This window comes from Dama dama, chromosome 8 (genome assembly GCF_033118175.1).
Source record: "Dama dama isolate Ldn47 chromosome 8, ASM3311817v1, whole genome shotgun sequence".
In the NCBI taxonomy this organism is placed as follows: Eukaryota; Metazoa; Chordata; class Mammalia; order Artiodactyla; family Cervidae; genus Dama; species Dama dama.
The window spans coordinates 64,096,516-64,167,600 of record NC_083688.1 but is presented as its reverse complement, the minus strand read 5'-3'; positions in this window follow the sequence as shown (position 1 = coordinate 64,167,600).

Here is a 71,085-nt window from a genome sequence, read left to right as displayed (position 1 = left end):
AGGTCTTTCTCTGTGGTCTCCACCGGGGACTCAGACATCCCTTCGTCTTGGGAGATGCAAGACGAGCCTGCATTCAATTCACTGCAGGGATATCCGGGCTTACTTCGAGTCAGAGCATCTCGGTGTCCTTTCCACTTGAGGCCACAAACTCAGGGTCCCTCTCACATACCTGTAGCTGAGAGAAGCCTCCTCTTGAGGTGCTTGTGGAAAGTTGGTATTCCTCTTGAGGCGAAGCCAGGGACTAAGCTCTCATCTCTAGTTGATTTGGGGTGCACGGAGCAATTTCGTGTTGCTAAAGTGACCTCAGGATCCCTCTAGGCTTGAGACAGTGATCTTGGGTTTTCTCTAGAGTGCCATCAAGGAAATCAAGGCTCCTTTCACGTTTGATGTGGAACATGGAATTGCTCTGCACGCAGTGCAGGGGAATCGGGCCTCATCTCGCGGCGAGGGGGATGTCTCATGGTTTTTCTCGAGTTGCGACCGGAACCTGGGGTATATTCTCGAGTTACGACGTGGAGGGCCCTTGCAGACACGTGTTTGTTCAGCGACGTCAGGACTCCTGCCTAGGTGTGAGGGACACCTCGGGATTCTCCTTGAGTCTTGGCATGGCAATGGGACGCGTCTCCACGTGAGGTGGGAGACCCAGGGTCCCTTTCCACGTGCCACAGGCATCCTGGGACTCCTATCCACTATCAAGAGGAGTCAGGCATCGTCTCCTTTGGAAGCATTGATCTCCGCGGACCTCTCGAGTTTTCAAAGAATGTGAGAACTCCGGTCGCGATGAGGCGGAGGACTAGGTCTTTCTCTGTGGTCTCCACAGGGGATTCAGACATCCCTTCATCTTGGGAGATGCAAGACGAGCCTGCATTCAATTCACTGCAGGGATATCCGGCCTTACTTCGAGTCACAGCATCTCGGTGTCCAACACACTTGAGGACACAGATTCAGGGTCCCTCTCACATACCTGTAGCTGAGAGAAGCCTCCTGTTGAGGTGCTTATGGAAAGTTGGTATTCCTCTTGAGTCGAAGCCAGGGACTAAGGTCTCATCTCGAGTTTATTTGGGGTCCACGGAGCCCTTTCGTGTTGCTCCAGTGACCTCAGGATCCCTCTAGACTTGAGACAGTGATCTTGGGTTTTCTCTGGAGAGCCTTCAAGGAAATCAAGGCTCCTTTCAAGTTTGATGTGGAACACGGAATTGCGCTGCACGCAGTGCAGAGGAATCGGGCCTCATCTCGTAGCAAGGGGGATGTCTCATGGTTTTTCTCAAGTTGCGAGCGGAACCTGGGGTATATTCTCGAGTTACGACGGGGATGGCCCTTCCAGACACGTGTTTGTTCAGGGACGTCAGGACTCCTGCCTAGGTGCGAGGGATAACTCGGGATTCTCCTCGAGTCTTGGCATGGCAATTGGGACGCGTCTCCACCTGAGGCGGGAGACCCAGGGTCCCTTTCCACATGCCACAGGGATCCTGGGACTCCTATTCATTGTCAACAATAGTCAGGCATCGTTTCCTCTGGAAGCATTGATCTCCGGGGAACTCTCGAGTTTTCAAAGGATGTGAGGCCTCCGGTCGCGATGAGGCGGAGAACTAGGTCTTTCTCTGTTGTCTCCACAGGGGATTCAGACATCCCTTCGTCTTGGGAGATGCAAGACGAGCCTGCTTTCAATTCACTGCAGGGATATCCGGCCTTACTTCGAGTCAGAGCATCTCGGTGTCCATTCCACTTGAGGCCACAAAATCAGGGTCCCTCTCACATACCTGTAGCTGAGAGAAGCCTCCTCTTGAGGTGCTTGTGGAAAGTTGGTATTCTTCTTGAGTCGAAGCGAGGGACTAAGCTCTCATCTCGAGTTGATTTGGGGTCCATGGAGCCCTTTCGTGTTGCTCCAGTGACCTCAGGATCCCTCTAGACGTGAGACAGTGATCTTGGGTTTTCTCTGGAGTGCCATCAAGGAAATCAAGGCTCCTTTCACTTTTGATGTGGAACACGGAATTGCTCTGCACGCAGTGCAGGGGAATCGGGCCTCATCTCGCGGCGAGGGGGAAGTCTCATGGTTTTTCTCGAGTTGCGGCAAGAACCTGGGGTATATTCTCGAGTTACGTTAGGGAGGGCCCTTCCAGACACGTGTTTGTTCAGCGATGTCAGGACTCCTGCCTAGGTGCGAGGGACACCTCGGGATTCTCCTCGAGTCTTGGCATGGCAATTGGGACGCGTCTCCACGTGAGGCGGGAGACCCAGGGTCCCTTTCCACGTGCCACAGGGATCCTGGGACTCCTATCCATTTTCAAGAGGAGTCAGGCATCGTATCCTTTGGAAGCATTGATCTCCGCGGACCTCTCGAGTTTTCAAAGGATGTGAGGCCTCCGGTCGCGATGAGGCGGAGAACTCGGTCTTTCTCTGTGGTCTCCACAGGGGATTCAGACATCCCTTCGTCTTGGGAGATGCAAGACGAGCCTGCTTTCAATTCACTGCAGGGATATCCGGCCTTACTTCGAGTCAGAGCATCTCGGTGTCCATTCCACTTGAGGCCACAAACTCAGGGTCACTCTCACATACTTGTAGCTGAGAGAAGCCTTCTCTTGAGGTGCTTGTGGAAATTTGGTATTCCTCTTGAGTCGAAGCCAGGGACTAAGCTGTCATCTCGGGTTGATTTGGGGTCCACGGAGACCTTTCGTGTTGGTACAGTGACCTCAGGATCCCTCTAGACTTGAGACAGTGATCTTGGGTTTTCTCTGGAGTGCCATCAAGGAAATCAAGGCTCCGTTTACGTTTGATGTGGAACACGGAATTGCTCTGCACGCAGTGCAGGGGAATCGGGCCTCATCTCGCGGCAAGGAGGATGTCTCAAGGTTTTTCTCAAGTTGCAGCCGGAACCTGAGATATATTCTCGAGTTAAGACGGGGAGGGCCTTTTCAGACACGTGTTTGTTCAGCGACGTCAGGATTCCTGCCTAGGTGCGAGGGACACCTCGGGATTCTCCTCGAGTCTTGGCATGGCAATTGGGACACGTCTCCACGTGAGGCGGGAGACCCAGGCTCCCTTTCCACGTGCCACAGGGATCCTGGGACTCCTATCCATTTTCAAGAGAAGTCAGGCATCGTCTCCTTTGGAAGCATTGATCTCCGCAGACCTCTCGAGTTTTCAAAGAATGTGAGGCCTCCGGTCGCGATGAGGCGGAGGACTAGGACTTTCTCTGTAGTCTCCACATTGGATTCAGACATCCCTTCGTCTTGGGAGATGCAAGACGTGCCTGCATTCAATTCACTGCAGGGATATCTGGTCTTACTTCGAGTCAGAGCGTCTCGGTGTCCATTCCACTTGAGGCCACAAACTCAGGGTCCCTCTCACATACCTGTAGCTGAGAGAAGCCTCCTCTTGAGGGGCTTGTGGAAAGTTGGTATTCCTCTTGAGTCGAAGCCAGGGACTAATCTCTCATCACGAGTTGATTTGGGGTCCACGGAGCACTTTCGTGTTGCTCCAGTGACCTCAGGATGCCTCTAGACTTGAGACAGTGATCTTGGGTATTCTCTGGAGTGCCATCAAGGAAATCAAGGCTCCTTTCACGTTTAATGTGGAACACGGAATTGATCTGCACCCAGTGCAGGGGAATCGGGCCTCATCTCGCTGCGAGGGGGAAGTCTCATGGTTTTTCTCGAATTGCGGCCAGAACCTGGGGTATATTCTCGAGTTACGACGGGGAGGGCCTTTCCAGACACGTGTTTGTTCAGCGACGTCAGGACTCCTGCCTAGGTGCGAGGGACACCTTGGGATTCTCCTCGAGTCTTGGCATGGCAATTGGGACGCGTCTCCACGTGTGGCGGGAGACCCAGTGTCGTTTTTAACGTGCCACAGTGATCCTGGGACTCCTATCTATTTTCAAGAGGAGTAAGGCATTGTCTCCTTTGGAAGCATTGATCTCCGCGGAACTCTCGAGTTTTCAAAGGATGTGAGGCCTCCGGTCGCCTTGAGGCGGAGGACTAGGTCTTTCTCTGTGGCCTCCACAGGGGATTCAGACATCCCTTCGTCTTGGGAGATGCAAGACGAGCCTGCATTCCATTCACTGCAGGGATATCCGGCCTTACTTCGAGTCAGAGCATCTCGGTGTCCATTCCACTTGAGGCCACAAACTCAGGGTCCCTCTCACATACCTGTAGCTGAGAGAAGGCTCCTCTTGAGGTGCTTGTGGAAAGTTGGTATTCCTCTTGAGTCGAAGCCAGGGACTAAGCTCTCATCTCGAGTTGATTTGGGGTCCACGGAGCCCTTTCGTGTTGCTCCAGTGACCTCAAGATCCCTCTAGACTTGAGACAGTGATCTTGGGTTTTCTCTGGAGTGCCATCAAGGAAATCAAGGCTCCTTTCACGTTTGATGTGGAACACGGAATTGCTCTGCACGCAGTGCAGGGGAATCGGGCCTCATCTCGCGGCGAGGGGGAAGTCTCATGGTTTTTCTCGAGTGGCGGCCATAACCTGGGGTATATTCTCGAGTTACGACGGGGAGGGCCCTTCCAGACACGTGTTTGTTCAGCGACATCAGGACTCCTGCCTACGTGCGAGGGACACCTCGGGATTCTCCTCGAGTCTTGGCATGGCAATTGGGACGCGTCTCCACGTGAGGCGGGAGACCCAGGGTCCCTTTCCACGTGCCACAGGGATCCTGGGACTCCTATCCATTTTCAAGAGGAGTCAGGCATCGTCTCCTTTGGAAGCATTGATCTCCGCGGACCTCTCGATTTTTCAAAGGATGTGAGGCCTCCGGTGGCGATGAGGCAGAGAACTAGGACTTTCTCTGTGGTCTCCACAGGTGATTCAGACATCCCTTCGTCTTGGGAGATGCAAGACGAGCCTGCATTCAATTCACTGCAGGGATATCCGGCCTTACTTGGAGTCAGAGCATCTCGGTCGCCATTCCACTTGAGGCCACAAACTCAGGGTCCCTCTCACATACCTGTAGCTGAGAGAAGCCTCCTCTTGAGGTGCTTGTGGAAAGTTGGTATTCCTCTTGAGTCGAAGTCAGGAAGTAAGCTCTCATTTCGAGTTGATTTGGGGCCAACGGAGCCCTTTCGTGTTGCTCCAGTGACCTCAGGATCCCTCTAGACTTGAGACAGTGATCTTGGGTTTTCTCTGGAGTGCCATCAAGGAAATCAAGGCTCCTTTCAAGTTTGATGTGGAACACGTAATTGCTCTGCACGCAGACAGGGGAATCGGGCCTCATCTAGCGGCAAGGGGGATGTCTCATGGTTTTTCTGAAGTTGCGGGCGGAACCTGGGGTATATTCTCGAGTTACGACGGGGAGGGCCCTTCCACACGTGTTTGTTCACCGACGTCAGGACTCCTGCCTAGGTGCGAGGGATACCTCGGGATTCTCCTCGAGTCTTGGCATGGCAATTGGGACGCGTCTCCACATGAGGCGGGAGACCCAGTGTCCCTTTCCACATGCCCCAGGGATCCTGGAACTCCTATCCATTGTCAACAAGAGTCAGGCATCGTTTCCTTTGGAAGCATTGATCTCCGCGGACCTCTTGAATTTTCAAAGGATGTGAGGCCTCCGGTCTCGATGAGGCAGAGAACTAGGTCTTTCTCTGTTGTCTCCACAGGAGATTCAGCCATCTCTTCTTCTTGGGAGATGCAAGACGAGCCTGCTTTCAATTCACTGCAAGGATATCCGGCCTTACTTCGAGTCAGAGCATCTCGGTGTCCATTCCACTTGAGGCCACAAACTCAGGGTCCCGCTCACATAACTGTAGCTGAGAGAAGCCCCTCTTGAGGTGGTTGTGGAAAGTTGGTATTCCTCTTGAGTCGAAGCCAGGGACTAAGCTCTCATCTCGAGTTGATTTGGTTTCCACGGAGCCCTTTCGTGTTGCTACAGTGACCTCAGGATCTCTCCTGAGACAGTGAACTTGGGTATTCTCTGGAGTGCCATCAAGGAAATCAAGGCTCCTTTCACGTTTGATGTGGAACACGGAATTGCTCTGCACGCAGTGCAGGGGAATCGGGCCTCATCTCGCGGCGAGGGGGAAGTCTCATGGTGATTCTCGATTTGTGGCCGGAACCTGGGGAATATTCTCGAGTTACGACGGGGAGGCCCTTCCAGACACGTGTTTCTTCAGCGACGTCAGGACTCCTGCCTAGGTGCGAGGGACAACTCGGGATTCTCCTCGAGTCTTGGCATGGCAATTGGGACGCGTCTCCACGTGTGGCGGGCGACCCAGGGTCCCTTTCCACGTTCCACAGGGATCCTGGGACTCCTATCTATTTTCAAGAGGAGTCAGGCATCGTCTCCTTTGGAAACATTGATCTCCGCGGACCACTCCAATTTTGAAAGGATGTGAGGCCTCCGTTCGCGTTGAGGCGGAGGACTAGGTCTTTCTCTGTGGTCTCCACAGGGGATTCAGACATCCCTTCGTCTTGGGAGATGCAAGACGAGTTTGCATTCAATTCACTGCAGTGATATCCAGCCTTTCTTCGAGTCAGAGCATCTCGGTGTCCATTCCACTTGAGGACACAAACTCAGAGTCCCTCTCACATACCTGTAGCTGAGAGAAGCCTCCTCTTGAGGTGCTTGTGGAAAGTTCGTATTCCTCTTGAGTCGAAGCCAGGGACTAAGCTATCATCTCGAGTTGATTTGGCGTCCTCGGGGCCTTTTCTTGTTGCTCCAGTGACCTTAGGATCCCTCTGGACTTGAGACAGTGATCTTGGGTTTTCTCTGGAGTGCCATCAAGGAAATCAAGGCTCCTTTCAAGTTTGATGTGGAACACGGAATTGCTCTGCACGCAGTGCAGGGGAATCGGGCCTCATCTCGCGGCGAGGTGGAAGTCTCATTGTTTTTCTCAAATTGCAACCGGAACGTGGGGTATATTCTCGAGTTAAGCCGGGGAGGGCCCTTTCAGACACGTGTTTGTTCAGCGACGTCAGGACTCCTACCGAGGTGCGAGGGACACCTCGGGATTCTCCTCGAGTCTTGGCATGGCAATTGGGACGCGTCTCCACGTGAGGCGGGAGACCCAGTGTCCCTTTCAACGTGCCACAGGGATCCTGGGATTCCTATCTATTTTCAAGAGGAGTCAGGCATCGTCTCCTTTGGAAGCATTGATCTCCGCGGACCTCTCGAGTTTTCAAAGGATGTGAGGCCTCTGGTCGTTTTGAGGTGGAGTACTAGGTCTCTCTGTGGTCTCCACAGGGGATTCAGACATCCCGTCGTCTTGGGAGATGCAAGACAAGCCTGCATTCAATTCACTGCAGGGATATCCGGCCTTACTTCAAGTCAGAGCATCTCGGTGTCCATTCCACTTGAGGCCACAAACTCAGGGTCCCTCTCACATACCTGTAGCTGAGAGAAGCCTCCTCTTGAGGTGCTTGTGGAAAGTTGGTATTCCCCTTGAGTCGAAGCCAGGGACTAAGCTCTCATCTCGAGTTGATTTGGGGTGCACGGAGCCCTTTCGTGTTGCTAAAGTGACCTCAGGATCCCTCTAGACTTGAGACAGTGATCTTGGGTTTTCTCTAGAGTGCCATCAAGGAAATCAAGGCTCCTTTCACGTTTGATGTGGAACACGGAATTGCTCTGCACGCAGTGCAGGGGAATCGGGCCTAATCTCGCGGCGAGGGGGAGGTCTCATGGTGTTTCTCGAGTTGCGGCCGGAACCTGGGGTATATGCTCGAGTTACGACGGGGAGGGCCCTTCCAGACATGTGTTTGTTCAGCGACGTCAGGACTCCTACCTAGGTGCGAGGGACACCTCGGGATTCTCCTCGAGTCTTGGCATGGCAATTGGGACGCGTCTCCACGTGAGGCGGGAGACCCAGTGTCCCTTTCCACGTGTCAAAGGGATCCTGGGACTCCTATCCATTTTCAAAAGGAGTCAGGCATCGTCTCCTTTGGAAGCATTGATCTCCGGGGACCTCTCTAGTTTTCCAAGGATGTGAGGCCTCCGGTCGCGATGAGGCAGAGAACTAGTTCCTTCTCTGTTGTCTCCACAGGGGATTCAGACATCTCTTCGTCTTGGGAGATGCAAGACGAGCCTGCATTCAATTCACTGCAGGGATATCCGGCCTTACTTCGAGTCAGAGCATCTCGGTGTCCATTCCACTTGCGGCCACAAACTCAGGGTCCCTCTCACATACCTGAAGCTGAGAGAAGCCTCCTCTTGAGGTGCTTGTGGAAAGTTGGTATGACTCTTGAGTCGAAGCCAGGGACTAAGCTCTCAGCTCGAGTTGATTTGGAGTCCACGGAGCCCTTTCTTGTTGCTACAGTGACCTCAGGATCCCTCTAGACTTGAGACAGTGATCTTGGGTTTTCTCTGGAGTGCCATCAAGGAAATCAAGGCTCCTTTCACGTTTGACGTGGAACACGGAATTGCTCTGCACGCAGTGCAGGAGAATCGGGCCTCATCTTGCGGCGAGGGGGAAGTCTCATGGTTTTTCTCGAGTTGCAGCCGGAACCTGGGGTATATTCTCGAGTTACGACGGGGAGGGCCCTTCCAGACACGTGTTTGTTCAGCAACGTCAGAATTCCTGCCTAGGTGCGAGGGACACCTCGGGATTCTCCTCGAGTCTTGCCATGGCAATTGGGACGCGTCTCCACGTGAGGCGGGAGACCCAGGTTCCCTTTCCACGTGCCACAGGGATCCTGGGACTCCTATCCATTTTCAAGAGGCGTCAGGAATCGTCTCCTTTGGAAGCATTGATCTCCGCAAACTTCTCGAGTTTTCAAACGATGTGAGGCCTCCGGTCGCGATGAGGCGGAGAACTAGTTCTTTCTCTGTGGTCTCCACAGGGGATTCAGACATCCCTTCCTCTTGGGAGATGCAAGACGAGCCTGCATTCAATTCACTGCAGGGATATCCTGCCTTACTTCGAGTCAGAGCATCTCGGTGTCCATTCCACTTGAGGCCCAAACTCAGGGTCCATCTCACATACCTGTAGCTGAGAGAAGCCTCCTCTTGAGGTGCTTGTGGAAAGTTGGTATTCCTCTTGAGTCGAAGCCAGGGACTAAGCTCGCATCTCGAGTTGATTTGGGGTCCACGGAGACCTTTCCTTTTGCTACAGTGACCTCAGGATCCCTCTAGAATTGAGACACTGATCTTGGGCTTTCTCTGGAGTGCCATCAAGGAAATCAAGGCTCCTTTCACGTTTGATGTGGAACACGGAATTGCTCTGCACGCAGTCCAGGGGAATCTGGCCTCATCTCGCGGCGAGGGGGAAGTCTCATGGTTTTTCTCGAGTTGCGGCCGGAACCTGGGGTATATGCTCGAGTTACGACTGGGAGGGCCCTTCCAGACATGTGTTTGTTCAGCGACGTCAGGACTCCTACCTAGGTGCGAGGGACACCTCGGGATTCTCCTCGAGTCTTGGCATGGCAATTGGGACGCCTCTCCACGTGAGGCGGGAGACCCAGGGTCCCTTTCCAGGTGCCACTGGGATCCTGGAACTCCTATCCATTTTCAAGATGAGTCAGACATCGTCTCCTTTGGAAGCATTGATCTCCGCGGACCTCTCGAGTTTTCAAAGGATGTGAGGACTCCGGTCGCGATGAGGCGGAGAATTAGGTCTTTCTCTGTGGTCTCCACAGGGGATTCAGTCATCCCTTCCTCTTGGGAGATGCAAGACGAGCCTGCATTCAATTCACTGCAGGGATATCCTGCCTTACTTCGAGTCAGAGCATCTCGGTGTCCATTCCACTTGAGGCCACAAACTCAGGGTCCTTCTCACATACCTGTAGCTGAGAGAAGCCTCCTCTTGCGGTGCTTGTGGAAAGTTGGTATTCCTGTTGAGTCGAAGCCAGGGACTAAGCTCTCATCTCGAGTTGATTTGGGGTCCACGGAGCCCTTTCGTGTTGCTCCAGTGACCTCAGGATCCCTCTAGACTTGGGACAGTCATCTTGGGTTTTCTCTGGAGTGCCATCAAGGAAATCAAGGCTCCTTTCACGTTTGATGCGGAACACGGAATTGCTCTGCACGCAGTGCAGGGGAATCAGGCCTGATGTCGCGGCGAGGGGGAAGTCTCATGGTTTTTCTCGAGTTGCGGCCGGAACCTGGGGTATATTCTCGAGTTAAGACGGGGAGGGCCCTTCCTGACACGTGTTTGTTCAGCGAAGTCATTACGCCTGCCTAGGTGCGAGGGACACCTCGGGATTCTTCTCGAGTCTTGGCATGGCAATTGGGACGCGTCTCCACATGAGGCGGGAGTCCCAGGGTCCCTTTCCACGTGCCACAGGGATCCTGGGACTTCTATCCACTTTCAAGAGGAGTCAGGCATCGTCTCCTTTGGAAGAATTGATCTCCGTGAACCTCTCGAGTTTTCAAAGGATGTGAGGCCTCCGGTCGCGATGAGGCAGAGAATTAGGTCTTTCTGTGTGGTCTCCACAGGGGATTCAGACATCACTTCCTCTTGGTAGATGCAAGACGAGCCTGCATTCAATTCACTGCAGGGATATCCTGCCTTACTTCGAATCAGAGCATCTCGGTGTCCATTCCACTTGAGGCCACAAACTCACGGTCCATCTCACATACCTGTAGCTGAGAGAAGCCTCCTCTTGAGGTCCTTGTGGAAAGTTGGTATTCCTCTTGAGTCAAAGCCAGGGACTAAGCTCGCATCTCGAGTTGATTTGGGGTCCACGGAGACCTTTCGTTTTGCTACAGTGACCTCAGGATCCCTCTAGAATTGAGACAGTGATCTTGGGTTTTCTCTGGAGTGCCATCAAGGAAATCAAGGCTCCTTTCACGTTTGATGTGGAAAACGGAATTGCTCTGCATGCAGTGCAGGGAAATCTGGCCTCATCTCGCGGCGAGGGGGAAGTCTCATGGTTTTTCTCGAGTTGCGGCCGGAACCTGGGGTATATGCTCGAGATACGACGGGGAGGGCCCTTCCAGACATGTGTTTGTTCAGCGACGTCAGGACTCCTACCTAGGTGCGAGGGACACCTCGGGATTCTCCTCGAGTCTTGGCATGGCAATTGGGACGCGTCTCCACGTGATTCGGGAAACCCAGTGTCCCTTTCCACGTGCCAAAGGGATCCTGGGACTCCTATCCATTTTCAAAAGGAATCAGGCATCGTCTCCTTTGGAAGCATTGATCTCCGGGGACCTCTCTAGTTTTCAAAGGATGTGAGGCCTCCGGTCGCGATGAGGCGGAGAACTAGTTCCTTCTCTGTTGTCTCCACAGGGGATTCAGACATCCCTTCGTCTTGGGAGATGCAAGATGAGCCTGCATTCAATTCACTGCAGGGATATCCAGCCTTACTTCGAGTCAGAGCATCTCGGTGTCCATTCCACTTGAGGCCACAAACTCAGGGTCCCTCTCACATACCTGTAGCTGAGAGAAGCCTCCTCTTGAGGAGCTTGTGGAAAGTTGGTATTCCTCTTGAGTCGAAGCCAGGGACTAAGCTCTCATATCGAGTTGATTTGGGGTCCACGGAGACCTTTCGTGTTGCTCCAGTGACCTCAGGATCCCTCTAGACTTGAGACAGTGATCTTGGGTTTTCTCTGGAGTGCCATCAAGGAAATCAAGGCTCCTTTCACGTTTGATGTGGAAAACCGAATTGCTCTGCACGCAGTGCAGGGGAATCGGGCCTCATCTTTCGGCGAGGGGGAAGTCTCATGGTTTTTCTCGAGTTGCAGCCGGAACCAGGTGTATATTCTCGAGTTACGACGGGGAGGGCCCTTCCAGACACGAGTTTGTTCCGCAACGTCAGAACTCCTGCCTACGTTCGATGGACACCTCGGTATTCTCCTCGAGTCTTGGCATGGCAATTGGGACGCGTCTCCACGTGAGGCGGGAGACCCAGGGTCCCTTTCAACGTGCCACAGGGATCGTGGGACTCCTATCCACTTTCAAGAGGAGTCAGGCATCGTCTCCTTTGGAAGCATTGATCTCTGCGGACCTCTCTAGTTTTCAAAGGATGTGAGGCCTGCGGTCGCGATGAGGCGGAGAACTAGGTCTTTCTCTGTGGTCTCCACAGGGGATTCAGACAACCCTTCGTCTTGGGAGATGCAAGACGAGCCTGCATTCAATTCACTGCAGGGATATCCGGCCTTACTTCGAGTCAGAGCATCTCGGTGTCCATTCCACTTGAGGCCACAACTCAGGGTCCCTCTCACATACATGTAGCTGAGAGAAGCCTCCTCTTGAGGGGCTTGTGGAAAGTTGGCATTCCTCTTGATTCGAAGCCAGGGACTAAGCTCTGATCTCGAGTTGATTTGGGTCCATGGAGACCTTTCGTGTTGCTACAGTGACCTCAGGATCCGTCTAGACTTGAGACAGTGATCTTGGGTTTTCTCTGGAGTGCCATCAAGGAAATCAAGGCTCCTTTCACGTTTGTGTGGAACACGGAATTGCTCTGCACGCAGTCCAGGGGAATCGGGCCTGATGTCGCGGCGAGGGGGAAATCTCATGGTTTTTCTCGAGTTGCGGCCGGAACCTGGGGTATATTCTCGACTTTCGACGGTGAGGGCCATTCCAGACACGTGTTTGTTCAGCGACGTCAGGACTCCTGCCTAGGTGCTAGGGACACCTCGGGATTCTCCTCGAGTATTGGCATGGAATTTGGGACGCGTCTCCACATGAGGCGGAAGACCCAGTGTCCCTTTCCACGTGCCAAAGGGATCCTGGGACTCCTATCCATTTTCAAGAAGAGTCCGGCATCGTCTCCTTTGGAAGCATTGATCTCCGCGGACCTCTCGAGTTTTCAAAGGATATGAGGCCTACGATCGCGATCAAGCGGAGAGCTAAGACCTTCTCTGTGGTCTCAACAGGGGATTCAGACATCCCTTCATGTTGGGAGATGCAAGACGAGCCTGCATTCAATTCACTGCAGGGATATCCGGCCTTACTTCGAGTCAGAGCATTTCGGTGTCCATTCCACTTGAGGCCACAAACTCAGGGTCCTCTCACATACCTGTCGTTGAGAGAAGCCTCCTCTTGAGGTGCTTGTGGAAAGTTGGTATACCTCTTGAGTCGAAGCCAGGGACTAAGCTCTCATCTCGAGTTGATTTGGGGTCCACGGAGCCCTTTCGTGTTGCTCCAGTGACCTCAGGATCCCTCTAGACTTGAGACAGTGATCTTGGGTTTTCTCTGGAGTGCCATCAAGGAAATCAAGGCTCCTTTCACGTTTGATGTGGAACACGGAATTGCTCTGCACGCAGTGCAGGGGAATCGGGCCTCATCTCGCGGCGAGGGGGAATTCTCATGGTTTTTCTCGAGTTGCGGCCGGAACCTGGGGTATATTCTCGAGTTACGATGGGGAGGGCCCTTCCAGACACGTGTTTGTTCAGCTACGTCAGGACTCCTGCCTAGGTGAGAGGGAAACCTTGGGATTCTCCTCGAGTCTTGGCATGGCAATTGGGACGCGGCTCCACGTGAGGCGGGAGACCCAGGGTCCCTTTCCACATGCCACAGGGATACTGGGACACCTATCCATTTTCAAGAGGAGTCACGCATCGTCTACTTTAAAAGCATTGACCTCCAGAGACCTCTCGAGTTTTCAAAGGATGTGATGCCTCCGGTCTCAATGAAGCCGAGGACTAGGTCTTTCTCTGTGGTTTCCACAGCGGATTCAGACATCCCTTCATCTTGGGAGATGCAAGACGAGCCTGCATTCAATTCACTGCAGGGATATCCGGCCTTACTTCGAGTCAGAGCATCTCGGTGTCCATTCCAATTGAGGCCACAATCTCAGGGTCCCTCTCACATACCTGTAGCTGAGAGAAGCCTCCTCTTGAGGTGCTTGTGGAAAGTTGGTATTCCTCTTGAGTCGAAGCCAGGGACTAAGCTCTCATCTCGAGTTTATTTGGGGTCCAAGGAGCCGTTTCATGTTGCTCCAGTGACCTCAGGATCCCTCTAGATTTGAGACAGTGATCTTGGGGTTTCTCTGGAGTGCCATCAAGGAAATCAAGGCTCCTTTCACGTTTGATGTGGAACACGGAATTGCTCTGCACGCAGTGCAGGGGAATCGGGCCTCATCTCGCGGCGAGGGGGAAGTCTCATGGTTTTTCTCGAGTTGCGGCCGGAACCTGGGGTATATGCTCGAGTTACGACGGGGAGGTCCCTTCCAGACACGTGTTTGTTCAGCGACGTCAGGACTCCTGCCTAGGTGCGAGGGACACCTCGGGATTCTCCTCGAGTCTTGGCATGGCAAAGGGGATGCCTCTCCACGTGAGGCGGGAGACCCAGTGTCCCTTTCCACGTGCCACAGGGATCCTGGGACTCCTATCCATTTTCAAGAGGAGTCAGGCATCGTCTCCTTTGGAAGTATTGATCTCCGCAGACCTCTCGAGTTTTCAAAGGATGTGAGGGCTCCGGTCTCGGTGAGGTGGAGAACTAGGTCTTTCTCTGTGGTCTCCACAGGGGATTCAGACATCCCTTCTTCTTGGGAGATGCAAGACGAGCCTGCTTTCAATTCACTGCAGGGATATCCGGCCTTACTTCGAGTCAGAGCATCTCGGTGTCCATTCCACTTGAGGCCACAAACTCAGGGTCCCTCTCACATACCTGTAGCTGAGAGAAGCCTCCTCTTGAGGTGCTTGTGGAAAGTTGGTATTCCTCTTGAGTCGAAGCCAGGGACTAAGATTTCATCTCGAGTTGATTTGGGGTCCACGGAGCCCTTTCGTGTTGCTCCAGTGACCTCAGGATCCCTCTAGACTTGAGACAGTGATTTTGGGTTTTCTCTGGAGTGCCATCAAGGAAATCAAGTCTCCTTTCACGTTTTATGTGGAACACGGAATTGCTCTGCACACAGTGCAGGGGAATCGGGCCTCATCTCGCGGCGAGGGGGAAGTCTCATGCTTTTTCTCGACTTGCGGCTGGACCTGGGGTATATTCTCGAGTTACGACGGGGAGAGCCCTTCCAGACACGTGTTTGGTCAGCGACGTTTGGACCCCTGCCTAGGTGCAAGGGACACCTCGGGATTCTCCTCGAGTCTTTGCATTGCATTTGGGACACGTCTCCACGTGAGGCGGGAGACCCAGGGTCCCTTTCCACGTGCCACAGATATCCTGGGACTCCTGTCCATTTTCAAGAGGAGTCAGGCATCGTCTCCTTCGGAAGTATTGATCTCCGCGGACCTCTCGAGTTTTCAAAGGATATGAGGCCTCCGGTTGCGTTGAGGTGGAGGACTAGGTCTTTCTCTGTGGTCTACACAGGGGATCAGACAACCCTTCGTCTTGGGAGATGCAAGACGAGCCTGCATTCAATTCACTGCAGGCATATCCGGCCTTACTTCGAGTCAGAGCATCTCGGTGTCCATTCCACTTGAGGCAACAAACTCAGGGGCCCTCTCACATACCTGTAGCTGAGAGAAGCCTCCTCTTGCGGTGCTTGTGGAAAGTTGGTATTCCTCTTGAGTCGAAGCCAGGGACTAAGCTCTCATCTCGAGTTGATTTGGGGTCCACGGAGCCCTTTCGTGTTGCTCCAGTGACCTCAGGATCCCTCTAGACTTGAGACAGTGAACTTGGGTTTTCTCTGGAGTGCCATCAAGGAAATCAAGGCTCCTTTCACGTTTGATGTGGAACACGGAATTGCTCTGCACGCAGGGCAGTGGAATCGGGCCTCATCTCGCGGCGAGGGGGAAGTCTCATGGTTTTTCTCGAGTTGCGGCCAGAACCTGGGGTATATTCTCGAGTTACGACGGGGAGGGCCCTTCCAGACACGTGTTTGTTCAGCGACGTCAGGACTCCTGCCTAGGTGCGAGGGACACCTCGGGATTCTCCTCGAGTCTTGTCTTGGTATTTTGGACGTGTCTCCACGTGAGGCGGGAGACCCAGGGTCCCTTTCCACGTGCCACAGAGATCCTGGGACTCCTATCCATTTTCAAGAGGAGTCAGGCACCGTCTCCTTTGGAAGCATTGATCTCCGCGGACCTCTCGAGTTTTCAAAGGATGTGAGGCCTCCGGTCGCGTTGAGGCGGAGGACTAGGTCTCTCTGTGGTCTCCACAGGGGATTCAGACATCCCTTCGTCTTGGGAGATGCAAGACGTGCCTGCATTCAATTCACTGCAGGGATATCTGGTCTTACTTCGAGTCAGAGCATCTCGGTGTCCAACACACTTGAGGACACAGATTCAGGGTCCCTCTCACATACCTGTAGCTGAGAGAAGCCTCCTGTTGAGGTGCTTATGGAAAGTTGGTATTCCTCTTGAGTCGAAGCCAGGGACTAAGGTCTCATCTCGAGTTTATTTGGGGTCCACGGAGCCCTTTCGTGTTGCTCCAGTGACCTCAGGATCCCTCTAGACTTGAGACAGTGATCTTGGGTTTTCTCTGGAGAGCCTTCAAGGAAATCAAGGCTCCTTTCAAGTTTGATGTGGAACACGGAATTGCGCTGCACGCAGTGCAGAGGAATCGGGCCTCATCTCGTAGCAAGGGGGATGTCTCATGGTTTTTCTCAAGTTGCGAGCGGAACCTGGGGTATATTCTCGAGTTACGACGGGGATGGCCCTTCCAGACACGTGTTTGTTCAGGGACGTCAGGACTCCTGCCTAGGTGCGAGGGATAACTCGGGATTCTCCTCGAGTCTTGGCATGGCAATTGGGACGCGTCTCCACCTGAGGCGGGAGACCCAGGGTCCCTTTCCACATGCCACAGGGATCCTGGGACTCCTATTCATTGTCAACAATAGTCAGGCATCGTTTCCTCTGGAAGCATTGATCTCCGGGGAACTCTCGAGTTTTCAAAGGATGTGAGGCCTCCGGTCGCGATGAGGCGGAGAACTAGGTCTTTCTCTGTTGTCTCCACAGGGGATTCAGACATCCCTTCGTCTTGGGAGATGCAAGACGAGCCTGCTTTCAATTCACTGCAGGGATATCCGGCCTTACTTCGAGTCAGAGCATCTCGGTGTCCATTCCACTTGAGGCCACAAAATCAGGGTCCCTCTCACATACCTGTAGCTGAGAGAAGCCTCCTCTTGAGGTGCTTGTGGAAAGTTGGTATTCTTCTTGAGTCGAAGCGAGGGACTAAGCTCTCATCTCGAGTTGATTTGGGGTCCATGGAGCCCTTTCGTGTTGCTCCAGTGACCTCAGGATCCCTCTAGACGTGAGACAGTGATCTTGGGTTTTCTCTGGAGTGCCATCAAGGAAATCAAGGCTCCTTTCACTTTTGATGTGGAACACGGAATTGCTCTGCACGCAGTGCAGGGGAATCGGGCCTCATCTCGCGGCGAGGGGGAAGTCTCATGGTTTTTCTCGAGTTGCGGCAAGAACCTGGGGTATATTCTCGAGTTACGTTAGGGAGGGCCCTTCCAGACACGTGTTTGTTCAGCGATGTCAGGACTCCTGCCTAGGTGCGAGGGACACCTCGGGATTCTCCTCGAGTCTTGGCATGGCAATTGGGACGCGTCTCCACGTGAGGCGGGAGACCCAGGGTCCCTTTCCACGTGCCACAGGGATCCTGGGACTCCTATCCATTTTCAAGAGGAGTCAGGCATCGTATCCTTTGGAAGCATTGATCTCCGCGGACCTCTCGAGTTTTCAAAGGATGTGAGGCCTCCGGTCGCGATGAGGCGGAGAACTCGGTCTTTCTCTGTGGTCTCCACAGGGGATTCAGACATCCCTTCGTCTTGGGAGATGCAAGACGAGCCTGCTTTCAATTCACTGCAGGGATATCCGGCCTTACTTCGAGTCAGAGCATCTCGGTGTCCATTCCACTTGAGGCCACAAACTCAGGGTCACTCTCACATACTTGTAGCTGAGAGAAGCCTTCTCTTGAGGTGCTTGTGGAAATTTGGTATTCCTCTTGAGTCGAAGCCAGGGACTAAGCTGTCATCTCGGGTTGATTTGGGGTCCACGGAGACCTTTCGTGTTGGTACAGTGACCTCAGGATCCCTCTAGACTTGAGACAGTGATCTTGGGTTTTCTCTGGAGTGCCATCAAGGAAATCAAGGCTCCGTTTACGTTTGATGTGGAACACGGAATTGCTCTGCACGCAGTGCAGGGGAATCGGGCCTCATCTCGCGGCAAGGAGGATGTCTCAAGGTTTTTCTCAAGTTGCAGCCGGAACCTGAGATATATTCTCGAGTTAAGACGGGGAGGGCCTTTTCAGACACGTGTTTGTTCAGCGACGTCAGGATTCCTGCCTAGGTGCGAGGGACACCTCGGGATTCTCCTCGAGTCTTGGCATGGCAATTGGGACACGTCTCCACGTGAGGCGGGAGACCCAGGCTCCCTTTCCACGTGCCACAGGGATCCTGGGACTCCTATCCATTTTCAAGAGAAGTCAGGCATCGTCTCCTTTGGAAGCATTGATCTCCGCAGACCTCTCGAGTTTTCAAAGAATGTGAGGCCTCCGGTCGCGATGAGGCGGAGGACTAGGACTTTCTCTGTAGTCTCCACATTGGATTCAGACATCCCTTCGTCTTGGGAGATGCAAGACGTGCCTGCATTCAATTCACTGCAGGGATATCTGGTCTTACTTCGAGTCAGAGCGTCTCGGTGTCCATTCCACTTGAGGCCACAAACTCAGGGTCCCTCTCACATACCTGTAGCTGAGAGAAGCCTCCTCTTGAGGGGCTTGTGGAAAGTTGGTATTCCTCTTGAGTCGAAGCCAGGGACTAATCTCTCATCACGAGTTGATTTGGGGTCCACGGAGCACTTTCGTGTTGCTCCAGTGACCTCAGGATGCCTCTAGACTTGAGACAGTGATCTTGGGTATTCTCTGGAGTGCCATCAAGGAAATCAAGGCTCCTTTCACGTTTAATGTGGAACACGGAATTGATCTGCACCCAGTGCAGGGGAATCGGGCCTCATCTCGCTGCGAGGGGGAAGTCTCATGGTTTTTCTCGAATTGCGGCCAGAACCTGGGGTATATTCTCGAGTTACGACGGGGAGGGCCTTTCCAGACACGTGTTTGTTCAGCGACGTCAGGACTCCTGCCTAGGTGCGAGGGACACCTTGGGATTCTCCTCGAGTCTTGGCATGGCAATTGGGACGCGTCTCCACGTGTGGCGGGAGACCCAGTGTCGTTTTTAACGTGCCACAGTGATCCTGGGACTCCTATCTATTTTCAAGAGGAGTAAGGCATTGTCTCCTTTGGAAGCATTGATCTCCGCGGAACTCTCGAGTTTTCAAAGGATGTGAGGCCTCCGGTCGCCTTGAGGCGGAGGACTAGGTCTTTCTCTGTGGCCTCCACAGGGGATTCAGACATCCCTTCGTCTTGGGAGATGCAAGACGAGCCTGCATTCCATTCACTGCAGGGATATCCGGCCTTACTTCGAGTCAGAGCATCTCGGTGTCCATTCCACTTGAGGCCACAAACTCAGGGTCCCTCTCACATACCTGTAGCTGAGAGAAGGCTCCTCTTGAGGTGCTTGTGGAAAGTTGGTATTCCTCTTGAGTCGAAGCCAGGGACTAAGCTCTCATCTCGAGTTGATTTGGGGTCCACGGAGCCCTTTCGTGTTGCTCCAGTGACCTCAAGATCCCTCTAGACTTGAGACAGTGATCTTGGGTTTTCTCTGGAGTGCCATCAAGGAAATCAAGGCTCCTTTCACGTTTGATGTGGAACACGGAATTGCTCTGCACGCAGTGCAGGGGAATCGGGCCTCATCTCGCGGCGAGGGGGAAGTCTCATGGTTTTTCTCGAGTGGCGGCCATAACCTGGGGTATATTCTCGAGTTACGACGGGGAGGGCCCTTCCAGACACGTGTTTGTTCAGCGACATCAGGACTCCTGCCTACGTGCGAGGGACACCTCGGGATTCTCCTCGAGTCTTGGCATGGCAATTGGGACGCGTCTCCACGTGAGGCGGGAGACCCAGGGTCCCTTTCCACGTGCCACAGGGATCCTGGGACTCCTATCCATTTTCAAGAGGAGTCAGGCATCGTCTCCTTTGGAAGCATTGATCTCCGCGGACCTCTCGATTTTTCAAAGGATGTGAGGCCTCCGGTGGCGATGAGGCAGAGAACTAGGACTTTCTCTGTGGTCTCCACAGGTGATTCAGACATCCCTTCGTCTTGGGAGATGCAAGACGAGCCTGCATTCAATTCACTGCAGGGATATCCGGCCTTACTTGGAGTCAGAGCATCTCGGTCGCCATTCCACTTGAGGCCACAAACTCAGGGTCCCTCTCACATACCTGTAGCTGAGAGAAGCCTCCTCTTGAGGTGCTTGTGGAAAGTTGGTATTCCTCTTGAGTCGAAGTCAGGAAGTAAGCTCTCATTTCGAGTTGATTTGGGGCCAACGGAGCCCTTTCGTGTTGCTCCAGTGACCTCAGGATCCCTCTAGACTTGAGACAGTGATCTTGGGTTTTCTCTGGAGTGCCATCAAGGAAATCAAGGCTCCTTTCAAGTTTGATGTGGAACACGTAATTGCTCTGCACGCAGACAGGGGAATCGGGCCTCATCTAGCGGCAAGGGGGATGTCTCATGGTTTTTCTGAAGTTGCGGGCGGAACCTGGGGTATATTCTCGAGTTACGACGGGGAGGGCCCTTCCACACGTGTTTGTTCACCGACGTCAGGACTCCTGCCTAGGTGCGAGGGATACCTCGGGATTCTCCTCGAGTCTTGGCATGGCAATTGGGACGCGTCTCCACATGAGGCGGGAGACCCAGTGTCCCTTTCCACATGCCCCAGGGATCCTGGAACTCCTATCCATTGTCAACAAGAGTCAGGCATCGTTTCCTTTGGAAGCATTGATCTCCGCGGACCTCTTGAATTTTCAAAGGATGTGAGGCCTCCGGTCTCGATGAGGCAGAGAACTAGGTCTTTCTCTGTTGTCTCCACAGGAGATTCAGCCATCTCTTCTTCTTGGGAGATGCAAGACGAGCCTGCTTTCAATTCACTGCAAGGATATCCGGCCTTACTTCGAGTCAGAGCATCTCGGTGTCCATTCCACTTGAGGCCACAAACTCAGGGTCCCGCTCACATAACTGTAGCTGAGAGAAGCCCCTCTTGAGGTGGTTGTGGAAAGTTGGTATTCCTCTTGAGTCGAAGCCAGGGACTAAGCTCTCATCTCGAGTTGATTTGGTTTCCACGGAGCCCTTTCGTGTTGCTACAGTGACCTCAGGATCTCTCCTGAGACAGTGAACTTGGGTATTCTCTGGAGTGCCATCAAGGAAATCAAGGCTCCTTTCACGTTTGATGTGGAACACGGAATTGCTCTGCACGCAGTGCAGGGGAATCGGGCCTCATCTCGCGGCGAGGGGGAAGTCTCATGGTGATTCTCGATTTGTGGCCGGAACCTGGGGAATATTCTCGAGTTACGACGGGGAGGCCCTTCCAGACACGTGTTTCTTCAGCGACGTCAGGACTCCTGCCTAGGTGCGAGGGACAACTCGGGATTCTCCTCGAGTCTTGGCATGGCAATTGGGACGCGTCTCCACGTGTGGCGGGCGACCCAGGGTCCCTTTCCACGTTCCACAGGGATCCTGGGACTCCTATCTATTTTCAAGAGGAGTCAGGCATCGTCTCCTTTGGAAACATTGATCTCCGCGGACCACTCCAATTTTGAAAGGATGTGAGGCCTCCGTTCGCGTTGAGGCGGAGGACTAGGTCTTTCTCTGTGGTCTCCACAGGGGATTCAGACATCCCTTCGTCTTGGGAGATGCAAGACGAGTTTGCATTCAATTCACTGCAGTGATATCCAGCCTTTCTTCGAGTCAGAGCATCTCGGTGTCCATTCCACTTGAGGACACAAACTCAGAGTCCCTCTCACATACCTGTAGCTGAGAGAAGCCTCCTCTTGAGGTGCTTGTGGAAAGTTCGTATTCCTCTTGAGTCGAAGCCAGGGACTAAGCTATCATCTCGAGTTGATTTGGCGTCCTCGGGGCCTTTTCTTGTTGCTCCAGTGACCTTAGGATCCCTCTGGACTTGAGACAGTGATCTTGGGTTTTCTCTGGAGTGCCATCAAGGAAATCAAGGCTCCTTTCAAGTTTGATGTGGAACACGGAATTGCTCTGCACGCAGTGCAGGGGAATCGGGCCTCATCTCGCGGCGAGGTGGAAGTCTCATTGTTTTTCTCAAATTGCAACCGGAACGTGGGGTATATTCTCGAGTTAAGCCGGGGAGGGCCCTTTCAGACACGTGTTTGTTCAGCGACGTCAGGACTCCTACCGAGGTGCGAGGGACACCTCGGGATTCTCCTCGAGTCTTGGCATGGCAATTGGGACGCGTCTCCACGTGAGGCGGGAGACCCAGTGTCCCTTTCAACGTGCCACAGGGATCCTGGGATTCCTATCTATTTTCAAGAGGAGTCAGGCATCGTCTCCTTTGGAAGCATTGATCTCCGCGGACCTCTCGAGTTTTCAAAGGATGTGAGGCCTCTGGTCGTTTTGAGGTGGAGTACTAGGTCTCTCTGTGGTCTCCACAGGGGATTCAGACATCCCGTCGTCTTGGGAGATGCAAGACAAGCCTGCATTCAATTCACTGCAGGGATATCCGGCCTTACTTCAAGTCAGAGCATCTCGGTGTCCATTCCACTTGAGGCCACAAACTCAGGGTCCCTCTCACATACCTGTAGCTGAGAGAAGCCTCCTCTTGAGGTGCTTGTGGAAAGTTGGTATTCCCCTTGAGTCGAAGCCAGGGACTAAGCTCTCATCTCGAGTTGATTTGGGGTGCACGGAGCCCTTTCGTGTTGCTAAAGTGACCTCAGGATCCCTCTAGACTTGAGACAGTGATCTTGGGTTTTCTCTAGAGTGCCATCAAGGAAATCAAGGCTCCTTTCACGTTTGATGTGGAACACGGAATTGCTCTGCACGCAGTGCAGGGGAATCGGGCCTAATCTCGCGGCGAGGGGGAGGTCTCATGGTGTTTCTCGAGTTGCGGCCGGAACCTGGGGTATATGCTCGAGTTACGACGGGGAGGGCCCTTCCAGACATGTGTTTGTTCAGCGACGTCAGGACTCCTACCTAGGTGCGAGGGACACCTCGGGATTCTCCTCGAGTCTTGGCATGGCAATTGGGACGCGTCTCCACGTGAGGCGGGAGACCCAGTGTCCCTTTCCACGTGTCAAAGGGATCCTGGGACTCCTATCCATTTTCAAAAGGAGTCAGGCATCGTCTCCTTTGGAAGCATTGATCTCCGGGGACCTCTCTAGTTTTCCAAGGATGTGAGGCCTCCGGTCGCGATGAGGCAGAGAACTAGTTCCTTCTCTGTTGTCTCCACAGGGGATTCAGACATCTCTTCGTCTTGGGAGATGCAAGACGAGCCTGCATTCAATTCACTGCAGGGATATCCGGCCTTACTTCGAGTCAGAGCATCTCGGTGTCCATTCCACTTGCGGCCACAAACTCAGGGTCCCTCTCACATACCTGAAGCTGAGAGAAGCCTCCTCTTGAGGTGCTTGTGGAAAGTTGGTATGACTCTTGAGTCGAAGCCAGGGACTAAGCTCTCAGCTCGAGTTGATTTGGAGTCCACGGAGCCCTTTCTTGTTGCTACAGTGACCTCAGGATCCCTCTAGACTTGAGACAGTGATCTTGGGTTTTCTCTGGAGTGCCATCAAGGAAATCAAGGCTCCTTTCACGTTTGACGTGGAACACGGAATTGCTCTGCACGCAGTGCAGGAGAATCGGGCCTCATCTTGCGGCGAGGGGGAAGTCTCATGGTTTTTCTCGAGTTGCAGCCGGAACCTGGGGTATATTCTCGAGTTACGACGGGGAGGGCCCTTCCAGACACGTGTTTGTTCAGCAACGTCAGAATTCCTGCCTAGGTGCGAGGGACACCTCGGGATTCTCCTCGAGTCTTGCCATGGCAATTGGGACGCGTCTCCACGTGAGGCGGGAGACCCAGGTTCCCTTTCCACGTGCCACAGGGATCCTGGGACTCCTATCCATTTTCAAGAGGCGTCAGGAATCGTCTCCTTTGGAAGCATTGATCTCCGCAAACTTCTCGAGTTTTCAAACGATGTGAGGCCTCCGGTCGCGATGAGGCGGAGAACTAGTTCTTTCTCTGTGGTCTCCACAGGGGATTCAGACATCCCTTCCTCTTGGGAGATGCAAGACGAGCCTGCATTCAATTCACTGCAGGGATATCCTGCCTTACTTCGAGTCAGAGCATCTCGGTGTCCATTCCACTTGAGGCCCAAACTCAGGGTCCATCTCACATACCTGTAGCTGAGAGAAGCCTCCTCTTGAGGTGCTTGTGGAAAGTTGGTATTCCTCTTGAGTCGAAGCCAGGGACTAAGCTCGCATCTCGAGTTGATTTGGGGTCCACGGAGACCTTTCCTTTTGCTACAGTGACCTCAGGATCCCTCTAGAATTGAGACACTGATCTTGGGCTTTCTCTGGAGTGCCATCAAGGAAATCAAGGCTCCTTTCACGTTTGATGTGGAACACGGAATTGCTCTGCACGCAGTCCAGGGGAATCTGGCCTCATCTCGCGGCGAGGGGGAAGTCTCATGGTTTTTCTCGAGTTGCGGCCGGAACCTGGGGTATATGCTCGAGTTACGACTGGGAGGGCCCTTCCAGACATGTGTTTGTTCAGCGACGTCAGGACTCCTACCTAGGTGCGAGGGACACCTCGGGATTCTCCTCGAGTCTTGGCATGGCAATTGGGACGCCTCTCCACGTGAGGCGGGAGACCCAGGGTCCCTTTCCAGGTGCCACTGGGATCCTGGAACTCCTATCCATTTTCAAGATGAGTCAGACATCGTCTCCTTTGGAAGCATTGATCTCCGCGGACCTCTCGAGTTTTCAAAGGATGTGAGGACTCCGGTCGCGATGAGGCGGAGAATTAGGTCTTTCTCTGTGGTCTCCACAGGGGATTCAGTCATCCCTTCCTCTTGGGAGATGCAAGACGAGCCTGCATTCAATTCACTGCAGGGATATCCTGCCTTACTTCGAGTCAGAGCATCTCGGTGTCCATTCCACTTGAGGCCACAAACTCAGGGTCCTTCTCACATACCTGTAGCTGAGAGAAGCCTCCTCTTGCGGTGCTTGTGGAAAGTTGGTATTCCTGTTGAGTCGAAGCCAGGGACTAAGCTCTCATCTCGAGTTGATTTGGGGTCCACGGAGCCCTTTCGTGTTGCTCCAGTGACCTCAGGATCCCTCTAGACTTGGGACAGTCATCTTGGGTTTTCTCTGGAGTGCCATCAAGGAAATCAAGGCTCCTTTCACGTTTGATGCGGAACACGGAATTGCTCTGCACGCAGTGCAGGGGAATCGGGCCTGATGTCGCGGCGAGGGGGAAGTCTCATGGTTTTTCTCGAGTTGCGGCCGGAACCTGGGGTATATTCTCGAGTTAAGACGGGGAGGGCCCTTCCTGACACGTGTTTGTTCAGCGAAGTCATTACTCCTGCCTAGGTGCGAGGGACACCTCGGGATTCTTCTCGAGTCTTGGCATGGCAATTGGGACGCGTCTCCACGTGAGGCGGGAGTCCCAGGGTCCCTTTCCACGTGCCACAGGGATCCTGGGACTTCTATCCACTTTCAAGAGGAGTCAGGCATCGTCTCCTTTGGAAGAATTGATCTCCGTGAACCTCTCGAGTTTTCAAAGGATGTGAGGCCTCCGGTCGCGATGAGGCAGAGAATTAGGTCTTTCTGTGTGGTCTCCACAGGGGATTCAGACATCACTTCCTCTTGGTAGATGCAAGACGAGCCTGCATTCAATTCACTGCAGGGATATCCTGCCTTACTTCGAATCAGAGCATCTCGGTGTCCATTCCACTTGAGGCCACAAACTCACGGTCCATCTCACATACCTGTAGCTGAGAGAAGCCTCCTCTTGAGGTCCTTGTGGAAAGTTGGTATTCCTCTTGAGTCAAAGCCAGGGACTAAGCTCGCATCTCGAGTTGATTTGGGGTCCACGGAGACCTTTCGTTTTGCTACAGTGACCTCAGGATCCCTCTAGAATTGAGACAGTGATCTTGGGTTTTCTCTGGAGTGCCATCAAGGAAATCAAGGCTCCTTTCACGTTTGATGTGGAAAACGGAATTGCTCTGCATGCAGTGCAGGGAAATCTGGCCTCATCTCGCGGCGAGGGGGAAGTCTCATGGTTTTTCTCGAGTTGCGGCCGGAACCTGGGGTATATGCTCGAGATACGACGGGGAGGGCCCTTCCAGACATGTGTTTGTTCAGCGACGTCAGGACTCCTACCTAGGTGCGAGGGACACCTCGGGATTCTCCTCGAGTCTTGGCATGGCAATTGGGACGCGTCTCCACGTGATTCGGGAAACCCAGTGTCCCTTTCCACGTGCCAAAGGGATCCTGGGACTCCTATCCATTTTCAAAAGGAATCAGGCATCGTCTCCTTTGGAAGCATTGATCTCCGGGGACCTCTCTAGTTTTCAAAGGATGTGAGGCCTCCGGTCGCGATGAGGCGGAGAACTAGTTCCTTCTCTGTTGTCTCCACAGGGGATTCAGACATCCCTTCGTCTTGGGAGATGCAAGATGAGCCTGCATTCAATTCACTGCAGGGATATCCAGCCTTACTTCGAGTCAGAGCATCTCGGTGTCCATTCCACTTGAGGCCACAAACTCAGGGTCCCTCTCACATACCTGTAGCTGAGAGAAGCCTCCTCTTGAGGAGCTTGTGGAAAGTTGGTATTCCTCTTGAGTCGAAGCCAGGGACTAAGCTCTCATATCGAGTTGATTTGGGGTCCACGGAGACCTTTCGTGTTGCTCCAGTGACCTCAGGATCCCTCTAGACTTGAGACAGTGATCTTGGGTTTTCTCTGGAGTGCCATCAAGGAAATCAAGGCTCCTTTCACGTTTGATGTGGAAAACCGAATTGCTCTGCACGCAGTGCAGGGGAATCGGGCCTCATCTTTCGGCGAGGGGGAAGTCTCATGGTTTTTCTCGAGTTGCAGCCGGAACCAGGTGTATATTCTCGAGTTACGACGGGGAGGGCCCTTCCAGACACGAGTTTGTTCCGCAACGTCAGAACTCCTGCCTACGTTCGATGGACACCTCGGTATTCTCCTCGAGTCTTGGCATGGCAATTGGGACGCGTCTCCACGTGAGGCGGGAGACCCAGGGTCCCTTTCAACGTGCCACAGGGATCGTGGGACTCCTATCCACTTTCAAGAGGAGTCAGGCATCGTCTCCTTTGGAAGCATTGATCTCTGCGGACCTCTCTAGTTTTCAAAGGATGTGAGGCCTGCGGTCGCGATGAGGCGGAGAACTAGGTCTTTCTCTGTGGTCTCCACAGGGGATTCAGACAACCCTTCGTCTTGGGAGATGCAAGACGAGCCTGCATTCAATTCACTGCAGGGATATCCGGCCTTACTTCGAGTCAGAGCATCTCGGTGTCCATTCCACTTGAGGCCACAACTCAGGGTCCCTCTCACATACATGTAGCTGAGAGAAGCCTCCTCTTGAGGGGCTTGTGGAAAGTTGGCATTCCTCTTGATTCGAAGCCAGGGACTAAGCTCTGATCTCGAGTTGATTTGGGTCCATGGAGACCTTTCGTGTTGCTACAGTGACCTCAGGATCCGTCTAGACTTGAGACAGTGATCTTGGGTTTTCTCTGGAGTGCCATCAAGGAAATCAAGGCTCCTTTCACGTTTGTGTGGAACACGGAATTGCTCTGCACGCAGTCCAGGGGAATCGGGCCTGATGTCGCGGCGAGGGGGAAATCTCATGGTTTTTCTCGAGTTGCGGCCGGAACCTGGGGTATATTCTCGACTTTCGACGGTGAGGGCCATTCCAGACACGTGTTTGTTCAGCGACGTCAGGACTCCTGCCTAGGTGCTAGGGACACCTCGGGATTCTCCTCGAGTATTGGCATGGAATTTGGGACGCGTCTCCACATGAGGCGGAAGACCCAGTGTCCCTTTCCACGTGCCAAAGGGATCCTGGGACTCCTATCCATTTTCAAGAAGAGTCCGGCATCGTCTCCTTTGGAAGCATTGATCTCCGCGGACCTCTCGAGTTTTCAAAGGATATGAGGCCTACGATCGCGATCAAGCGGAGAGCTAAGACCTTCTCTGTGGTCTCAACAGGGGATTCAGACATCCCTTCATGTTGGGAGATGCAAGACGAGCCTGCATTCAATTCACTGCAGGGATATCCGGCCTTACTTCGAGTCAGAGCATTTCGGTGTCCATTCCACTTGAGGCCACAAACTCAGGGTCCTCTCACATACCTGTCGTTGAGAGAAGCCTCCTCTTGAGGTGCTTGTGGAAAGTTGGTATACCTCTTGAGTCGAAGCCAGGGACTAAGCTCTCATCTCGAGTTGATTTGGGGTCCACGGAGCCCTTTCGTGTTGCTCCAGTGACCTCAGGATCCCTCTAGACTTGAGACAGTGATCTTGGGTTTTCTCTGGAGTGCCATCAAGGAAATCAAGGCTCCTTTCACGTTTGATGTGGAACACGGAATTGCTCTGCACGCAGTGCAGGGGAATCGGGCCTCATCTCGCGGCGAGGGGGAATTCTCATGGTTTTTCTCGAGTTGCGGCCGGAACCTGGGGTATATTCTCGAGTTACGATGGGGAGGGCCCTTCCAGACACGTGTTTGTTCAGCTACGTCAGGACTCCTGCCTAGGTGAGAGGGAAACCTTGGGATTCTCCTCGAGTCTTGGCATGGCAATTGGGACGCGGCTCCACGTGAGGCGGGAGACCCAGGGTCCCTTTCCACATGCCACAGGGATACTGGGACACCTATCCATTTTCAAGAGGAGTCACGCATCGTCTACTTTAAAAGCATTGACCTCCAGAGACCTCTCGAGTTTTCAAAGGATGTGATGCCTCCGGTCTCAATGAAGCCGAGGACTAGGTCTTTCTCTGTGGTTTCCACAGCGGATTCAGACATCCCTTCATCTTGGGAGATGCAAGACGAGCCTGCATTCAATTCACTGCAGGGATATCCGGCCTTACTTCGAGTCAGAGCATCTCGGTGTCCATTCCAATTGAGGCCACAATCTCAGGGTCCCTCTCACATACCTGTAGCTGAGAGAAGCCTCCTCTTGAGGTGCTTGTGGAAAGTTGGTATTCCTCTTGAGTCGAAGCCAGGGACTAAGCTCTCATCTCGAGTTTATTTGGGGTCCAAGGAGCCGTTTCATGTTGCTCCAGTGACCTCAGGATCCCTCTAGATTTGAGACAGTGATCTTGGGGTTTCTCTGGAGTGCCATCAAGGAAATCAAGGCTCCTTTCACGTTTGATGTGGAACACGGAATTGCTCTGCACGCAGTGCAGGGGAATCGGGCCTCATCTCGCGGCGAGGGGGAAGTCTCATGGTTTTTCTCGAGTTGCGGCCGGAACCTGGGGTATATGCTCGAGTTACGACGGGGAGGTCCCTTCCAGACACGTGTTTGTTCAGCGACGTCAGGACTCCTGCCTAGGTGCGAGGGACACCTCGGGATTCTCCTCGAGTCTTGGCATGGCAAAGGGGATGCCTCTCCACGTGAGGCGGGAGACCCAGTGTCCCTTTCCACGTGCCACAGGGATCCTGGGACTCCTATCCATTTTCAAGAGGAGTCAGGCATCGTCTCCTTTGGAAGTATTGATCTCCGCAGACCTCTCGAGTTTTCAAAGGATGTGAGGGCTCCGGTCTCGGTGAGGTGGAGAACTAGGTCTTTCTCTGTGGTCTCCACAGGGGATTCAGACATCCCTTCTTCTTGGGAGATGCAAGACGAGCCTGCTTTCAATTCACTGCAGGGATATCCGGCCTTACTTCGAGTCAGAGCATCTCGGTGTCCATTCCACTTGAGGCCACAAACTCAGGGTCCCTCTCACATACCTGTAGCTGAGAGAAGCCTCCTCTTGAGGTGCTTGTGGAAAGTTGGTATTCCTCTTGAGTCGAAGCCAGGGACTAAGATTTCATCTCGAGTTGATTTGGGGTCCACGGAGCCCTTTCGTGTTGCTCCAGTGACCTCAGGATCCCTCTAGACTTGAGACAGTGATTTTGGGTTTTCTCTGGAGTGCCATCAAGGAAATCAAGTCTCCTTTCACGTTTTATGTGGAACACGGAATTGCTCTGCACACAGTGCAGGGGAATCGGGCCTCATCTCGCGGCGAGGGGGAAGTCTCATGCTTTTTCTCGACTTGCGGCTGGACCTGGGGTATATTCTCGAGTTACGACGGGGAGAGCCCTTCCAGACACGTGTTTGGTCAGCGACGTTTGGACCCCTGCCTAGGTGCAAGGGACACCTCGGGATTCTCCTCGAGTCTTTGCATTGCATTTGGGACACGTCTCCACGTGAGGCGGGAGACCCAGGGTCCCTTTCCACGTGCCACAGATATCCTGGGACTCCTGTCCATTTTCAAGAGGAGTCAGGCATCGTCTCCTTCGGAAGTATTGATCTCCGCGGACCTCTCGAGTTTTCAAAGGATATGAGGCCTCCGGTTGCGTTGAGGTGGAGGACTAGGTCTTTCTCTGTGGTCTACACAGGGGATCAGACAACCCTTCGTCTTGGGAGATGCAAGACGAGCCTGCATTCAATTCACTGCAGGCATATCCGGCCTTACTTCGAGTCAGAGCATCTCGGTGTCCATTCCACTTGAGGCAACAAACTCAGGGGCCCTCTCACATACCTGTAGCTGAGAGAAGCCTCCTCTTGCGGTGCTTGTGGAAAGTTGGTATTCCTCTTGAGTCGAAGCCAGGGACTAAGCTCTCATCTCGAGTTGATTTGGGGTCCACGGAGCCCTTTCGTGTTGCTCCAGTGACCTCAGGATCCCTCTAGACTTGAGACAGTGAACTTGGGTTTTCTCTGGAGTGCCATCAAGGAAATCAAGGCTCCTTTCACGTTTGATGTGGAACACGGAATTGCTCTGCACGCAGGGCAGTGGAATCGGGCCTCATCTCGCGGCGAGGGGGAAGTCTCATGGTTTTTCTCGAGTTGCGGCCAGAACCTGGGGTATATTCTCGAGTTACGACGGGGAGGGCCCTTCCAGACACGTGTTTGTTCAGCGACGTCAGGACTCCTGCCTAGGTGCGAGGGACACCTCGGGATTCTCCTCGAGTCTTGTCTTGGTATTTTGGACGTGTCTCCACGTGAGGCGGGAGACCCAGGGTCCCTTTCCACGTGCCACAGAGATCCTGGGACTCCTATCCATTTTCAAGAGGAGTCAGGCACCGTCTCCTTTGGAAGCATTGATCTCCGCGGACCTCTCGAGTTTTCAAAGGATGTGAGGCCTCCGGTCGCGATGAGGCGTAGAATTCGGTCTTTCTCTGTTCTCTCCACAGGGGATTCAGACATCCCTTCGTCTTGGGAGATGCAAGACGAGCCTGTATTCAATTCACTGCAGGGATATCCGGACTTACTTCGAGTCAGAGCATCTCGGTGTCCATTCCATTTGAGGCCACAAATTCAGGGTCCCTCTCACATACCTGTAGCTGAGAGAAGCCTCCTCTTGAGGTGCTTGTAAAAATTAGGTATTCCTCTTGAGTCGAAGCCAGGGACTAAGCTCTCATCTCGAGTTGATTTGTGGTCCACGGAGCCCCTTCGAGTTGCTCCAGTGACCTCAGGATCCCTCTAGATTTGAGACAGTGATCTTGGGTTTCCTCTGGAGTGCCATCAAGGAAATCAAGGCTCCTTTCTCGTTTGATGTGGAACACGGAATTTCTCTGCACGCATTGCAGGGGAATCGGGCCTCATCTCGCGGCGAAGGGGAAGTCTCATGGTTTTTCTAGAGTTGCGGCCGGAACCTGGGGTATATTCTCGAGTTACGACGGGGAGGGCCCTTCCAGACACGTGTTTGTTCAGCGACGTCAGGACTCCTGCCTAGGTGCGAGGGACACCTCGGGATTCTCCTCGAGTCTTTCCATGGCAATTGGGACGCGTCTCCACATGAGCCGGGAGACCCAGGGTCCCTTTCCACGGGCCACAGGGATCCTGGGACTCCTATCCATTTTCAAGAGGAGTCAGGCATCGTCTCCTTTGGAAGCATTGATCTCCGCGAACCTCTTGAGTTTTCAAAGGATGTGAGGCCTCCGGTCGCGATGAGGCGGACGACTAGGTCTTTCTCTGTTGTCTCCACCTGGGATTCATACATCCCTTCGTCTTGGGAGATGCAAGACGAGCCTGCCTTCAATTCCCTGCAGGGATATCCGGCCTTACTTCGAGTCAGAGCATCTCGGTGTCCATTCCAATTGAGGCCACAATCTCAGGGTCCCTCTCACTTACCTGTAGCTGAGAGAAGCCTCCTCTTGAGGTGCTTGTGGAAAGTTGGTATTCCTCTTGAGTTGAAGCCAGGGACTAAGCTCTCATCTCGAGTTGATTTGGGGTCCACGGAGCCCTTTCGTGTTGCTCCAGTGACCTCAGGATCCCTCTAGACTTGAGACAGGGATCTTGGGTTTTCTCTGGAGGACCATCAAGGAAATCAAGGCTCCTTTCACGTTTGATGTGGAACACGGAATTGCTCTGCACGCAGTGCATTGGAATCGGGCCTCATGTCGCGGCGAGGGGAAATCTCATGGTTTTTCTCAAGTTGCGGCCAGAACCTGGGGTATATTCTCGAGTTAAGACGGGGAGGGCCCTTCCAGACACGTATTTGTTCAGCGACGTCAGGACTCCTGCCTAGGTGGGAGGGACAACTCGGGATTCTCCTCGAGTCTTGGCATGGCAATTGGGACGCGTTTCCACGTGAGGCGGGCGACCCAGGGTCCCTTTCCATGTGCCACAGGGATACTGGGACTCCTATCCATTTTCAAGATGAGTCAGGCATTGTCTCCTTTGGAAGCATTGACCTCCGCAGACCTCTCGAGTTTTCAAATGATGTGATGCCTCCGGTCTCGATGAGGAGGAGGACTAGGTCTCTCTCTGTGGTCTCCACAGGGGATTCAGACATCCCTTCATCTTGGGAGATGCAAGACGAACCTGCATTCAATTCACTATTGGGATATCCGGCCTTACTTCGAGTCAGAGCATCTGGTGTCCATTCTACTTGAGGCCACAAACTCAGGGTCCCTCTCACATACCTGTAGCTGAGGGAAGCCTCCTCTTGAGGTGCTTGTGGAAAGTTGGTATTCCTCTTGAGTCGAAGCCAGGGACTAAGCTCTCATCTCGAGTTGATTTGGGGTCCACGGAGCCCTTTCATGCTGCTACAGTGGCCTCAGGATCCCTCTAGACTTGAGACAGTGACTTTGGATTTTCTCTGGAGTGCCATCAAGGAAATCAAGGCTTTTTTCATGTTTGATTTGGAACACGGAATTGCTCTGCACGCAGGGCAGGGGAATCGGGCCTCATCTCGCGGCGAGGGGGAAGTCTCATTGTTTTTCTCGAGTTGCGGCCGGAACCTGGGGTATATTCTCGAGTTACGACGGGGAGAGCCCTTTCAGACACGTGTTTGTTCAGCGACGTCGGACTCCTGCCTAGGTGCGAGGGACACCTCGGGATTCTCCCCGAGTCTTGGCATGGCAATTGGGACGCGTCTCCACGGGAGCCGGGAGACAGAGGATCCCTTTCAACGTGCCACAGGGATCCTGGCACTCCTATCCATTTTCAAGAGGAGTCAGGCATCGTCTCCTTTGGAAACATTGACCTCCGCAGGCCTCTCGAGTTTTCAAAGGATGTGAGGCCTCCGGTCGCGATGAGGCGGAGGACTAGGTCTTTCTCTGTCGTCTCCACAGGGGATTCAGACATCCCTTCGTCTTGGGAGATGCAAGATGAGCCTGCATTCAATTCACTGTTGGGATATCCGGCCTTACTTCGAGTCAGAGCATCTCGGTGTCCATTCCACTTGAGGTCACAAACTCAGGGTCCTCTCACATACCTGTAGTTGAGAGAAGCCTCCTCTTGAGGTGCTTGTGGAAAGTTGGGATTCCTCTTGAGTCGAAGCCAGGGACTAAGCTCTCATCTCGAGTTAATTTGGGGTCCATGGAGAAATTTCGTGTTGCTCCAGTGACCTCAGGATCCCTCTAGATTTGCGACAGTGATCTTGGGTTTTCTATGGAGTGCCATCAAGGAAATCAAGGCTTTTTTCATGTTTGATTTGGAACACGGAATTGCTCTGCACGCAGGGCAGGGGAATCGGGCCTCATCTCGCGGCGAGGGGGAAGTCTCATTGTTTTTCTCGAGTTGCGGCCGGAACCTGGGGTATATTCTCGAGTTACGACGGGGAGAGCCCTTTCAGACCCGTGTTTGTTCAGCGACGTCGGACTCCTGCCTAGGTGCGAGGGACACCTCGGGATTCTCCTCGAGTCTTGGCATGGCAATTGGGACGCGTCTCCACGTGAGGCGGGAGACCCAGGGTCCCTTTCCACGTGCCACAGGGATCCTGGGACTCCTATCCATTTTCAAGAGGAGTCAGGCATCGTCTCCTTTGAAAGCATTGATCTCCGCGGACCTCTCGAGTTTTCAAAGGATGTGAGGCCTCCGGTCGCGATGAGGCGGAGAATTAGGTCTTTCTCTGTGGTCTCCAGAGGGGATTCAGACATCCCTTCGTCTTGGGCGATGCAAGACGAGCCTGCATTCAATTCACTGCAGGGATATCCGGCCTTACTTCGAGTCAGAGCATCTCGGTGTCCATTCCACTTGAGGCCACAAACTCAGGGTCCTTCTCACATACCTGTAGCTGAGAGAAGCCTCCTCTTGCGATGCTTGTGGAAAGTTGGTATTCCTCTTGAGTCGAAGCGAGGGACTAAGCTCTCATCTCGAGTTGATTTGGGGTCCACGGAGCCGTTTCGTGTTGCTCCAGTGACCTCAGGATCCCTCTAGACTTGAGACAGTGATCTTGGGTTTTCTCTAGAGTGCCATCAAGGAAATCAAGGCTCCTTTCAAGTTTGATGTGGAACACGGAATTGCTCTGCACACAGTCAGGGGAATCGGGCCTCATCTCGCGGCAAGGGGGATGTCTCATGGTTTTTCTCAAGTTGCGGGCGGAACCTGGGGTATATTCTCGAGTTAGAACGGGGAGGGCCCTTCCAGACACGTGTTTGTTCAGCGACGTCAGGACTCCTGCCTAGGTGCGAGGGACACCTCGGGATTCTCCTCGAGTCTTGCCATGGCAATTGGGACGCGTCTCCACGTGAGGCGGGAGACCCAGGGTCCCTTTCCACGTGCCCCAGGGATCCTGGGACTCCTATCCATTTTCAAGAGGAGTCAGGCATCGTCTCCTTTGGAAACATTGATCTCCGCGGACCTCTTGAGTTTTCAAAGGATGTGAGGCCTCCGGTCTCGTTGAGGCGGAGAACTAGGTCTTTCTCTGTGGTCTCCACACGGGATTCAGACATCCCTTCGTCTTGGGAGATGCAAGACGAGCCTGCATTCAATTCACTGCAGGGATATCCGGCCTTACTTCGAGTCAGAGCATCTTGGTGTCCATTCCACTTTAGGCCACAAACTCAGGGTCCCTCTCACATACCTGTAGCTGAGAGAAGCCTCCTCTTGAGGTGCTTGTGGAAAGTTGGTATTCCTCTTGAGTCTAAGCCAGGGACTAAGCTCTCATCTCGAGTTGTTTTGGGGTCCACGGAGCCCTTTCGTGTTGCTCCAGTGACCGCAGGATCCCTCTAGACTTGAGACAGTGATCTTGGGTTTTCTCTGGAGTGCCATCAAGGAAATCAAGGCTCCTTTCACGTTTGATGTGGAACACGGAATTGCTCTGTATGCAGTGCAGGGGACTCAGGCCTCAACTCGCGGCGAGGGGGAAATCTCATGGTTTTTCTCGATTTGCGGCCGGAACCTGGGTATATTCTCGAGTTACTATTGGGAGGACCCTTCCAGACACGTGTTTGTTCAGCGACGTCAGGACTCCTGCCTAGGTGCGAGGGACACCTCGGGATTCTCCTCGAGTCTTGCCATGGCAATTGGGACGCGTCTCCACGTGAGGCGGGAGACCCAGGGTCCCTTTCCACGTGCCACAGGGATCCTGGGACTCCTATCAATTTTCAAGAGGAGTCAGGCATCGTCTCTTTCGGAAGTATTGATATCCGCCGGCCTCACGAGTTTTCAAAGGATATGAGGCCTCCGGTTGCGTTGAGGTGGAGGACTAGGTCTTTCTCTGTGGTCTCCACAGGGGATTCAGAGAACCCTTCTTCTTGGGAGATGCAAGACGAGCCTGCTTTCAATTCACTGCAGGGATATCCGGCCTTATTTCGAATCAGAGCATCTCGGTGTTCATTCCACTAGAGGCCACATACTCAGGGTCCCTCTCACATACCTGTAGCTGAGAGAAGCCTCCGCTTGAGGTGCTTGTGGAAAGTTGGTATTCCTCCTGAGTCGAAGCCAGGGACTAAGCTGTCATCTCGAGTTGATTTGGGGTCCACGGAGCCCTTTCTTGTTGCTCCAGTGATCTCAGGATCCCTCTAGACTTGAGACAGTGATCTTGGATTTTCTCTGGAGGGCCATCAAGAAAATCAAGGCTCCTTTCAAGTTTGATGTGGAACACGGAATTGCTCTGCACACAGTGCAGGGGAATCGGGCCTCATATCGCGGCGAGGGGGAAGTCTCATGGTTTTTCTCGAGTTGCGGCCTGAACCTGGGGTATATTCTCGAGTTACGATGGGGAGGGCCCTTCCAGACACGTGTTTGTTCAGCGACGTCAGGACTCCTGCCTAGGTGCGAGGGACACCTCGGGATTCTCCTCGAGTCTTGGCATGGCAATTTGGACGCGTCTCCACATGAGGCAGGAGACCCAGGGTCCCTTTGCACGTGCCACAGTGATCCTGGGACTCCTATCCATTTTGAAGAGGAGTCAGGCATCGTCTCCTTTGGAAGCATTGACCTCCGCAGACCTCTCGAGTTTTCAAATGATGTGATGCCTCCGGTCTCGATGAGGAGGAGGACTAGGTCTCTCTCTGTGGTCTCCACAGGGGATTCAGACATCCCTTCATCTTGGGAGATGCAAGACGAACCTGCATTCAATTCACTATTGGGATATCCGGCCTTACTTCGAGTCAGAGCATCTGGTGTCCATTCTACTTGAGGCCACAAACTCAGGGTCCCTCTCACATACCTGTAGCTGAGGGAAGCCTCCTCTTGAGGTGCTTGTGGAAAGTTGGTATTCCTCTTGAGTCGAAGCCAGGGACTAAGCTCTCATCTCGAGTTGATTTGGGGTCCACGGAGCCCTTTCATGCTGCTACAGTGGCCTCAGGATCCCTCTAGACTTGAGACAGTGACTTTGGATTTTCTCTGGAGTGCCATCAAGGAAATCAAGGCTTTTTTCATGTTTGATTTGGAACACGGAATTGCTCTGCACGCAGGGCAGGGGAATCGGGCCTCATCTCGCGGCGAGGGGGAAGTCTCATTGTTTTTCTCGAGTTGCGGCCGGAACCTGGGGTATATTCTCGAGTTACGACGGGGAGAGCCCTTTCAGACACGTGTTTGTTCAGCGACGTCGGACTCCTGCCTAGGTGCGAGGGACACCTCGGGATTCTCCCCGAGTCTTGGCATGGCAATTGGGACGCGTCTCCACGGGAGCCGGGAGACAGAGGATCCCTTTCAACGTGCCACAGGGATCCTGGCACTCCTATCCATTTTCAAGAGGAGTCAGGCATCGTCTCCTTTGGAAACATTGACCTCCGCAGGCCTCTCGAGTTTTCAAAGGATGTGAGGCCTCCGGGCGCGATGAGGCGGAGGACTAGGTCTTTCTCTGTCGTCTCCACAGGGGATTCAGACATCCCTTCGTCTTGGGAGATGCAAGATGAGCCTGCATTCAATTCACTGTTGGGATATCCGGCCTTACTTCGAGTCAGAGCATCTCGGTGTCCATTCCACTTGAGGTCACAAACTCAGGGTCCTCTCACATACCTGTAGTTGAGAGAAACCTCCTCTTGAGGTGCTTGTGGAAAGTTGGGATTCCTCTTGAGTCGAAGCCAGGGACTAAGCTCTCATCTCGAGTTAATTTGGGGTCCATGGAGAAATTTCGTGTTGCTCCAGTGACCTCAGGATCCCTCTAGATTTGCGACAGTGATCTTGGGTTTTCTATGGAGTGCCATCAAGGAAATCAAGGCTTTTTTCATGTTTGATTTGGAACACGGAATTGCTCTGCACGCAGGGCAGGGGAATCGGGCCTCATCTCGCGGCGAGGGGGAAGTCTCATTGTTTTTCTCGAGTTGCGGCCGGAACCTGGGGTATATTCTCGAGTTACGACGGGGAGAGCCCTTTCAGACCCGTGTTTGTTCAGCGACGTCGGACTCCTGCCTAGGTGCGAGGGACACCTCGGGATTCTCCTCGAGTCTTGGCATGGCAATTGGGACGCGTCTCCACGTGAGGCGGGAGACCCAGGGTCCCTTTCCACGTGCCACAGGGATCCTGGGACTCCTATCCATTTTCAAGAGGAGTCAGGCATCGTCTCCTTTGAAAGCATTGATCTCCGCGGACCTCTCGAGTTTTCAAAGGATGTGAGGCCTCCGGTCGCGATGAGGCGGAGAATTAGGTCTTTCTCTGTGGTCTCCAGAGGGGATTCAGACATCCCTTCGTCTTGGGCGATGCAAGACGAGCCTGCATTCAATTCACTGCAGGGATATCCGGCCTTACTTCGAGTCAGAGCATCTCGGTGTCCATTCCACTTGAGGCCACAAACTCAGGGTCCTTCTCACATACCTGTAGCTGAGAGAAGCCTCCTCTTGCGATGCTTGTGGAAAGTTGGTATTCCTCTTGAGTCGAAGCGAGGGACTAAGCTCTCATCTCGAGTTGATTTGGGGTCCACGGAGCCGTTTCGTGTTGCTCCAGTGACCTCAGGATCCCTCTAGACTTGAGACAGTGATCTTGGGTTTTCTCTAGAGTGCCATCAAGGAAATCAAGGCTCCTTTCAAGTTTGATGTGGAACACGGAATTGCTCTGCACACAGTCAGGGGAATCGGGCCTCATCTCGCGGCAAGGGGGATGTCTCATGGTTTTTCTCAAGTTGCGGGCGGAACCTGGGGTATATTCTCGAGTTAGAACGGGGAGGGCCCTTCCAGACACGTGTTTGTTCAGCGACGTCAGGACTCCTGCCTAGGTGCGAGGGACACCTCGGGATTCTCCTCGAGTCTTGCCATGGCAATTGGGACGCGTCTCCACGTGAGGCGGGAGACCCAGGGTCCCTTTCCACGTGCCCCAGGGATCCTGGGACTCCTATCCATTTTCAAGAGGAGTCAGGCATCGTCTCCTTTGGAAACATTGATCTCCGCGGACCTCTTGAGTTTTCAAAGGATGTGAGGCCTCCGGTCTCGTTGAGGCGGAGAACTAGGTCTTTCTCTGTGGTCTCCACACGGGATTCAGACATCCCTTCGTCTTGGGAGATGCAAGACGAGCCTGCATTCAATTCACTGCAGGGATATCCGGCCTTACTTCGAGTCAGAGCATCTTGGTGTCCATTCCACTTTAGGCCACAAACTCAGGGTCCCTCTCACATACCTGTAGCTGAGAGAAGCCTCCTCTTGAGGTGCTTGTGGAAAGTTGGTATTCCTCTTGAGTCTAAGCCAGGGACTAAGCTCTCATCTCGAGTTGTTTTGGGGTCCACGGAGCCCTTTCGTGTTGCTCCAGTGACCGCAGGATCCCTCTAGACTTGAGACAGTGATCTTGGGTTTTCTCTGGAGTGCCATCAAGGAAATCAAGGCTCCTTTCACGTTTGATGTGGAACACGGAATTGCTCTGTATGCAGTGCAGGGGACTCAGGCCTCAACTCGCGGCGAGGGGGAAATCTCATGGTTTTTCTCGATTTGCGGCCGGAACCTGGGTATATTCTCGAGTTACTATTGGGAGGACCCTTCCAGACACGTGTTTGTTCAGCGACGTCAGGACTCCTGCCTAGGTGCGAGGGACACCTCGGGATTCTCCTCGAGTCTTGCCATGGCAATTGGGACGCGTCTCCACGTGAGGCGGGAGACCCAGGGTCCCTTTCCACGTGCCACAGGGATCCTGGGACTCCTATCCATTTTCAAGAGGAGTCAGGCATCGTCTCCTTTGAAAGCATTGATCTCCGCGGACCTCTCGAATTTTCAAAGGATGTGAGGCCTCCGGTCGCGATGAGTCGGAGAATTAGGTCTTTCTCTGTGGTCTCCAAAGGGGATTCAGATATCCCTTCTTCTTGGGAGATGCAATACGAGCCTGCATTCAATTCACTGCAGGGATAACCGGCCTTACTTCGAGTCAGAGCATCTCGGTGTCCATTCAACTTGAGGCCACAAACTCGGGTTCCTTCTCACATACCTGTAGCTGAGAGAAGCCTGCTCTTGCGGTGCTTGTGGATAGTTGGTATTCCTCTTGAGTCGAAGCCAGGGACTAAGCTCTCATCTCGAGTTGATTTGGGGTCCACGGAGCCCTTTCGTGTTGCTACAGTGACCTCAGGATCCCTCTAGACTTGAGACAGTGATCTTGGGTTTTCTCTGGAGTGCCATCAAGGAAATCAAGGCTCCTTTCACGTTTGATGTGGAATACGGAATTGCTCTGCATGCAGTGCAGGGGAATCGGGCCTCATCTCGCGGCGAGGGGGAAGTCTCATGGTTTTTCTCGAGTTGCGGCTGGAACCTGGGGTATATTCTCGAGTTACGACAGGTAGGGCCCTTCCAGACACGTGTTTGTTCAGCGACGTCAGGACTCCTGCCTAGGTGCGAGGGACACCTCGGGATTCTCCTCGAGTCTTGGCATGGCAATTGGGACGCGTCTCCACGTGAGGCGGGAGACCCAGGGTCCCTTTCCACGTGCGACAGGGATCCTGGGACTCCTATCCATTTTCAAGAGGAGTCAGGCATCGTCTCCTTTGAAAGCATTGATCTCCGCGGACCTCTCGAGTTTTCAAAGGATGTGAGGCCTCCGGTCGCAATGAGGCGGAGAATTAGGTCTTTCTCTGTGGTCTCCACTGGGGATTCAGTCATCCCTTCGTCTTGGGAGATGCAAGACGAGCCTGCATTCAATTCACTGCAGGGATATCCGGCCTTACTTCGAGTCAGAGCATCTCGGTGTCCATTCCACTTGAGGCCACAAACTCAGGGTCCTTCTCACATACCTGTAGCTGAGAGAAGCCTCCTCTTGAGGTGCTTGTGGAAAGTTGGGATTCCTCTTGAGTCGAAGCCAGGGACTAAGCTCTAATCTCGAGTTGATTTGGGGTCCACGCAGCCCTTTCGTGTTGGTCCAGTGACCTCAGGATTTCTCTAGACTTGAGACAGTGATCTAGTGTTTTCTCTGGAGTGTCATCAAGAAAATCAAGGATCCTTTCACGTTTGATGTGGAACTCGGAATTGCTCTGCATGCAGTGCAGGGGAATCGGGCCTCATCTCGCGGCGAGGGGGAAGTCTCATGGTTTTTCTCGAGTTACGGCCGGAACCTGGGGTATATTCTCGAGTTACGACGGGGAGGGCCCTTCCAGACACGTGTTTGTTCAGCGACGTCGGACTCCTGCCTAGGTGCGAGGGACACCTCGGGATTCTCCTCGAGTCTTGGCATGGCAATTGGGACGCGTCTCCACATGAGGCGGGAGACCCAGGGACCCTTTCCACGTGCCACAGGGATCCTGGGACTCCTGTCCATTTTCAAGAGGAGTCAGGCATCGTCTCCTTTGGAAGCATTGATCTCCGCGGACCTCTCGAGTTTTCAAAGGATGTGAGGCCTCCGGTCGCGATGAGGCCGAGAACTCGGTCTTTCTCTGTGGTCTCCAGAGGGGATTCAGACATCCCTTCGTCTTGGGAGATGCAAGACGAGCCTGCATTCAATTCACTGCAGGGATATCCGGCCTTACTTCGAGTCAGAGCATCTCGGTGTCCATTCAACTTGAGGCCACAAACTCAGGGTCCTTCTCACATACCTGTAGCTGAGAGAAGCCTCCTCTTGCGATGCTTGTGGAAAGTTGGTATTCCTCTTGAGTCGAAGCCAGGGACTAAGCTCTCATCTCGAGTTGATTTGGGGTCCACGGAGCCGTTTCGTGTTGCTCCAGTGACCTCAGGATCCCTCTAGACTTGAAACTGTGATCTTGGGTTTTCTCTAGAGTGCCATCAAGGAAATCAAGGCTCCTTTCAAGTTTGATGTGGAACACGGAATTGCTCTGCACACAGTCAGGGGAATTGGGCCTCATCTCGCGGCAAGGGGGATGTCTCATGGTTTTTCTCAAGTTGCGGGCGGAACCTGGGGTATATTCTCGAGTTAGGACGGGGAGGGCCCTTCCAGACACGTGTTTGTTCAGCGACGTCAGGACTCCTGCCTAGGTGCGAGGGACACCTCGGGATTCTCCTCGAGTATTGGCATGGCAATTGGGACACGTCTCCACGTGAGGCGGGAGACCCAGGGTCCCTTTCCACGTGCCCCAGGGATCCTGGGACTCCTATCCATTTTCAAGAGGAGTCAGGCATCGTCTCCTTTGGAAACATTGATCTCCGCGGACCTCTTGAGTTTTCAAAGGATGTGAGGCCTCCGGTCTCGTTGAGGCGGAGAACTAGGTCTTTCTCTGTGGTCTCCAGAGGGGATTCAGACATCCCTTCGTCTTGGGAGATGCAAGACGTGCCTCCATTCAATTCACTGCAGGGATATCCGGCCTTACTTCGAGTCAGAGCATCTCGGTGTCCATTCCACTTGAGGCCACAAACTCAGGGTCCCTCTCACATACCTGTAGCTGAGAGAAGCCTCCTCTTGAGGTGCTTGTGGAAAGTTGGTATTCCTCTTGAGTCGAAGCCAGGGACTAAGCTCTCATCTCGAGTTGATTTGGGGTCCACGGAGCCCTTTCGTGTTGCTCCAGTGACCTCAGGATCCCTCTAGACTTGAGACAGTGATCTTGGGTTTTCTCTGGAGTGCCATCAAGGAAATCAAGGCTCCTTTCACGTTTGATGTGGAACACGGAATTGCTCTGCATGCAGTGCAGGGGAATCAGGCCTCAACTCTCGGCGAGGGGGAAATCTCATGGTTTTTCTCGATTTGCGGCCGGAACCTGGGTATATTCTCGAGTTACTATTGGGAGGACCCTTCCAGATACGTGTTTGATCAGCGACGTCAGGACTCCTGCCTAGGTGCGAGGGACACCTCGGGATTCTCCTCGAGTCTTGGCATGGCAATTGGGACGCGTCTCCACGTGAGGCGGGAAACCCAGGATCCCTTTCCACGTGCCACAGGGATCCTGGGACTCCTATCCACTTTCAAGAGGAGTCAGGCATCGTCTCCTTTGAAAGCATTGATCTCCGCGGACCTCTCGAGTTTTCAAAGGATGTGAGCCTTCCGGTCGCGATGAGTCGGAGAATTAGGTCTTTCTCTGTGGTCTCCACAGGGGATTCAGACATCGCTTTGTCTTGGGAGATGCAAGACGAGCCTGGATTCAATTCACTGCAGGGATGTCCGGCCTTACTTCGAGTCAGAGCATTTCGGTGTCCATTCCACTTGAGGCCACAAACTCAGGGTCCTTCTCACATACCTGTAGCTGAGAGAAGCCTCCTCTTGCGGTGCGTGTGGAAAGTTGGTATTCCTCTTGAGTCGAAGCCTGGGACTAAGCTCTAATCTCGAGTTGATTTGGGGTCCACGGAGCCCTTTCGTGTTGCTCCAATGACCTCAGGATCCCTCTAGACTTGAGACAGTGATCTTGGGTTTTCTCTGGAGTGCCATCAAGGAAATCAAGGCTCCTTTCACGTTTGATGTGGAACTCGGAATTGCTCTGCACGCAGTGCAGGGGAATCGGGCCTCATCTCGCGGCGAGGGGGAAGTCTCATGGTTTTTCTCGAGTTGCGGCCGGATCCTTGGGTATATTCTCGAGTTACGACAGGTAGGGCCCTTCCAGACACGTGTTTGTTCAGCGACGTCAGGACTCCTGCCTAGGTGCGAGGGACACCTCGGGATTCTCCTCGAGTCTTGGCATGGCAATTGGGACGCGTCTCCACGTGAGGCGGGAGACCCAGGGTCCCTTTCCACGTGCCACAGGGATCCTGGGACTCCTATCCATTTTCAAGAGGAGTCAGGCATCGTCTCCTTTGGAAGCATTGATCTCCGCGGACCTCTCGAGTTTTCAAAGCATGTGAGGCCTCCGGTAGCGATGAGGCCGAGAACTCGGTCTTTCTCTGTGGTCTCCAGAGGGGATTCAGACATCCCTTCGTCTTGGGAGATGCAAGACGAGCCTGCATTCAATTCACTGCAGGGATATCCGGCCTTACTTCGAGTCAGAGCATCTCGGTGTCCATTCAACTTGAGGCCACAAACTCAGGGTCCTTCTCACATACCTGTAGCTGAGAGAAGCCTCCTCTTGCGGTGCTTGTGGAAAGTTGGTATTCCTCTTGAGTCGAAGCGAGGGACTAAGCTCTCATCATGAGTTGATTTGGGGTCCACGGAGCCGTTTCGTGTTGCTCCAGTGACCTCAGGATCCCTCTAGACTTGAGACAGTGATCTTGGGTTTTCTCTGGAGTGCCATCAAGGAAATCAATGCTCCTTTCACGTTTGATGTGGAAAACGGAATTGCTCTGCATGCAGTGCAGGGGAATCAGGCCTCAACTCGCGGCGAGGGGGAAATCTCATGGTTTTTCTCGATTTGCGGCCGGAACCTGGGTATATTCTCGAGTTACTATTGGGAGGACCCTTCCAGACACGTGTTTGTTCAGCGACGTCAGGACTCCTGCCTAGGTGCGAAGGACACCTCGGGATTCTCCTCGAGTCTTGGCATGGCAATTGGGACGCGTCTCCACGTGAGGCGGGAGACCCAGGGTCCCTTTCCACGTGCCACAGGGATCCTGGGACTCCTATCCATTTTCAAGAGGAGTCAGGCATCGTCTCCTTTGGAAGCATTGATCTCCGTGGACCTATCGAGTTTTCAAAGGATGTGAGGCCTCCGGTCGCGATGAGGCGGAGAACTAGGTCTTTCTCTGTGGTCTCCACCGGGGATTCAGACATCCCTTCGTCTTGGGAGATGCAAGACGAGCCTGCATTCAATTCACTGCAGGGATATCCGGCCTTACTTCGATTCAGAGCATCTCGGTGTCCATTCCACTTGAGGCCACAAACTCAGGGTCCCTCTCACATACCTGTAGCTGAGAGAAGCTTCCTCTTGAGGTGCTTGTGGAAAGTTGGTATTCCTCTTGAGTCGAAGCCAGGGACTAAGCTCTCATCTTGACTTGATTTGGGGTCCACGCAGCCCTTTCGTGTTGCTCCAGAGACCTCAGGATCCCTCTAGACTTGAGACAGTGATCTTGGGTTTTCTCTAGAGTGCCATCAAGGAAATCAAGGCTCCTTTCACGTTTGATGTGGAACACGGAATTGCTGTGCTCACAGTGCAGGGGAATCGGGCCTCATCTCGCGGCGAGGGGGAAGTCTCATGGTTTTTTTCGAGTTGCGGCCGGAACCTGGGGTATATTCTCGAGTTAAGACAGGGAGGGCCCTTCCAGACACGTGTTTGTTCAGCGACGTCAGGACTCCTGCCTAGGTGCGAGGGACACCTCGGGATTCTCCTCGAGTCTTGGCATGGCAATTGGGACGCGTCTCCACGTGAGGCGGGAGACCCAGGGTCCCTTTCCACGTGCCACAGGGATCCTGGGACTCCTATCCATTTTCAAGAGGAGTCAGGCATCGTCTCCTTTGAAAGCATTGATCTCCGCGGACCTCTCGAATTTTCAAAGGATGTGAGGCCTCCGGTCGCGATGAGGCGGAGAACTAGGTCTTTCTCTGTGGTCTCCACAGGGGATTCAGACATCCCTTCGTCTTGGGAGATGCAAGACGAGCCTGCATTCAATTCACTGCAGGGATATCCAGCCTTACTTCGAGTCAGAGCATCTCGGTGTCCATTCCACTTGAGGCCACAAACTCAGGGTCCTTCTCACATACCTGTAGCTGAGAGAAGCCTCCTCTTGCGGTGCTTGTGGAAAGTTGGTATTCCTCTTGAGTCGAAGCCAGGGACTAAGCTCTAATCTCGAGTTGATTTGGGGTCCACGGAGCCCTTTCGTGTTGCTCCAGTGACCTCAGGATTTCTCTAGACTTGAGACAGTGATCTTGGGTTTTCTCTGGAGTGCCATCAAGGAAATCAAGGCTCCTTTCACGTTTGATGTGGAACTCGGAATTGCTCTGCACGCAGTGCAGGGGAATCGGGCCTCATCTCGCGGCGAGGGGGAAGTCTCATGGTTTTTCTCGAGTTGCGGCCGGAACCTGGGGTATATTCTCGAGTTACGACGGGGAGGGCCCTTCCAGACACGTGTTTGTTCAGTGACGTCAGGACTCCTGCCTAGGTGCGAGGGACACCTCGGGATTCTCCTCGAGTCTTGCCATGGCAATTGGGACGCGTCTCCACGTGAGGCGGGAAACCCAGGGTCCCTTTCCACGTTCCACAGGGATCCTGGGACTCCTATCCATTTTCAAGAGGAGTCAGGCATCGTCTCCTTTGGAAGCATTGATCTCCGCGGACCTCTCGAGTTTTCAAAGGATGTGAGGCCTCCGGTCGCGATGAGGCCGAGAACTCGGTCTTTCTCTGTGGTCTTCACAGGGGATTCAGACATCCCTTCGTCTTGGGAGATGCAAGACGAGCCTGCATTCAATTCACTGCAGGGATATCCGGCCTTACTTCGAGTCAGAGCATCTCGGTGTCCATTCAACTTGAGGCCACAAAATCAGGGTCCTTCTCACATACCTGTAGCTGAGAGAAGCCTCCTCTTGCGATGCTTGTGGAAAGTTGGTATTCCTCTTGAGTCAAAGCGAGGGACTAAGCTCTCATCTCGAGTTGATTTGGGGTCCACGGAGCCGTTTCTTCTTGCTCCAGTGACCTCAGGATCCCTCTAGACTTGAGACAGTGATCTTGGGTTTTCTCTAGAGTGCCATCAAGGAAATCAAGGCTCCTTTCAAGTTTGATGTGGAACACGGAATTGCTCTGCACACAGTCAGGGGAATCAGGCCTCATCTCGCGGCAAGGGGGATGTCTCAGGGTTTTTCTCAAGTTGCGGGCGGAACCTGGGGTATATTCTCGAGTTAGGACGGGCAGGGCCCTTCCAGACACGTGTTTGTTCAGCGACGTCAGGACTCCTGCCTAGGTGCGAGGGACACCTTGGGATTCTCCTCGAGTATTGGTATGGCAATTGGGACGCGTCTCCACGTGAGGCGGGAGACCCAGGGTCCCTTTCCACGTGCCACAGGGATCCTGGGACTCCTATCCATTTTCAAGAGGAGTCAGGCATCGTCTCCTTTGGAAGCATTGATCTCCGCGGACCTCTTGAGTTTTCAAAGGATGTGAGGCCTCCGGTTTCGTTGAGGCGGAGAACTAGGTCTTTCTCTGTGGTTTCTAGAGGGGATTCAGACATCCCTTCGTCTTGGGAGATACAAGACGAGCCTCCATTCAATTCACTGCAGGGATATCCGGCCTTACTTCGAGTCAGAGCATCTCGGTGTCCATTCCACTTGAGGCCACAAACTCAGGGTCCCTCTCACATACCTGTAGCTGAGAGAAGCCTCCTCTTGAGGTGCTTGTGGAAAGTTGGTATTCCTCTTGAGTCGAAGCCAGGGACTAAGCTCTCATCTCGAGTTGATTTGGGGTCCACGGAGCCCTTTCGTGTTGCTCCAGTGACCTCAGGATCCCTCAAGACTTGAGACAGTGATCTTGGGTTTTCTCTGGAGTGCCATCAAGGAAATCAAGGCTCCTTTCACGTTTGATGTGGAACACGGAATTGCTCTGCATGCAGTGCAGGGGAATCAGGCCTCAACTCGCGGCGAGGGGGAAATCTCATGGTTTTTCTCGATTTGCGGCCGGAACCTGGGTATTTTCTCGAGTTACTATTGGGAGGACCCTTCCAGAAACGTGTTTGATCAGCGACGTCAGGACTCCTGCCTAGGTGCGAGGGACACCTCGGGATTCTCCTCGAGTCTTGGCATGGCAATTGGGACGCGTCTCCACGTGAGGCGGGAGACCCAGGGTCCCTTTCCACGTGCCACAGGGATCCTGGGACTCCTATCCATTTTCAAGAGGAGTCAGGCATCGTCTCCTTTGGAAGCATTGATCTCCGCGGACCTCTCGAGTTTTCAAAGGATGTGAGGCCTCCGGTCGCGATGAGTCGGAGAATTAGGTCTTTCTCTGTGGTCTCCACAGGGGATTCAGACATCCCTTCGTCTTGGGAGATGCAAGACGAGCCTGCATTCAATTCACTGCAGGGATATCCGGCCTTACTTCGAGTCAGAGCATCTCGGTGTCCATTCCACTTGAGGCCACAAACTCGGGGTCCCTCTCACATACTTGTAGCTGAGAGATGCCTCCTCTTGAGGTGCTTGTGGAAAGTGGTATTCCTCTTGAGTCGAAGCCAGGGACTAAGCTCTCATCTCGAGTTGATTTGGGGTCCACGGAGCCCTTTTGTGTTGCTCCAGTGACCTCAGGATCCCTCTAGACTTGAGACAGTGATCTTGGGTTTTCTCTAGAGTGCCATCAAGGAAATCAAGGCTCCTTTCACGTTTGATGTGGAACACGGAATTGCTCTGCATGCAGTGCAGGGGAATCAGGCCTCAAGTCGCGGCGAGGGGGAAATCTCATGGTTTTTCTCGATTTGCGGCCGGAACCTGGGTATATTCTCGAGTTACTATTGGGAGGACCCTTCCAGACACGTGTTTGTTCAGCGACATCAGGACTCCTGCCTAGGTGCGAGGGACACCTCGGGATTCTCCTCGAGTCTTGCCATGGCAATTGGGACGCGTCTCCACGTGAGGCGGGAGACCCAGGGTCCCTTTCCACGTGCCACAATGATCCTGGGACTCCTATCCATATTCAAGGGGAGTCAGGCATCGTCTCCCTTGAAAGCATTGATCTCCGCGGACCTCTCGAGTTTTCAAAGGATGTGAGGCCTCCGGTCGCGATGAGGCGGAGAATTAGGTCTTTCTCTGTGGTCTCCAGAGGGGATTCAGACATCCCTTCGTCTTGGGCGATGCAAGACGAGCCTGCATTCAATTCACTGCAGGGATATCCGGCCTTACTTCGAGTCAGAGCATCTCGGTGTCCATTCCACTTGAGGCCACAAACTCAGGGTCCTTCTCACATACCTGTAACTGAGAGAAGCCTCCTCTTGCGGTGCTTGTGGAAAGTTGGTATTCCTCTTGAGTCGAAGCCAGAGACTAAGCTCTAATCTCGAGTTGATTTGGGGTCCACGGAGCCCTTTCGTGTTGCTCCAGTGACCTCAGGATCCCTCTAGACTTGAGACAGTGATCTTGGGTTTTCTCTGGAGTGCCATCAAGGAAATCAAGGCTCCTTTCACGTTTGATGTGGAACTCGGAATTGCTCTGCACGCAGTGCAGGGGAATCGGGCCTCATCTCGCGGCGAGGGGGAAGTCTCATGGTTTTTCTCGAGTTGCGGCCGGAACCTGGGGTATATTCTCGAGTTACGACGGGGAGGGCCCTTCCAGACACGTGTTTGTTCAGTGACGTCAGGACTCCTGCCTAGGTGCGAGGGACACCTCGGGATTCTCCTCGAGTCTTGGCATGGCAATTGGGACGCGTCTCCACATGAGGCGGGAGACCCAGGGTCCCTTTCCACGTGCCACAGGGATCCTGGGACTCCTATCCATTTTCAAGAGGAGTCAGGCATCGTCTCCTTTGGAAGCATTGATCTCCGCGGACCTCTCGAGTTTTCAAAGGATGTGAGGCCTCCGGTCGCGATGAGGCCGAGAACTCGGTCTTTCTCTGTGGCCTTCACAGGGGATTCAGACATCCCTTCGTCTTGGGAGATGCAAGACGAGCCTGCATTCAATTCACTGCAGGGATATCCGGCCTTACTTCGAGTCAGAGCATCTCGGTGTCCATTCAACTTGAGGCCACAAACTCAGGGTCCTTCTCACATACCTGTAGCTGAGAGAAGCCTCCTCTTGCGATGCTTGTGGAAAGTTGGTATTCCTCTTGAGTCGAAGCGAGGGACTAAGCTCTCATCTCGAGTTGATTTGGGGTCCACGGAGCCGTTTCGTGTTGCTCCAGTGACCTCAGGATCCCTCTAGACTTGAGACAGTGATCTTGGGTTTTCTCTAGAGTGCCATCAAGGAAATCAAGTCTCCTTTCAAGTTTGATGTGGAACACGGAATTGCTCTGCACACAGTCAGGGGAATCGGGCCTCATCTCGCGGCAAGGGGGATGTCTCATGGTTTTTCTCAAGTTGCGGGCGGAACCTGGGGTATATTCTCGAGTTAGGACGGGGAGGGCCCTTCCAGACACGTGTTTGTTCAGCGACGTCAGGACTCCTGCCTAGGTGCGAGGGACACCTCGGGATTCTCCTCGAGTATTGGCATGGCAATTGGGACGCGTCTCCACGTGAGGCAGGAGACTCAGGGTCCCTTTCCACGTGCCCCAGGGATCCTGGGACTCCTATCCATTTTCAAGAGGAGTCAGGCATCGTCTCCTTTGGAAACATTGATCTCCGCGGACCTCTTGAGTTTTCAAAGGATGTGAGGCCTCCGGTCTCGTTGAGGCGGAGAACTAGGTCTTTCTCTGTGGTCTCCAGAGGGGATTCAGACATCCCTTCGTCTTGGGAGATGCAAGACGAGCCTCCATTCAATTCACTGCAGGGATATCCGGCCTTACTTCGAGTCAGAGCATCTCGGTGTCCATTCCACTTGAGGCCACAAACTCAGGGTCCCTCTCACATACCTGTAGCTGAGAGAATCCTCCTCTTGAGGTGCTTGTGGAAAGTTGGTATTCCTCTTCATTCGAAGCCAGGGACTAAGCTCTCATCTCGAGTTGATTTGGGGTCCACGGAGCCCTTTCGTGTTGCTCCAGTGACCTCAGGATCCCTCTAGACTTGAGACAGTTATCTTGGGTTTTCTCTGGAGTGCCATCAAGGAAATCAAGGCTCCTTTCACGTTTGATGTGGAACACGGAATTGCTCTGCATGCAGTGCAGGGGAATCAGGCCTCAACTCGCGGCGAGGGGGAAATCTCATGGTTTTTCTCGATTTGCGGCCCGAACCTGGGTATTTTCTCGAGTTACTATTGGGAGGACCCTTCCAGATACGTGTTTGATCAGCGACGTCAGGACTCCTGCCTAGGTGCGAGGGACACCTCGGGATTCTCCTCGAGTCTTGGCATGGCAATTGGGACGCGTCTCCACGTGAGGCGGGAGACCCAGGGTCCCTTTCCACGTGCCACAGGGATCCTGGGACTCCTATCCATTTTCAAGAGGAGTCAGGCATCGTCTCCTTTGGAAGCATTGATCTCCGCGGACCTCTCGAATTTTCAAAGGATGTGAGGCCTCCGGTCGTGATGAGGCAGAGGACTAGGTCTTTCTCTGTCGTCTCCACAGCGGATTCAGACATCCCTTCGTCTTGAGAGATGCAAGACGAGCCTGCATTCAATTCGCTGCAGGGATATCCGGCCTTACTTCCAGTCAGAGCATCTCGGTGTCCATTCCACTTGAGGCCACAAACTCAGGGTCCCTCTCACATACCTGTAGCTGAGAGAAGCCTCCTCTTGAGGTGCTTGTGGTAAGTTGGTATTCCTCTTGAGTCGAAGCCAGGTTCTAAGCTCTCATCTCGAGTTGATTTGAGGTCCACGGAGCCCTTTCGTGTTACTACAGTGACCTCAGGATCCCTCTAGACTTGAGACAGTGATCTTGGGTTTTCTCTGGAGTGCCATTAAGGAAATCAAGGCTCCTTTCACGTTTGATGTGGAACACGGAATTGCTCTGCACGCAGTGCAGGGGAATCGGGACTCATCTCGCGGCGAGGGGGAAGTCTCATGGTTTTTCTCGAGTTGCGGCCGGAACCTGGGGTATATTCTCGAGTTACGACGCGGAGGGCCCTTCGAGACACATGTTTGTTCAGCGACGTCAGGACTCCTGCCTAGGTGCGAGGGACACCTCTGGATTCTCCTCGAGTCTTGGCATGGCAATTGGGACGCGTCTCCACGTGAGGCGGGAGACCCAGGGTCCCTTTCCACGTGTCACAGGGATCCTGGGACTCCTATCCATTTTCAAGAGGAGTCAGGCATCGTCTCCTTTGAAAGCATTGATCTCCGCGGACCTCTCGAGTTTTCAAAGGATGTGAGGCCTCCGGTCGCGATGAGTCGGAGAATTGGGTCTTTCTCTGTGGTCTCCACAGGGGATTCAGACATCCCTTCGTCTTGGGAGATGCAAGACGAGCCTGCATTCAATTCACTGCAGGGATATCCGGCCTTACTTCGAGTCAGAGCATCTCGGTGTCCATTCCACTTGAGGCCACAAACTCAGGGTCCTTCTCACATACCTGTAGCTGAGAGAAGCCTCCTCTTGAGGTGCTTGTGGAAAGTTGGTATTCCTCTTGAGTCGAAGCCAGGGACTAAGCTCTCATCTCGAGTTGATTTGGGGTCCACGGAGCCCTTTCGTGTTGCTCCAGTGACCTCAGGATCCCTCAAGACTTGAGACAGTGATCTTGGGTTTTCTCTGGAGTGCCATCAAGGAAATCAAGGCTCCTTTCACGTTTGATGTGGAACACGGAATTGCTCTGCATGCAGTGCAGGGGAATCAGGCCTCAACTCGCGGCGAGGGGGAAATCTCATGGTTTTTCTCGATTTGCGGCCGGAACCTGGGTATTTTCTCGAGTTGCTATTGGGAGGACCCTTCCAGATACGTGTTTGATCAGCGACGTCAGGACTCCTGCCTAGGTGCGAGGGACACCTCGGGATTCTCCTCGAGTCTTGGCATGGCAATTGGGACGCGTCTCCACGTGAGGCGGGAGACCCAGGGTCACTTTCCACGTTCCACAGGGATCCTGGGACTCCTATCCATTTTCAAGAGGAGTCAGGCATCGTCTCCTTTGGAAGCATTGATCTCCGCGGACCTCTCGAGTTTTCAAAGGATGTGAGGCCTCCGGTCGCGATGAGTCGGAGAATTAGGTCTTTCTCTGTGGTCTCCACAGGGGATTCAGACATCCCTTCATCTTGGGAGATGCAAGGCGAGCCTGCATTCAATTCACTGCAGGGATATCCGGCCTTACTTCGAGTCAGAGCATCTCGGTGTCCATTCCACTTGAGGCCACAAACTCAGGGTCCTTCTCACATACCTGTAGCTGAGAGAAGCCTCCTCTTGCGGTGCTTGTGGAAAGTTGGTATTCCTATTGAGTCGAAGCCAGGGACTAAGCTCTAATCTCGAGTTGATTTGGGGTCCACGGAGCCGTTTCGTATTGCTCCAGTGACCTCAGGATCCCTCTAGACTTGAGACAGTGATCTTGGGTTTTCTCTGGAGTGCCATCAAGGAAATCAAGGCTCCTTTCACGTTTGATGTGGAACTCGGAATTGCTCTGCACGCAGTGCAGGGGAATCGGGCCTCATCTCGCAGCGCGGGGGAAGTCTCATGGTTTTTCTCGAGTTGCGGCCGGAACCTGGGGTATATTCTCGAGTTACGACGGGGAGGGCCCTTCCAGACACGTGTTTGTTCAGTGACGTCAGGACTCCTGCCTAGGTGCGAGGGACACCTCGGGATTCTCCTCGAGTCTTGGCATGGCAATTGGGACGCGTCTCCACGTGAGGCGGGAGACCCAGGGTCCCTTTCCACGTGCCACAGGGATCCTGGGACTCCTATAAAATTTCAAGAGGAGTCAGGCATCGTCTCCTTTGGAAGCATTGATCTCCGCGGACCTCTCGAGTTTTCAAAGTATGTGAGGCCTCGGTCGCGATGAGGCCGAGAACTCGGTCTTTCTCTGTGCTCTCCAGAGGGGATTCAGACATCCCTTCGTCTTGGGAGATGCAAGACGAGCCTGCATTCAATTCACTGCAGGGATATCCGGCCTTACTTCGAGTCAGAGCATCTCGGTGTCCATTCAACTTGAGGCCACAAACTCAGGGTCCTTCTCACATACCTGTAGCTGAGAGAAGCCTCCTCTTGCGGTGCTTGTGGAAAGTTGGTATTCCTCTTGAGTCGAAGCGAGGGACTAAGCTCTCATCTCGAGTTGATTTGGGGTCCACGGAGCCGTTTCATGTTGCTCCAGTGACCTCAGGATCCCTCTAGACTTGAGACAGTGATCTTGGGTTTTCTCTGGAGTGCCATCAAGGAAATCAAGGCTCCATTCACGTTTGATGTGGAAAACGGAATTGCTCTGCATGCAGTGCAGGGGAATCAGGCCTCAACTCACGGCGAGGGGTAAATCTCATGGTTTTTCTCGATTTGCGGCCGGAACCTGGGTATATTCTCGAGTTACTATTGGGAGGACCCTTCCAGACACGTGTTTGTTCAGCGACGTCAGGACTCCTGCCTAGGTGCGAAGGACACCTCGGGATTCTCCTCCAGTCTTGGCATGGCAATTGGGACGCGTCTCCACGTGAGGTGGGAGACCCAGGGTCCCTTTCCACGTGCCACAGGGATCCTGGGACTCCTATCCATTTTCAAGAGGAGTCAGGCATCGTCTCCTTTGAAAGCACTGATCTCCGCGGACCTCTTGAGTTTTCAAAGGATGTGAGGCCTCCGGTCTCGTTGAGGCGGAGAACTAGGTCTTTCTCTGTGGTCTCCAGAGGGGATTCAGACATCCCTTCGTCTTGGGAGATGCAAGACGAGCCTCCATTCAATTCACTGCAGGGATATCCGGCCTTACTTCGAGTCAGAGCATCTCGGTGTCCATTCCACTTGAGGCCACAAACTCGGGGTCCCTCTCACATACTTGTAGCTGAGAGATGCCTCCTCTTGAGGTGCTTGTGGAAAGTTGGTATTCCTCTTGAGTCGAAGCCAGGGACTAAGCTCTCATCTCGAGTTGATTTGGGGTCCACGGAGCCCTTTTGTGTTGCTCCAGTGACCTCAGGATCCCTCTAGACTTGAGACAGTGATCTTGGGTTTTCTCTAGAGTGCCATCAAGGAAATCAAGGCTCCTTTCACGTTTGATGTGGAACACGGAATTGCTCTGCATGCAGTGCAGGGGAATCAGGCCTCAAGTCGCGGCGAGGGGGAAATCTCATGGTTTTTCTCGATTTGCGGCCGGAACCTGGGTATATTCTCAAGTTACTATTGGGAGGACCCTTCCAGACACGTGTTTGTTCAGCGACATCAGGACTCCTGCCTAGGTGCGAGGGACACCTCGGGATTCTCCTCGAGTCTTGCCATGGCAATTGGGACGCGTCTCCACGTGAGGCGGGGGACCCAGGGTCCCTTTCCACGTGCCACAAAGATCCTGCGACTCCTATCCATTTTCAAGAGGAGTCAGGCATCGTCTCCTTTGAAAGCATTGATCTCCGCGGACCTCTCGAGTTTTCAAAGGATGTGAGGCCTCCGGTCGCGATGAGGCGGAGAATTAGGTCTTTCTCTGTGGTCTCCAGAGGGGATTCAGACATCCCTTCGTCTTGGGCGATGCAAGACGAGCCTGCATTCAATTCACTGCAGGGATATCCGGCCTTACTTCGAGTCAGAGCATCTCGGTGTCCATTCCACTTGAGGCCACAAACTCAGGGTCCTTCTCACATACCTGTAACTGAGAGAAGCCTCCTCTTGCGGTGCTTGTGGAAAGTTGGTATTCCTCTTGAGTCGAAGCCAGAGACTAAGCTCTAATCTCGAGTTGATTTGGGGTCCACGGAGCCCTTTCGTGTTGCTCCAGTGACCTCAGGATCCCTCTAGACTTGAGACAGTGATCTTGGGTTTTCTCTGGAGTGCCATCAAGGAAATCAAGGCTCCTTTCACGTTTGATGTGGAACTCGGAATTGCTCTGCACGCAGTGCAGGGGAATCGGGCCTCATCTCGCGGCGAGGGGGAAGTCTCATGGTTTTTCTCGAGTTGCGGCCGGAACCTGGGGTATATTCTCGAGTTACGACGGGGAGGGCCCTTCCAGACACGTGTTTGTTCAGTGACGTCAGGACTCCTGCCTAGGTGCGAGGGACACCTCGGGATTCTCCTCGAGTCTTGGCATGGCAATTGGGACGCGTCTCCACATGAGGCGGGAGACCCAGGGTCCCTTTCCACGTGCCACAGGGATCCTGGGACTCCTATCCATTTTCAAGAGGAGTCAGGCATCGTCTCCTTTGGAAGCATTGATCTCCGCGGACCTCTCGAGTTTTCAAAGGATGTGAGGCCTCCGGTCGCGATGAGGCCGAGAACTCGGTCTTTCTCTGTGGCCTTCACAGGGGATTCAGACATCCCTTCGTCTTGGGAGATGCAAGACGAGCCTGCATTCAATTCACTGCAGGGATATCCGGCCTTACTTCGAGTCAGAGCATCTCGGTGTCCATTCAACTTGAGGCCACAAACTCAGGGTCCTTCTCACATACCTGTAGCTGAGAGAAGCCTCCTCTTGCGATGCTTGTGGAAAGTTGGTATTCCTCTTGAGTCGAAGCGAGGGACTAAGCTCTCATCTCGAGTTGATTTGGGGTCCACGGAGCCGTTTCGTGTTGCTCCAGTGACCTCAGGATCCCTCTAGACTTGAGACAGTGATCTTGGGTTTTCTCTAGAGTGCCATCAAGGAAATCAAGTCTCCTTTCAAGTTTGATGTGGAACACGGAATTGCTCTGCACACAGTCAGGGGAATCGGGCCTCATCTCGCGGCAAGGGGGATGTCTCATGGTTTTTCTCAAGTTGCGGGCGGAACCTGGGGTATATTCTCGAGTTAGGACGGGGAGGGCCCTTCCAGACACGTGTTTGTTCAGCGACGTCAGGACTCCTGCCTAGGTGCGAGGGACACCTCGGGATTCTCCTCGAGTATTGGCATGGCAATTGGGACGCGTCTCCACGTGAGGCAGGAGACTCAGGGTCCCTTTCCACGTGCCCCAGGGATCCTGGGACTCCTATCCATTTTCAAGAGGAGTCAGGCATCGTCTCCTTTGGAAACATTGATCTCCGCGGACCTCTTGAGTTTTCAAAGGATGTGAGGCCTCCGGTCTCGTTGAGGCGGAGAACTAGGTCTTTCTCTGTGGTCTCCAGAGGGGATTCAGACATCCCTTCGTCTTGGGAGATGCAAGACGAGCCTCCATTCAATTCACTGCAGGGATATCCGGCCTTACTTCGAGTCAGAGCATCTCGGTGTCCATTCCACTTGAGGCCACAAACTCAGGGTCCCTCTCACATACCTGTAGCTGAGAGAATCCTCCTCTTGAGGTGCTTGTGGAAAGTTGGTATTCCTCTTCATTCGAAGCCAGGGACTAAGCTCTCATCTCGAGTTGATTTGGGGTCCACGGAGCCCTTTCGTGTTGCTCCAGTGACCTCAGGATCCCTCTAGACTTGACACAGTGATCTTGGGTTTTCTCTGGAGTGCCATCAAGGAAATCAAGGCTCCTTTCACGTTTGATGTGGAACACGGAATTGCTCTGCATGCAGTGCAGGGGAATCAGGCCTCAACTCGCGGCGAGGGGGAAATCTCATGGTTTTTCTCGATTTGCGGCCCGAACCTGGGTATTTTCTCGAGTTACTATTGGGAGGACCCTTCCAGATACGTGTTTGATCAGCGACGTCAGGACTCCTGCCTAGGTGCGAGGGACACCTCGGGATTCTCCTCGAGTCTTGGCATGGCAATTGGGACGCGTCTCCACGTGAGGCGGGAGACCCAGGGTCCCTTTCCACGTGCCACAGGGATCCTGGGACTCCTATCCATTTTCAAGAGGAGTCAGGCATCGTCTCCTTTGGAAGCATTGATCTCCGCGGACCTCTCGAATTTTCAAAGGATGTGAGGCCTCCGGTCGTGATGAGGCAGAGGACTAGGTCTTTCTCTGTCGTCTCCACAGCGGATTCAGACATCCCTTCGTCTTGAGAGATGCAAGACGAGCCTGCATTCAATTCGCTGCAGGGATATCCGGCCTTACTTCCAGTCAGAGCATCTCGGTGTCCATTCCACTTGAGGCCACAAACTCAGGGTCCCTCTCACATACCTGTAGCTGAGAGAAGCCTCCTCTTGAGGTGCTTGTGGTAAGTTGGTATTCCTCTTGAGTCGAAGCCAGGTTCTAAGCTCTCATCTCGAGTTGATTTGAGGTCCACGGAGCCCTTTCGTGTTACTACAGTGACCTCAGGATCCCTCTAGACTTGAGACAGTGATCTTGGGTTTTCTCTGGAGTGCCATTAAGGAAATCAAGGCTCCTTTCACGTTTGATGTGGAACACGGAATTGCTCTGCACGCAGTGCAGGGGAATCGGGACTCATCTCGCGGCGAGGGGGAAGTCTCATGGTTTTTCTCGAGTTGCGGCCGGAACCTGGGGTATATTCTCGAGTTACGACGCGGAGGGCCCTTCGAGACACATGTTTGTTCAGCGACGTCAGGACTCCTGCCTAGGTGCGAGGGACACCTCTGGATTCTCCTCGAGTCTTGGCATGGCAATTGGGACGCGTCTCCACGTGAGGCGGGAGACCCAGGGTCCCTTTCCACGTGTCACAGGGATCCTGGGACTCCTATCCATTTTCAAGAGGAGTCAGGCATCGTCTCCTTTGAAAGCATTGATCTCCGCGGACCTCTCGAGTTTTCAAAGGATGTGAGGCCTCCGGTCGCGATGAGTCGGAGAATTGGGTCTTTCTCTGTGGTCTCCACAGGGGATTCAGACATCCCTTCGTCTTGGGAGATGCAAGACGAGCCTGCATTCAATTCACTGCAGGGATATCCGGCCTTACTTCGAGTCAGAGCATCTCGGTGTCCATTCAACTTGAGGCCACAAACTCAGGGTCCTTCTCACATACCTGTAGCTGAGAGAAGCCTCCTCTTGCGATGCTTGTGGAAAGTTGGTATTCCTCTTGAGTCGAAGCGAGGGACTAAGCTCTCATCTCGAGTTGATTTGGGGTCCACGGAGCCGTTTCGTGTTGCTCCAGTGACCTCAGGATCCCTCTAGACTTGAGACAGTGATCTTGGGTTTTCTCTAGAGTGCCATCAAGGAAATCAAGTCTCCTTTCAAGTTTGATGTGGAACACGGAATTGCTCTGCACACAGTCAGGGGAATCGGGCCTCATCTCGCGGCAAGGGGGATGTCTCATGGTTTTTCTCAAGTTGCGGGCGGAACCTGGGGTATATTCTCGAGTTAGGACGGGGAGGGCCCTTCCAGACACGTGTTTGTTCAGCGACGTCAGGACTCCTGCCTAGGTGCGAGGGACACCTCGGGATTCTCCTCGAGTATTGGCATGGCAATTGGGACGCGTCTCCACGTGAGGCAGGAGACTCAGGGTCCCTTTCCACGTGCCCCAGGGATCCTGGGACTCCTATCCATTTTCAAGAGGAGTCAGGCATCGTCTCCTTTGGAAACATTGATCTCCGCGGACCTCTTGAGTTTTCAAAGGATGTGAGGCCTCCGGTCTCGTTGAGGCGGAGAACTAGGTCTTTCTCTGTGGTCTCCAGAGGGGATTCAGACATCCCTTCGTCTTGGGAGATGCAAGACGAGCCTCCATTCAATTCACTGCAGGGATATCCGGCCTTACTTCGAGTCAGAGCATCTCGGTGTCCATTCCACTTGAGGCCACAAACTCAGGGTCCCTCTCACATACCTGTAGCTGAGAGAATCCTCCTCTTGAGGTGCTTGTGGAAAGTTGGTATTCCTCTTCATTCGAAGCCAGGGACTAAGCTCTCATCTCGAGTTGATTTGGGGTCCACGGAGCCCTTTCGTGTTGCTCCAGTGACCTCAGGATCCCTCTAGACTTGACACAGTGATCTTGGGTTTTCTCTGGAGTGCCATCAAGGAAATCAAGGCTCCTTTCACGTTTGATGTGGAACACGGAATTGCTCTGCATGCAGTGCAGGGGAATCAGGCCTCAACTCGCGGCGAGGGGGAAATCTCATGGTTTTTCTCGATTTGCGGCCCGAACCTGGGTATTTTCTCGAGTTACTATTGGGAGGACCCTTCCAGATACGTGTTTGATCAGCGACGTCAGGACTCCTGCCTAGGTGCGAGGGACACCTCGGGATTCTCCTCGAGTCTTGGCATGGCAATTGGGACGCGTCTCCACGTGAGGCGGGAGACCCAGGGTCCCTTTCCACGTGCCACAGGGATCCTGGGACTCCTATCCATTTTCAAGAGGAGTCAGGCATCGTCTCCTTTGGAAGCATTGATCTCCGCGGACCTCTCGAATTTTCAAAGGATGTGAGGCCTCCGGTCGTGATGAGGCAGAGGACTAGGTCTTTCTCTGTCGTCTCCACAGCGGATTCAGACATCCCTTCGTCTTGAGAGATGCAAGACGAGCCTGCATTCAATTCGCTGCAGGGATATCCGGCCTTACTTCCAGTCAGAGCATCTCGGTGTCCATTCCACTTGAGGCCACAAACTCAGGGTCCCTCTCACATACCTGTAGCTGAGAGAAGCCTCCTCTTGAGGTGCTTGTGGTAAGTTGGTATTCCTCTTGAGTCGAAGCCAGGTTCTAAGCTCTCATCTCGAGTTGATTTGAGGTCCACGGAGCCCTTTCGTGTTACTACAGTGACCTCAGGATCCCTCTAGACTTGAGACAGTGATCTTGGGTTTTCTCTGGAGTGCCATTAAGGAAATCAAGGCTCCTTTCACGTTTGATGTGGAACACGGAATTGCTCTGCACGCAGTGCAGGGGAATCGGGACTCATCTCGCGGCGAGGGGGAAGTCTCATGGTTTTTCTCGAGTTGCGGCCGGAACCTGGGGTATATTCTCGAGTTACGACGCGGAGGGCCCTTCGAGACACATGTTTGTTCAGCGACGTCAGGACTCCTGCCTAGGTGCGAGGGACACCTCTGGATTCTCCTCGAGTCTTGGCATGGCAATTGGGACGCGTCTCCACGTGAGGCGGGAGACCCAGGGTCCCTTTCCACGTGTCACAGGGATCCTGGGACTCCTATCCATTTTCAAGAGGAGTCAGGCATCGTCTCCTTTGAAAGCATTGATCTCCGCGGACCTCTCGAGTTTTCAAAGGATGTGAGGCCTCCGGTCGCGATGAGTCGGAGAATTGGGTCTTTCTCTGTGGTCTCCACAGGGGATTCAGACATCCCTTCGTCTTGGGAGATGCAAGACGAGCCTGCATTCAATTCACTGCAGGGATATCCGGCCTTACTTCGAGTCAGAGCATCTCGGTGTCCATTCCACTTGAGGCCACAAACTCAGGGTCCTTCTCACATACCTGTAGCTGAGAGAAGCCTCCTCTTGAGGTGCTTGTGGAAAGTTGGTATTCCTCTTGAGTCGAAGCCAGGGACTAAGCTCTAATCTCGAGTTGATTTGGGGTCCACGGAGCCCTTTCGTGTTGCTCCAGTGACCTCAGGATCCCTCTAGACTTGAGACAGTGATCTTGGGTTTTCTCTGGAGTGCCATCAAGGAAATCAAGGCTCCTTTCACGTTTGATGTGGAACTCGGAATTGCTCTGCATGCAGTGCAGGGGAATCGGGCCTCATCTCGCAGCGAGGGGGAAGTCTCATGGTTTTTCTCGAATTGCGGCCAGAACCTGGGGTATATTCTCGAGTTACGACGGGGAGGGCCCTTCCAGACACGTGTTTGTTCAGCGACGTCAGGACTCCTGCCTAGGTGCGAGGGACACCTCGGGATTCTCCTCGAGTCTTGGCATGGCAATTGGGACGCGTCTCCACGTGAGGCGGGAGACCCAGCGTCCCTTTCCACGTGCCACAGGGATCCATGGACTCCTGTCCATTTTCAAGAGGAGTCAGACATCGTCTCCTTTGGAAGCATTGATCTCCGCGGACCTCTCGAGTTTTCAAAGAATGTGAGGCCTCCGGTCGCGATGAGGCGGAGAACTAGGTCTTTCTCTGTGGTCTCCACGGGGGATTCAGACATCCCTTCGTCTTGGGAGATGCAAGACGAGCCTGCATTCAATTCACTGCAGGGATATCCGGCCTTACTTCGAGTCAGAGCATCTCGGTGTCCATTCAACTTGAGGCCACAAACTCAGGGTCCTTCTCACATACCTGTAGCTGAGAGAAGCCTCCTCTTGCGGTGCTTGTGGAATGTTGGTATTCCTCTTGAGTCGAAGCCAGGGACTAAGCTCTAATCTCGAGTTGAGTTGGGGTCCACGGAGCCGTTTCGTGTTGCTCCAGTGACCTCAGGATCCCTCTAGACTTGAGACAGTGATCTTGGGTTTTCTCTGGAGTGCCATCAAGGAAATCAAGGCTCCTTTCACGTTTGATGTGGAACTCGGAATTGCTCTGCACGCAGTGCAGGGGAATCGGGCCTCATCTCGCAGCGAGGGGGAAGTCTCATGGTTTTTCTCGAATTGCGGCCAGAACCTGGGGTATATTCTCGAGTTACAACGGGGAGGGCCCTTCCAGACACGTGTTTGTTCAGCGACGTCAGGACTCCTGCCTAGGTGCGAGGGACACCTCGGGATTCTCCTCGAGTCTTGGCATGGCAATTGGGACGCGTCTCCACGTGAGGCGGGAGACCCAGCGTCCCTTTCCACGTGCCACAGGGATCCTGGGACTCCTGTCCATTTTCAAGAGGAGTCAGGCATCGTCTCCTTTGGAAGCATTGATCTCCGCGGACCTCTCGAATTTTCAAAGGATGTGAGGCCTCCGGTCGCGATGAGGCCGAGAACTCGGTCTTTCTCTGTGGTCTTCACAGGGGATTCAGACATCCCTTCGTCTTGGGAGATGCAAGACGAGCCTGCATTCAATTCACTGCAGAGATATCCGGCCTTACTTCGAGTCAGAGCATCTCGGTGTCCATTCAACTTGAGGCCACAAAATCAGGGTCCTTCTCACATACCTGTAGCTGAGAGAAGCCTCCTCTTGCGGTGCTTGTGGAAAGTTGGTATTCCTCTTGAGTCGAAGCGAGGGACTAAGCTCTCATCTCGAGTTGATTTGGGGTCCACGGAGCCATTTCGTGTTGCTCCAGTGACCTCAGGATTCCTCTAGACTTGAGACAGTGATCTTGGGTTTTCTCTGGAGTGCCATCAAGGAAATCAATGCTCCTTTCACGTTTGATGTGGAAAACGGAATTGCTCTGCATGCAGTGCAGGGGAATCAGGCCTCAACTCGCGGCGAGGGGGAAATCTCATGGTTTTTCTCGATTTGCGGCCGGAACCTGGGTATATTCTCGAGTTACTATTGGGAGGACCCTTCCAGACACGTGTTTGTTCAGCGACGTCAGGACTCCTGCCTAGGTGCGAAGGACTCCTCGGGATTCTCCTCGAGTCTTGGCATGGCAATTGGGACGCGTCTCCACGTGAGGCGGGAGACCCAGGGTCCCTTTCCACGTGCCACAGGGATCCTGGGACTCCTATCCATTTTCAAGAGGAGTCAGGCATCGTCTCCTTTGGAAGCATTGATCTCCGCGGACCTCTCGAGTTTTCAAGGATGTGAGGCCTCCGGTCGTGATGAGGCGGAGAACTAGGTCTTTCTCTGTGGTCTCCACGGGGGATTCAGACATCCCTTCGTCTTGGGAGATGCAAGACGAGCCTGCATTCAATTCACTGCAGGGATATCCGGCCTTACTTCGAGTCAGAGCATCTCGGTGTCCATTCCACTTGAGGCCACAAACTCAGGGTCCTTCTCACATACCTGTAGCTGAGAGAAGCCTCCTCTTGCGGTGCTTGTGGAAAGTTGGTATTCCTCTTGAGTCGAAGCCAGAGACTAAGCTCTAATCTCGAGTTGATTTGGGGTCCACGGAGCCCTTTCGTGTTGCTCCAGTGACCTCAGGATCCCTCTAGACTTGAGACAGTGATCTTGGGTTTTCTCTGGAGTGCCATCAAGGAAATCAAGGCTCCTTTCACGTTTGATGTGGAACTCGGAATTGCTCTGCACGCAGTGCAGGGGAATCGGGCCTCATCTCGCGGCGAGGGGGAAGTCTCATGGTTTTTCTCGAGTTGCGGCCGGAACCTGGGGTATATTCTCGAGTTACGACGGGGAGGGCCCTTCCAGACACGTGTTTGTTCAGTGACGTCAGGACTCCTGCCTAGGTGCGAGGGACACCTCGGGATTCTCCTCGAGTCTTGGCATGGCAATTGGGACGCGTCTCCACATGAGGCGGGAGACCCAGGGTCCCTTTCCACGTGCCACAGGGATCCTGGGACTCCTATCCATTTTCAAGAGGAGTCAGGCATCGTCTCCTTTGGAAGCATTGATCTCCGCGGACCTCTCGAGTTTTCAAAGGATGTGAGGCCTCCGGTCGCGATGAGGCCGAGAACTCGGTCTTTCTCTGTGGTCTTCACAGGGGATTCAGACATCCCTTCGTCTTGGGAGATGCAAGACGAGCCTGCATTCAATTCACTGCAGGGATATCCGGCCTTACTTCGAGTCAGAGCATCTCGGTGTCCATTCAACTTGAGGCCACAAACTCAGGGTCGTTCTCACATACCTGTAGCGGAGAGAAGCCTCCTCTTGCGATGCTTGTGGAAAGTTGGTATTCCTCTTGAGTCGAAGCGAGGGACTAAGCTCTCATCTCGAGTTGATTTGGGGTTTACGGAGCCGTTTCGTGTTGCTCCAGTGACCTCAGGATCCCTCTAGACTTGAGACAGTGATCTTGGGTTTTCTCTAGAGTGCCATCAAGGAAATCAAGTCTCCTTTCAAGTTTGATGTGGAACACGGAATTGCTCTGCACACAGTCAGGGGAATCGGGCCTCATCTCGCGGCAAGGGGGATGTCTCATGGTTTTTCTCAAGTTGCGGGCGGAACCTGGGGTATATTCTCGAGTTAGGACGGGGAGGGCCCTTCCAGACACGTGTTTGTTCAGCGACGTCAGGACTCCTGCCTAGGGGCGAGGGACACCTCGGGATTCTCCTCGAGTCTTGGCATGGCAATTGGAACGCGTCTCCACGTGAGGCGGGAGACCCAGGGTCCCTTTCCACGTGCCACAGGGATCCTGGGACTCCTATCCATTTTCAAGAGGAGTCAGGCATCGTCTCCTTTGGAAGCATTCATCTCCGCGGACCTCTCGGGTTTTCAAAGGATGTGAGGCCTCCGGTCACGTTGAGGCGGAGGACTAAGTCTTTCTCTGTGGTCTCCACAGGGGATTCAGACAACCCTTCGTCTTGGGAGATGCAAGACGAGCCTGCATTCAATTCACTGCAGGGACATCCGGCCTTACTTCGAGTCAGAGCATCTCGGTGTCCATTCCATTTGAGGCCACAAACTCAGGGTCCCTCTCACATACCTGTTCCTGAGAGAAGCCTCCTCTTGAGGTGCTTATGGAAAGTTGGTATTCCTCTTGAGTCGAAGCCAGGGACTAAACTCTCATCTTGAGTTGATTTGGATTCCACGGAGGCTTTTCGTGTTGCTCCAGTGACCTCAGGATCCCTCTAGACTTGAGACAGTGATCTTGGGTTTTCTCTGGAGTGCCATCAAGGAAATCAAGGCTCCTTTCACGTTTGATGTGGAACACGGAATTGCTCTGCACGCAGTGCAGGGGAATCGGGCCTCATCTCGCGGCGAGCGGTAAGTCTCATGGTTTTTCTCGAGTTGCGGCCGGAACCTGGGGTATATTCTCGAGTTACGACGGGGAGGGCCCTTCCATACACGTGTTTGTTCAGCGACGTCAGGACTTCTGCTTAGGTGCGAGGGACACCTCGGGATTCTCCTCGAATCTTGGCATGGCAATTGGGACGCGTCTCCACGTGAGGCGGGAGACCCAGGGTCCCTTTCCACGTGCCACAGGGATCCTGGGTCTCCTATCCATTTTCAAGAGGAGTCAGGCATCGTCTCTTTTGGAACCATTGATCTCCGCGGACCTCTCGAGTTTTCAAAGGATTTGAGGCCTCCGGTCTCATTGAGGCGGAGGACTAGGTCTTTCTCTGTGGTCTCCACAGGGTATTCAGACATCCCTTCGTCTTGGGAGATGCAAGACGAGCCTGAATTCAATTCATTGCAGGGATATCCAGCCTTACTTCGAGTCAGAGCATCTCGGTGTCCATTCCACTTGAGACCACCAACTCAGGGTCCCTCTCACATACCTGTAGCTGAGAGAAGCCTCCTCTTGAGGTGCTTGTGGAAAGTTGGTATTCCCCTTGATTCGAAGCCAGGGACTAAGCACTCATCTTGAGTTGATTTGGGGTCCACGGAGCCCTTTCGTGTTGCTCCAGTGGCCTCAGGATCCCTCTAGACTTGAGACAGTGATCTTGGGTTTTCTCTGGAGTGCCATCAAGGAAATCAAGGCTCCTTTCACGTTTGATGTGGAACACGGAATTGCTCTGCACGCAGTGCAGGGGAATCGGGCCTCATCTCGCGGTGAGGGGGAAGTCTCATGGTTTTTCTCGAGTTGCGGCCAGAACCTGGGGTATATTCTCGAGCTACGACGGGGAGGGCCCTTCCAGACACGTGTTTGTTCAGCGACTTCAGGACTCCTGCCTAGGTGCGAGGGACACCTCGGGATTCTCCTCGAGTCTTGGCATGGCAATGGGGAAGCGTCTCCACGTGAGGCGGGAGACCCAGGGTCCCTTTCCACGTACCATAGGGATCCTGGGACTCCTATCCATTTTCAAGAGGAGTCAGGCATCGTCTCCTTTGGAAGCATTGATCTCCGCGGACCTCTCGAATTTTCAAAGGATGTGAGGCCCCCGGTCGCTATGAGGCAGAGAATTAGGTCTTTCTCTGTGTTCTCCACAGGGGATTCAGACATCCGTTCGTCTTGGGAGATGCAAGACGAGCCTGCATTCAATTCACTGCAGGGATATCCGACCTTACTTCGAGTCAGAGCATCTCGGTGTCCATTCCACTTGAGGCCACAAACTCAGGGTCCCTCAAATATACCTGTAGCTGAGAGAAACCTCCTCTTGAGGTCCTTGTGGAAAGTTGGTATTCCTCTTGAGTCTAAGCCAGTGTCTAAGCTCTCATCTCGAGTTGATTTGGGGTCCACGAAGCCCTTTCCTGTTGGTCCAGTGACTTCAGGATCCCTCTAGACTTGAGACAGTGATCTTGGGTTTTCTCTGGAGTGCCATCAAGGAAATCAAGGCTCCTTTCACGTTTGATGTGGAACACGGAATTGCTCTGCATGCAGTGCAGGGGAATCGGGCCTCAACTCGCGGCGAGGGGGAAATCTCATGGTTTTTTTCGAGTTGCGGCCGGAACCTGGGGTATATTCTCGAGTTACGACGGGGAGGGCCCTTCCAGATACGTGTTTGTTCAGCGACGTCAGGACTCCTGCCTAGGTGCGAGGGACACCTCGGGATTCTCCTCGAGTCTTGGCATGGCAATGGGGAAGCGTCTCCACGTGAGGCGGGAGACCCAGGGTCCCTTTCCACGTGCCACAGGGATCCTGGGACTCCTATCCATATTCAAGAGGAGTCAGGCATCGTCTCCTTTGAAAGCATTGATCTCCGCGGACCTATCGAGTTTTCAAAGGATGTGAGGCCTCAGGTCGCGTTGAGGGGGAGATTTAGGTCTTTCTCTGTGGTCTCCACAGGGGATTCAGACAACCCTTCGTCTTGGGAGATGCAAGACGAGACTGCATTCAATTCACTGCTGGGATATCCGGCCTTACTTCGAGTCAGAGCATCTCGGTGTCCATTCCACTTGAGGCCACAAACTCAGGGTCCCTCTCACATACCTGTAGCTGAGACAAGCCTCGTCTTGAGGTGCTTGTGAAAAGTGGGTATTCCTCTTGAGTCGAAGCCAGGGTCTAAGCTCTCATCTCGAGTTGATTTGGGGTCCACGGAGCCCTTTCGTGTTGCTCCAGTGACCTCAGGATCCCTCTAGACTTGAGACAGTGATCTTGGGTTTTCTCTGGAGTGCCATCAAGGAAATCAAGGCTCCTTTCACGTTTGATGTGGAACACGGAATTGCTCTGCACGCAGTGCAGGGGAATCAGGCCTCATCTCGCGGCGAGGGGGAAGTCTCATGGTTTTTCTCAAGTTGCGGCCGGAACCTGGGTTATATTCTCGTGTTACGACGGGGAGGGCCCTTCCAGACACGTGTTTGTTCAGCGACGTCAGGACTCCTGCCTAGGTGCGAGGGACACCTCGGGATTCTCCTCGAGTCTTGGCATGGTAATTTGGACGTGTCTCCACGTGGGGCGGGAGACCCAGGGTCCGTTTTCACGTGCCACAGGGATCCTGGGACTCCTATCCATTTTCAAGAGGAGTCAGGCATCGTCTCCTTTGGAAGCATTGATCTCCGCGGACCTCTTGAGTTTTCAAAGGATGTGTGGCCCCCGGTCGCTATGAGGCGGAGAATTAGGTCTTTCTCTGTGGTCTCCACAGGGGATTCAGACATCCCTTCGTCTTGGGAAATGCAAGACGAGCCTGCATTCAATTCACTGCAGGGATATCCGGCCTTACTTCGAGTCAGAGCATCTCGGTGTCCATTCCACTTGAGGCCACAAACTCAGGGTCCCTCAAATATACCTGTAGCTGAGAGAAACCTCCTCTTGAGGTGCTTGTGGAAAGTTGGTATTCCTCTTGAGTCTAAGCCAGGGTCTAAGCTCTCATCTCGAGTTGATTTGGGGTCCACGAAGCCCTTTCTTGTTGGTCCAGTGACTTCAGGATCCCTCTAGACTTGAGACAGTGATCTTGGGTTTTCTCTGGAGTGCCATCAAGGAAATCAAGGCTCCTTTCACGTTTGATGTGGAACACGGAATTGCTCTGCATTCAGTGCAGGGGAATAGGGCCTCAACTCGCGGCGAGGGGGAAATCTCATGGTTTTTCTCGAGTTGCGGCCGGAACCTGGGGTATATTCTCGAGTAACGACGGGGAGGGCCCTTCCAGACACGTGTTCGTTCAGCAACATCAGGACTCCTGCCTAGGTGCGAGGGACACCTCGGGATCCTCCTCGAGTCTTGGCATGGCAATTTGGACGCGTCTCCACGTGAGGCGGGAGACCCAGGGTCCCTTTCCACGTGCCACAGGGATCCTGGGACTCCTATCCATTTTCAAGAGGAGTCAGGCATCGTCTCCTTTGGAAGCATTGATCTCCGCGGACCTCTCGAGTTTTCAAAGGATGTGAGGCCTCCGGTCGCGATGAGGCGGAGAAGTCGGTCTTTCTCTGAGGTCTCCACAGGGGATTCAGACATCCCTTCGTCTTGGGAGATGCAAGACGAGCCTGCATTCAATTCACTGCAGGGATATCCGGCCTTACTTCGAGTCAGAGCATCTCGGTGTCCATTTCACTTGAGGCCACAAACTCAGGGTCCCTCTCACATACCTGTAGCTGAGAGAAGCCTCCTCTTGATGTGATTATGGAAAGTTGGTATTCCTCTAGAGTCGAAGCCAGGGACTAAGCTCTCATCTCGAGGTGATTTGGGGTCCAAGGGGAAATTTCGTGTTGCTCCAGGGACCTCAGCATCCCTCTAGACTTGAGACAGTGATCTTGGGTTTTCTCTGGAGTGCCATCAAGGAAATCAAGTCTCCTTTCACGTTTGATGTGGAACACGGAATTGCTCTGCACGCAGTCCAGGGGAATCGGACCTCAACTCGCGGCGAGGGGGAAATCTCATGGTTTTTCTCGAGTTGCGGCCGGAACCTGGGGTATATTATCGAGTTACGACGGGGAGGGACCTTCCAGACACGTGTTTGTTCAGCGACGTCAGGACTCCTGCCTAGGGGCGAGGGACACCTCGGGATTCTCCTCGAGTCTTGGCATGGCAATTGGAACGCGTCTCCACGTGAGGCGGGAGACCCAGGGTCCCTTTCCACGTGCCACAGGGATCCTGGGACTCCTATCCATTTTCAAGAGGAGTCAGGCATCGTCTCCTTTGGAAGCATTGATCTCCGCGGACCTCTCGGGTTTTCAAAGGATGTGAGGCCTCCGGTCGCGTTGAGGCGGAGGACTAAGTCTTTCTCTGTGGTCTCCACAGGGGATTCAGACAACCCTTCGTCTTGGGAGATGCAAGACGAGCCTGCATTCAATTCACTGCAGGGACATCCGGCCTTACTTCGAGTCAGAGCATCTCGGTGTCCATTCCATTTGAGGCCACAAACTCAGGGTCCCTCTCACATACCTGTTCCTGAGAGAAGCCTCCTCTTGAGGTGCTTATGGAAAGTTGGTATTCCTCTTGAGTCGAAGCCAGGGACTAAACTCTCATCTTGAGTTGATTTGGATTCCACGGAGGCTTTTCGTGTTGCTCCAGTGACCTCAGGATCCCTCTAGACTTGAGACAGTGATCTTGGGTTTTCTCTGGAGTGCCATCAAGGAAATCAAGGCTCCTTTCACGTTTGATGTGGAACACGGAATTGCTCTGCACGGAGTGCAGGGGAATCGGGCCTCATCTCGCGGCGAGCGGTAAGTCTCATGGTTTTTCTCGAGTTGCGGCCGGAACCTGGGGTATATTCTCGAGTTACGACGGGGAGGGCCCTTCCATACACGTGTTTGTTCAGCGACGTCAGGACTTCTGCTTAGGTGCGAGGGACACCTCGGGATTCTCCTCGAATCTTGGCATGGCAATTGGGACGCGTCTCCACGTGAGGCGGGAGACCCAGGGTCCCTTTCCACGTGCCACAGGGATCCTGGGTCTCCTATCCATTTTCAAGAGGAGTCAGGCATCGTCTCTTTTGGAACCATTGATCTCCGCCGACCTCTCGAGTTTTCAAAGGATTTGAGGCCTCCGGTCTCATTGAGGCGGAGGACTAGGTCTTTCTCTGTGGTCTCCACAGGGTATTCAGACATCCCTTCGTCTTGGGAGATGCAAGACGAGCCTGAATTCAATTCATTGCAGGGATATCCAGCCTTACTTCGAGTCAGAGCATCTCGGTGTCCATTCCACTTGAGACCACCAACTCAGGGTCCCTCTCACATACCTGTAGCTGAGAGAAGCCTCCTCTTGAGGTGCTTGTGGAAAGTTGGTATTCCCCTTCATTCGAAGCCAGGGACTAAGCACTCATCTTGAGTTGATTTGGGGTCCACGGAGCCCTTTCGTGTTGCTCCAGTGGCCTCAGGATCCCTCTAGACTTGAGACAGTGATCTTGGGTTTTCTCTGGAGTGCCATCAAGGAAATCAAGGCTCCTTTCACGTTTGATGTGGAACACGGAATTGCTCTGCACGCAGTGCAGGGGAATCGGGCCTCATCTCGCGGTGAGGGGGAAGTCTCATGGTTTTTCTCGAGTTGCGGCCAGAACCTGGGGTATATTCTCGAGCTACGACGGGGAGGGCCCTTCCAGACACGTGTTTGTTCAGCGACTTCAGGACTCCTGCCTAGGTGCGAGGGACACCTCGGGATTCTCCTCGAGTCTTGGCATGGCAATGGGGAAGCGTCTCCACGTGAGGCGGGAGACCCAGGGTCCCTTTCCACGTACCATAGGGATCCTGGGACTCCTATCCATTTTCAAGAGGAGTCAGGCATCGTCTCCTTTGGAAGCATTGATCTCCGCGGACCTCTCGAATTTTCAAAGGATGTGAGGCCCCCGGTCGCTATGAGGCGGAGAATTAGGTCTTTCTCTGTGTTCTCCACAGGGGATTCAGACATCCGTTCGTCTTGGGAGATGCAAGACGAGCCTGCATTCAATTCACTGCAGGGATATCCGACCTTACTTCGAGTCAGAGCATCTCGGTGTCCATTCCACTTGAGGCCACAAACTCAGGGTCCCTCAAATATACCTGTAGCTGAGAGAAACCTCCTCTTGAGGTCCTTGTGGAAAGTTGGTATTCCTCTTGAGTCTAAGCCAGGGTCTAAGCTCTCATCTCGAGTTGATTTGGGGTCCACGAAGCCCTTTCCTGTTGGTCCAGTGACTTCAGGATCCCTCT